The sequence below is a fragment of the Cervus canadensis genome, chromosome 7, assembly GCF_019320065.1.
Source record: "Cervus canadensis isolate Bull #8, Minnesota chromosome 7, ASM1932006v1, whole genome shotgun sequence".
Taxonomy (NCBI): Eukaryota; Metazoa; Chordata; class Mammalia; order Artiodactyla; family Cervidae; genus Cervus; species Cervus canadensis.
The window spans coordinates 20,118,151-20,188,414 of NC_057392.1; the positions used below are offsets into that span (position 1 = coordinate 20,118,151).

The 70,264-nt window shown below is 49.2% G+C and overlaps 3 protein-coding genes across 4 annotated transcripts in view; all 3 read right to left on the reverse strand.

Annotated features, from left to right (window-relative positions):
• Positions 1-4,723: 4,723 nt before the first annotated feature.
• TFF2 (trefoil factor 2) lies at positions 4,724-8,022 on the reverse strand. Its single transcript, XM_043474089.1, has 4 exons — positions 7,865-8,022; positions 7,063-7,212; positions 5,791-5,937; positions 4,724-4,923 (listed from the first exon to the last, which is right to left on the reverse strand). Exons 1-4 carry the CDS (start codon positions 7,941-7,943, stop codon positions 4,910-4,912), a joined length of 390 nt encoding a protein of 129 aa, XP_043330024.1. The 5' UTR covers positions 7,944-8,022; the 3' UTR covers positions 4,724-4,909.
• Positions 8,023-21,525: 13,503 nt separating this feature from the next.
• TFF1 (trefoil factor 1) lies at positions 21,526-26,043 on the reverse strand. Of its 2 annotated transcripts, none has more exons than XM_043474090.1 (3): positions 25,886-26,043; positions 22,200-22,297; positions 21,526-21,717 (listed from the first exon to the last, which is right to left on the reverse strand). In XM_043474090.1, exons 1-3 carry the CDS (start codon positions 25,959-25,961, stop codon positions 21,553-21,555), a joined length of 339 nt encoding a protein of 112 aa, XP_043330025.1. In that variant the 5' UTR covers positions 25,962-26,043; the 3' UTR covers positions 21,526-21,552. The 2 variants fall into 2 exon arrangements, with proteins under 2 accessions (XP_043330025.1, XP_043330026.1); XM_043474091.1 differs by having other exon boundaries at positions 22,154-22,297.
• Positions 26,044-52,293: 26,250 nt separating this feature from the next.
• The window catches only part of TMPRSS3 (transmembrane serine protease 3), a 20,005-nt gene continuing 2,034 nt past the window's right edge, over positions 52,294-70,264 (reverse strand). The window contains exons 2-12 of the mRNA XM_043474129.1: positions 66,853-66,963; positions 65,892-66,008; positions 65,390-65,513; positions 62,546-62,671; positions 61,143-61,186; positions 60,400-60,565; positions 59,532-59,701; positions 57,529-57,624; positions 56,308-56,450; positions 55,539-55,691; positions 52,294-52,473 (exon numbers count right to left, since the gene is read on the reverse strand). Coding sequence (XP_043330064.1) covers positions 52,456-52,473; positions 55,539-55,691; positions 56,308-56,450; positions 57,529-57,624; positions 59,532-59,701; positions 60,400-60,565; positions 61,143-61,186; positions 62,546-62,671; positions 65,390-65,513; positions 65,892-66,008; positions 66,853-66,963 — 1,268 coding nt within the window. The 3' untranslated portion in view covers positions 52,294-52,455. The remainder of the gene's footprint in view (positions 52,474-55,538; positions 55,692-56,307; positions 56,451-57,528; positions 57,625-59,531; positions 59,702-60,399; positions 60,566-61,142; positions 61,187-62,545; positions 62,672-65,389; positions 65,514-65,891; positions 66,009-66,852; positions 66,964-70,264) is intronic.

Genomic DNA, 70,264 nt, shown 5'->3' on the forward strand with positions numbered 1-70,264 from the left:
GCCAGCAGGCAGACCCTCAGGGTGTTCCTGAAGGTCCAGCAGTTGGGGTGCAGCCTGCGGTGGGGGCAGCTGCCCGCCTGGACCACCACTTTAGCCAAAGCCACAGAAGTCTCCCCAGGGAGGGGACCTGGCAGGGATTAGCCTTCCTGTATCAGCAGGGGGGACCTTGGGGGGCTGATGCCCTGGCCCTGAGACAAGGGAGATCCCTTCTGCCCCCCCAGGGCCTGGACTGTGGGGGTCGGTTCATGTGAATCCAACAGTAACTAGTAGTCACTTTCATGAAGCACTCACCATGTGCCCCGCACTGGTCTAACCACATCTCAGGGTTTAACTCATAGAATCCTCACAAGCCCACCGAAAAAGGTGCTATTAATACCTCCCAGATTGCACGTGAGTAAAACTAGGTACCAACCACCTAAGTCACTTGCCCAAGGTCACATGGCTAGGAAGCAGCCTTGATACACAAGCTGTTATAGAACATAAGTGCAATACATTCATATTAGTATATGTTGTTTAGTCGCTAAGTCATGTCCGACTCTTTTGCAACCCCATGGACTGTAGCCCGCCAGGCTCCTCTGTCCATGGGATTCTCCAGGCAAGAATACTGGAGTGGGTTGCCATTTCCTTCTTCAGGGGATCTTCCTGACCCAGGGATTGAACTCGCGTCTCTAGCATTGGCAGGCAGGTTCTTTACACTGAGCCAACACATGAATATTGGAGATCTGGTATGTAAACTTACTGCAGCCTCCTAATTCCATGATGCCCTGTGGAGGGCACTGAGGAGGTCACCATGGTGATCACTGTGGAGGTCAGGTTGGGCTGTGGCCTCTCCTCCTTTTTCTTTAGGCAGAAGCAGGGAGAAGGGGTTGTCAGCAGAAAGGCTGGCCCCCTGAACCCCAAAGCAGCATCTAGGGGTGTTTATGAGTGTGAGTCCCATCTCCAAAATATATATAATGAATATATAATCACTGTTATGAACACACAGCCGATCCTCATGATTTGCAGGTTCTCTGCAGATTCGCTGGCTCGCTGTAACTTGTGTGTAGCCCCAGGGTCAGTGCTGCCCGGCTTTTACGGCCATCAGCTCTGCGAGCCTGCGCACAGCAGGGAGACCCTGAGAGTCCCCCACTGGTTTCAGCTCACCCTATAAACCAGGGACCTTTCAGGGCCTTTTCACATCCTTGTTTTTCATATTGTAGCTGGTGATTTTGCTTTTCCCATGACCGAAGCACAGTGGGAGTGCTGTCTCATGTCCCAAGAGACTGAGCTATGTCCTCCGGAGAAAGCATGGGCGTCAGAGGAGCCTCCTACAAGTGTGAGTTTCGGGGCTCTGGGGTGAGATCAGTGTTAGTGAGACAACAACACACATTAAGTCAGTTGTCTTTATTTTAGTTTCCTTTTGCAACTTTAATTATCTTTTATTTTTTGTCTGACTATTGATTGTGAAAACTGACAAATATCTTTCACCACTGTGGGAAAAAAAAAGAGAGAGAGAGAAAAGGAGAGAGAGGCAAATACAAGCGAAAATGACAGGGTCCCTGAAAATGCTCATTGTGTAATGTCCATCACAGCCTTCCCTCCAGAATCTTGTCCAGAATTGCTTAGCATTTTGTTTCAAAACACAGTGGTTCCGGGAAATCATCAGAGGGCAGATTTTTGACACCAGCTGGAATGTAACCCCAAATCCTCGATCACCAGTCACCTCGTTTCCATCCTCCTGAAGCAGCCACTCAGGGCTCAGCCCCACTCGCCACACCAGATCCGGTCACCCGCACGGCCTTCCGTGACCAGGGAGCCAGGATCCACCATGGCCCACTCAACCCAGGGTTCCCGCTGTCTCCTGGCTTCCTCGTGAGTGCCATACTTATGCTACTAAGGTGTCTTCACACAGAAACACACATCAAGCAAGGTCACGCGCTGATCAGTTGATGAAACTGGCCAACAGGCCCTAAGGCACCCAGCTCTGCATTTTCCCCAATCCTGATTGTTCACGATTTGCTAATTTGGGGCCAAAGATTTCACGGAAGAGAACTGCCTTGAATAATGGAATCCACTGTATGTAAGGTCAGTATATAGTGAGCGTGTAATGAGCGTAACACATAAATACACGTTCTGAGGATGCACGGTCGCTCTGGACTCGGTTGTGCTGCTCTGCAGTGCGGGGGGAAGGACTGTTAGATCTGAGGTCACCGAGGGGCCCGCTAGGTGTCAGGACAGGAGGAGCAGACGGTCCTGGGAGGAGCTGCATTTACTGGGAGCGGCTCTGTACCAGGCAGCTCACACACGTTATTTCTAATCCCCACCACGACCTTGCTGGGGACAAGCAATCATCACTCACGAATGACAAACAGGACACATGAAAACCTCAGTGATAAGACAGCCTCCCCAAGGTCACTGTGACAAGCTCTGTGACATCTCCTTTTGTCCCTCTCCCAGGACCTGCCTGGCCCCCTCTCCCCTGGTCCCCTGTGACCGCCTCTCAAGGCACCTTCATCCCCTGAACCAGGCGGCCAAGGACCTGGATGAACCCCCAGAGCCCGGAGACCAGGACAGTGGGAGTGAGTCCCATCCCCCACCAGACCCTCTGCAAGCAGCCCGCCCTTCTGCATCATCAGCAGCCTCCCAGCTGAGCCCAGCCGGGCAGTGAGTGCCTCTGGAGGGAGCAGAGGGGGAGAGGGAGGGAGGAAGGCACAACAGAGGAGAACGAAAGGTTGGTTGTCTGATGGCGGGGTGAAGGATGAGGGAGCCTTGAATGTCTCCAGCTGCTGCTCCAGGGACAACAAGGGTACCCCCCTCCCCCGGGCCGGTGGGCCACTTACAGAAGGAGATCGAGGGCTGGTCTGAACCTCACTGAGATTCCAGGCAGTTCTCTGTAGTCAATGGTGTTGGAGCAAGAGGAGTCATAGATATATGTCACACAGATTAAAACGGCCTAAGAACCCCCAAGCCCAGAGAATGCCACTGAAATTGCTTAAAATCTGCACTCAGCTATCAGAAGGGCATGAGGAGTCCTTTGGGAAATGAGGGTGGCAGTATGTCAGAAAGAATCTGTGAGAGGAGATGGGGTTGCGGGTGCGGCGTGAGAAGAGGATTCCTGCGAAAGAATCAGGGCGCCTGTACCTGCTTCCCTGGCGGCTCAGACGGTAAAGAATCTGCCTGTAATGCTGGAGATCCAGGTTCGATCCCTGGGTCGGGAAGATCCCCTGGAGGAGGGCATGGCAACCCACTCCAGTATTCTTGCCTGGGAAACCCCACGGACAGAGGAGCCTGGTGGGCTACAGTCCATGGGGTCGCAAAGAGTCAGACGCGACTGAGGGACTAACACACGGGCACCAGCCCGGGAACAGGAGCCTGAGACAGAGGCTCCACCAGATCCTGAGCCCCAGATGGCCTGGCACCAGGAACAGAAACACCCAATTCCGGGTCCGGGAGTGCGGGTACGAACAATTCATGTGTCAAACCTTTTCCCCAATACGTCAACGGTGGGGTTTGACTTGGCTCTGCGGTGGGGAGGTGGGGAGGTTGACTCATAAACTGCACGCGAGGACAGATTGAGAAGACATGGCACCTGGTGGCAAATCAATTCACAACCACTGAGCCGCTTGTCGTGAGTGTTTCAGACCCCACGTTCCAGCCAGAGCCATTGTTTTATGGGACTTATGTGTGCGTCTTAGCAAGATAAAGACGCAACAGTGACCTAAGGCCAAACGGGGCCCTTTTCTCAAAATCGGAGTCCTGAGAGGGGATGTGGAGCCAAGCCTCTACCTGGAAAAAACACTCTAGAATTTCCGCTTTGCTGTGCAAAGCCAGTGTCACACAGGGGAGACCCTGGGTTTCTGGGGTGACTGTGGGCCCAGGCTGGGGGAGGAGGTAGCTAGGAGGGGCAGGCCAGAGTGAGTCTGGCCTGGGGCCACCCATGTTGCATCCCCACCCCTGAGCTGAAGAATGTCAGGAGCCCTTCACCAAGGTGCCCAAAATATCTTTCATGCCACGACTTTCCCAAAGGCCGCATAGAAGCCTTGATGAAAGTTTCAAACGTCCTCTTTAGAACAGCTTTCAAATTACAGCACAGTGTTGCGGCCGCTCACTCCCAGCCCGAGGGGAGAATGCACAGGAACCCAAGTCCCCCACTCACTTTTGGAAGCGATGTTAGGGTGAATTGCATGAATTTCAAAAGCAAGCACTCAGTGATGCATTTGTAAAAGCAATTTTGTAATGCTACTCCAAGAGTAGCATGTAATTTCTAACATGCGTTTACGGATGTGGTAGTGGTGGTTTAGTTGCTAAGTCATGTCCGACTCTTGCGACCCCATGGACTGTGGCCCGCCAGGCTCCTCTGTCCATGGAATTCTCCAGGCAAGAACACTGCAGTGGGTTGCCATTTCCGACTCAGGGATTGAACCTGTGTCCCCTGCATTGCAGGTGGATTCTTTACCACTGAGCCACCAGAGAAGCCAGTTTCTATGGGTAAAGTCTTTGAATTTTTATACAGTGATTGAGTATGAGAGTTTTAAAGGGATCATGGATTCCAAAGTTCCTTACATACAATACTTTTTCACTGTCAGAGTAGCCTGAACCTATTAGAAGAATTCTTGCTCTTATAGCAGATAAAAGAATATTAAAGTTACACACAACGCGTATATGTACTCTTAATAACTTTCTCTCTCAAACACACATGCTCACAAGCTCTGGCCACCTCTGTGTCAATGAAGCCAACACGGAATTTAGCAGATTTTAAGGACTTTCTTTATTTGAAGAAATCATATGTGAAGCCATTGAAAGGGATAGAAAGCAGATGACGAAAACCCAGGAACTGGGGAAACGTAAAATCTGAAACAGTAAGATGGTGAGTATTCTTCTGTTTCGGAGCATCCAAGGAGCCTGGAGGGTTCTCTGAAGCCACTGCCTCTTAATAATGACAGTCTAGAAATTTAAACACAAGACAGTTGGTAAGAGCGCCAGGAAGCCTGGAAGCCGGCCTAAGAGGCTCTGTGGGTTTTCAGGACTACAGCGCTCAGTCCAGCCATTCCTGCTGGAGAAGAAGTTGCCTGCGGGGACACAGCCCCCTGGGGCCAGATGCCCTCTGGGGGTCCATTCTCCTCAGATAACTGGTAGTTTTCCAAGTAGACCCTTAGGTCACTCAAAAAATCACTTGGAAACTTCTTAAAGAAAAAGCCATGCTCTTTGGAACATCCCGATTTCCTTAAAGGATTGATGCATTCTTCCCATCTTTTGGAAACATCTGGTCTATCCTTGTCAAACTCAGGGTCAGGGAAGTGCTGTAACTAAGGGGGTAGCAGGAAGGAGACGGCCCCCCCGGGACTGGCATTGGGGCAGGACCTGTCACCCGTGCTCACGGGAGAGAGCATCAGAGTCCGCAAGAGAAGAGACCACAACTGCCTTGCTCTGGGTCCTACCCACGGTGCCCAGTGTGGGGCAGGGCATTCGGAAGCACCCAAAATAGTGACACCAGCCAACTGTGCTGGGACCTGGGGCCACGGCTGAGGGTGAGATGCTTTATACAACCATCGCAAAAGGCACAGTGGGAAGACCCAAGGGCTTGGTTTATTTATTTTTTTAAAAAAGCTGTCATTGTTGAGAACATTCTTGAACTGACTTCTGAGGTGGTTCACAATAACGGCGAGCTCCCACAGGAGTACAGTTTTTCCTGAACTGGCCACCCCTGGGGTCTGGGGGCCTGGCATCGGGCATCCTGGCCAGCCGAGGACCTCCCCTACCCCGGCTCCCACTGCCCCTGAGGATTGTCTGTGTCTGGGGACCCGATGTTACCTTCCGTGGAGATGGGGAAGAAGCACCAGGGCACGTGGCGGATGGTGTCGGAGAAGCAGCACTTCCGGGACTCACACTCCTCAGGACTGATGCCGGGGTAGCCGCAGTCCTTGCGGGCCGAGACCTCCATGACACACTCCTCCAACTCTGCAGGGCACGCCAGGTTTGGGGACAACAAGGGGATGCGGTTAGGCTGGTTGGTTAGCCAGACACATCCATCCCATCCTGCTAGGGGAGCACCTTGGTCTCACAGGTTCGGGATAGCACCAGGGGCTCCTGGGACTGTCACCCCTGGACTAAATGTGGCACCGGCGGGTGGCCACCCCTTCTTCCTGATGCCCAAAGTCAGAGGGAAAGTTGCTTCACCTCCCTGGACTTGACATGGCTCTATAAAATGGAGTTGCCCACACTACATCCTGGAAGGACCCTTTAAAGTTATAAAGCATTTGACCAAGAATTGAGTGGCTTCCCTGGTGGCTAAGTGGTAAAGAATCTGCCTGCAATCCAGGAGACCTGAGATTGATCCCTGGGCCAGGAAGATCCCCTGGAGAAGGGAATGGCAACCCATTCCAGTATTCTTGCCTGAAGGATCTCAAGGACAGAGGAGCCTGGTGGGCTACAGTCCATGGGGTTGCAAAGAGTTAGACATGACTGAGTGACTAATACACAGAGAACTGACACCCAAGGATCCTTCCACTACTGGATGAGCCCTGGCGATAGACAAACCAACTACCTGCCGTCAGTTCCGTTTCCCCCAGAGCCTGGGAGCCTCCGACCAGCTTCCTTGAGGGGTGTGGACGGGACCCAGGGCACTGAGTTCCACACAAATGGGTCTGCTTTGCAGACAGAACTCTTTGTGTGCCTGCCTTGAAACAGGTGACTTTTTAAGTTGATAATATGCACAGATACAAAACTCACTCTCAAAAGGTGACTATAGAAGCCTTAACTTAATTTCTTAACATTTGGGATCTGTTCGCAGTTATGTTAATAACATCCTGATTTTAATGCCTTCATGTCCCTTAGAAGCTGGTTCAGGAGCCACAGCCTGACCAAGCAGGTCCTGAGACTTGCTCTCCCTTCAAATACAGCCAAGCAGCCGGATCCCCTGAAGTCTCCCTAAAAGGACAAGGGCTCACCCTCGGGATCTAATGTGGACACAGCGGGCAGAGAGCGTTTTCTCTTCCCTTTGGGCTGGCCTGGGGGGTTAGGGAGCCTGGGGAAGCCGGGTCCTGGGCTGCTGGCCAGGGCTCAGGAGGGGACCTTGCCCGTTACCTTGCTTCGGGAGGGGATTGAAACACCAGGGGACCCCGACAACGCTGGAGTCGAAGCAGCATCCTCTGGAGAAGCACTCATCACCGCTGATGCCTGGGAAGCCGCAGTTCACCCTATTCTTGGGTTCCCGGCGCGAGCACTGGCAGGCATCTGCAGAGAAGCCCAGGTCAGCCAGCCCCCATACGCGCCCCCGCCCGCCAGCGCATCCAGGATGCTCCATCAGCTCCGCTCCTGCCCTGTAAAGGCCGTCTTATCTCGCTCATGTTTGAACCACACGGCGTCCTTCAGAGGAACTGACAGGGCTTGGCTGAAAGTGTTTTATTAGTTTAAAAATAAATCCTTCTGGCAAGAGCATGAACAGATGGACTCAAGCCAAGGTCAGGATGAAAGTGAGCAAGTGGGAGCCCCTGGGAGACCTGGGTGGGACTCCCATCCAGCCCCTCCACGAGCTGGCCCACTCGCACCCAAGGCTGTTCTGACTGACCCCGAAGGGGGTCTTCCTGGGACATCTCACCCTCCTCCCCCACTGTCCTCCCTGAATGGTGGGAAGCGGGTGGATGCATGTAGGAGCCGGCTGCATGGCCGGCATCCCTAGTCCTAGGACACCTTCCCACCTGCTTCCCCATCATCCACCTTTTCTCTTCCAGGGAAACTAATACAAATGAAGACCCCCCCCCCTCCCCAGGAGGCAGGAGGCAAGGACCTCACACCCCGCCACCCCCACCCTCTGGGTTCTAGAAGCCTCCCAGGCTCGCTGGCTCGGATGCTCCTCTTCCCCTCAGGGACCTGAACCTCCGCTTACCTGGTTTCTGGGCCCCTGCCAGGGCGCACACACCCAGCAGGAGAAGCGCAGCGAGGAGCCGGATGCCTCGGGGTCCCATGTCTACGTTCCTCCGCACCCCAGGGCCACCAGAAGAGCGCACACTCCCCGCTGCCAGGGGTGTTTATAAGCGTCTCTCTGTTTGCTCAGCAAGCAAGATAACCTGTCTGCCTGCCTGGGGCACCAACGATTTGAGCCCTTTGTTAGGAAAACGAGTTGCGATAGCTTGGCCAGCAGGGGGTGGGGGATAAGGGTGACAGAGCAGGGCACCGGCTCTCCGCAAGCACAGCCAGGCTACCCCCCTGCCCCAGGCAGGGAGCCAGGTCATGCCAGGATGCCGACGTGGAAGATAGCACACGTGCACGTGTGGCGCTGGGCACTGACAGGGTTCCACCCAGGAAGGGAGAAGTTAGGGATTTCTCCTGATAGAGCATGTAGCTAACACCACAGGAATTTTTAAGTCCTGGGTCCAAGGCTACCAGGGAAAATGAGCCAGCTGCAGACAGAGCAGACCCCTTCTCCAGGAACAGGAGGATGGCAGGAGACCCCCCTCCAGGGCTCCTGGTCCCTGGTCTGTATCTCCTTGTCTCTGTCTTGGGGAAGGGATGGATCTCCATGGAGATGAGGCTGACAGGGTAAAATGAACAGCCTCGGATGAGTGTAAAAGTGACAAGTTCATTTCAGCAAAGCCTGTATGCGTGCTAAGTCACTTCAGTCATGTCTGACTCTTTGCAACCTTACGGACTGTAGCTCACCAGGCTCCTCTATCCATGGGATTCTCCAGGCAAGAATACTGGAGTGGGTTGCCATGTCCTCCTCCAGGGGATCTCCCCAACCTAGGGATCAAACCTGTCTCTTAAGTCTCCAGCTTGGGCAGGCAGGTTCTTGACCATTGCTGCCACCGTTTCTTTTCTTCCATGAGAATTGTCTGTTTTCTGAAAGATGGCACCTGTGAACCAGCCTGTGCCCAACATAAGATGCTCCAGGGGAAGGGGTCTGAAAATGGGACCCAAAGAGACAAAAGAGAAATGGGGGGAAGGTACTCCATGGGAGCAGAGGAGAGATAGGGTGAGGTCAAGGACGCTCATGAATCCCCCAACTCGGGGGCACTTCTGGGAACCACCAATCTGTCAAGCATGGCTCGAGCAGTCAGGAACCCGAAGATGCATGGAGTCTGGAACTCTGGGTCTTCAAGTCTGGAGAGCAGACCTGCATGCTCAGGGCTTCTGCCAGCTCCAGCCTACAGATTGGACTCCTGCCTATCCCCCTGGCCTGGGGCTCTGTCTTATCAAACTGAAAAAGTCACCTTTTCCCTCCTGTGTGTCTGTCACCATTCAGCACCACCAGGACACAGGACTCTGAGTCTTCTCTTCTCCTCCAGGTTCTCAGCCCCACTTTCCTCTCTGCTTCTTCCCTCTTGGCCCAATTTCCCAATGTCCCATCCAGGCCCTTCCAGGATTCCTGCTGAAACCGGCTGATCCATGCCAAAGAGACGGCTCATCAGTCCCTTGGTCTCTGTCCTGCATCCTCCCTGGGAAGCTCCTTCTGCCTCCATCTTAGGTGGAGCTGCTCAGGCTCCCACCCAGGGCACCATCCATCCACATGGAGCTTTTTGCTTTTAGAAAAGGGCACATTTTCTTCAAGACAAGCTACTTCCACCTGTGGGGAAGTCATTATGATAGATGCAGTGTCTACAGTGTGAGCGGCACCCACCTGAGTGTGGACCTGTGTGCACAGAACAACCTCTAAGCTGTGTTGGGTGAGTGTGCTCCCATCACATGGGCTCAGGCTGGGGGCTGGACGCTGACCTTAAGCCACAGTGTCACCGAGACTCCTTGAAGATGCATCTTAAAAGAAGATCTCGCATTCTGCAACTAAGTCAAACAAACAAGTAGAAAAAGAAAAAGTTTTACAACAACCAAAGACACACCGCCCTCAGGGGAGCATGTTAAGAATTACAAGTGATCTCTCATCTGAAACAATGCAATATGGAAGGCAATAAAATATTTAAGCGCTAAAAGAGAAAACCTTGTCAAGTCAGAATTCTATACTCATGGAAAATTCCTTCAAAAATAAAGGCAAAATACTTTTTAAAAATGTATATATATATATGTATATATTTAGAGTGGCTCTAGAGTGATAGCCGAATTGAACAAAACATACCCAATATAAAAATTTTTTTTAATATTTTAGACAGACAAAGGCTGTAGGAAGCTGTAACTTGCCAAACTATCCTCCAAGGAATCCAAAAGTGTGGAATCTGAAGCTGCGGTGGTCTCTTGATGCAGGGCATGAGTTCTGCTGTCTGCTGTAGCCACTGACCACCTGGCTGGATTTATTCAGCTATGGCAGCTGTTGGTCTCTGTCAGCATTTGTGTTTGCAGCCCAGTCTAGTCTCCTGATATCTCCCTTGGTTGGTACAACTGTCTACTAACTAATGGCTCATCCAGAGCTTTGTCCCCACGCAGACGTAAGTCTGCTGCCTTGATCAGCTTTATAAAGTGACAGTCAGTACATGTCACTCCTCGGCCGCCCCCTCACACCTTCCAGCCTGAAGGGTAAAGCCCAAGCATGAGTTTCCTGAGCATGAAAAGCAGGACCCTTTATGAACTGGACCCCACATACCCCCCACCCTCTTCTCTTGTCAGGTCTCCTTCCTAATGTAAGTATCTAGTCCTCCTGGCACAGCCTGACCTCTGACCCTTTGCCTTCATGTCACTATCTCTCTGCAAAACTCTTCCTCTTCTCTTTGCCTTCCTAACTCCTGTCCATCCTTCAGCTCTAGACTCAGGAGCCACTCCATCCAGGAAGGCCTCCTTCCCCTGAGAGAAGGCAAGTGCCCTTCACCCCTCCCCCAAGCTCACTAGATTCACCACACAGTCACATCTTCATTTTAAATGGAGTATTACTTTTCTGGCTTCTTTATTCATTGTATTGAAGGTAATAGCTGAACCGGCAGGTTAATTTTGTGCCAGGTGATATTCTGATGATTTCACATGCTACATCTCATTTAATACTTACAACAATACAAAGGAAGAGTTAAAAAGATCAGCCCCATTTTATAGTCTATATGGAAAATTAGTTTTCCCAAACACACAGAAAGTGTAGGGTGACATACAGAATTGGACCTATGCCTCTTTCATTTTGAAACCCCAGAACCTAACCCAGCATCTGCACAAACTAGACCTACTTAGTGAGGGTCATGCACCCGGGAGATGAGGAGCAGGAATCCACCAGCTAATATCACGGATCACCCAAATTTCCTCCTGAAATTCTTAAAATTAAACTTAAACCTGGGTATATGCAAATAAGTAAGGCAAGCCTCTTCTCCTCTCTGGACTAGTTTTCTCATCTGCGAAACAAGAGCTAGAATGAGGGTATATTAAACGATCTCCAACGTCTCATATGCCTGGTAAACCCTCACTAGGATGCTGACTAAGATAACATCTCACTTTTACACTGTCATTGGGAGAAAAAGAAAAATTTTATTACCAACATTTGCATATTCAGTGTTTCTGCAATTTCTTTCCCCACCATTCCAATTTTCTGGAGTTTGGCTCTGCTGATCAATAGAGTGGGTAAGTCACAGACACTGCCAAAGCCCAAGACTTAATTTATTTACTTAAAGCAAAGTGGCCAAATTTGGGAGGAGAAAGAAATAAACAAACCAACTATTGAGCATTTGGTACTGAGTTTGGGAGGGAGTGAAATTAGAGACATTGATGAAGTATATTTGGGGGTATAATTGGATGGACATAAACATTAGCATTTTTCAATATATCGTGCAATGGAATTCCTCCTTGTACTACTTTGAAGGACTTTAGCCAAGATTTACATTCTTTCAAAATGTCTTTTTGGTATACTTTTTGTATCTGAGTGGGAGCTGGGTAGTATTAAAACTTAAAAATACGTAAATAATTTAGGTTATCACGTATTAAGGAAAAAAATAATATAGTAGGCGTTGGCAAATGATGACCCATGAGCTCATTGCCTGTGTTTAACTAAAACTCTATTAAAACACAGTCATACCCATTCATTCACACATTGTCTGTGGCCACTTTCTAGCTGCAATTGCAGAGTTGATTACCTGTGGCAGAGACTGTATGGCCCAGGAACCTAAAATATTTACTCTCTGGTCTTTTAAGAAAAAAAAAAAAGTTTATTCCTGTACTTTATTACAACTCTAGAGATAAATTTTTTAAAGTGGAGAGAAATAATCATATTTTATTTTATAAATGAAATGTTACAGAAATGTGCCTTAGTGTTTTTTTCCCCCTTCTGTTGTGAAAATGGTATGCTCAGTATTCTGGTTGCCGGGAGACAATCCCCTATGAGTCTCTCATGTTTCCACGTGTTGTGAATGAGGCACTAACTCTCCCGATGATACAGGACCTAAGATTATAATTGAATGTGAAGTGCTGCCCTGACATCTGGTGAAATTGAGAGGCCTCGAGTGGCCTAACCACGAGTTCTCTGCCCTACTTGGCTCCCACAGAGAGGGCCCCTTAGCCAAGCAACCTTCTTATCAAGGGGCCGGGCACAGTTCCTGCTTGTCCCCGAGTAGCGGATTTCACTTCCCTGCCAGCCTGCAGACTTACTCAAACAAGCCAATCACATCGTCCTGCAGGAATGAGTGGGCACCCCACCCTTTTGATACCACACGGCTCCTCCTGCAGCCCCCGCTGTTAACCCTGTTTCTTATGCAACCCCCGCGTGGCCCAGCCTGGCGGGATGGCCTCCCCTCCTGGGGTGAGCAGTATGTGACTGGTAAGCGGCTATCGGCCCATCTTTCCAGTGTCAGGTGTCATGGGCCCCACCATCCTTGTAGCCTTGGGTGGAAACCACCCCCTCCCCAGTGAGATGAATAGGGGAGCGATCCAAACTGTCGTTTCTTCCAGGCTGTCTTTGCAAGGATGTTGGTGTGGCAACAACCTTGGAACATTTATAAGGTATCTCCCTCTGGAGCAGTGGGCAGGCAAGCTTGCATACGTGTGTGCTTACTTGCTCAGTCATGTCCAACTCTGCAGCCCCATGGACTGTAAGTCCGCCAGGCTCCTCTGCCCATGGAATTTTCCAGGCAAGAATACTGGAGTGGGTTTCCATTCCCTTCTCCAGGGGGTCTTTCCAATCCAGGGATAGAACCTGTGTCTCTTGTGTCTCCTGCACTAGCAGCCAGGTTCTTTGCCACTAGTTCCATTTGAGCTCCAGGAAAGGTCAGGCTTCCTCCCCTGTGATGCGACTCCGTGTGTGCTGACGTCCATCTGAGCTCATCTGTGTCACTCCTGGAGGATGTGGGGACCGGGAACCAAATGTGCTGTTGCTTACATTGCTACACATTGCTACGCAGTGTGGTGAGGTCTTTATCTCTGAGCCAAGAGTCTCCTGTCCTCTGCCAGCACCCATGAAGCCATTAACTCCAAATAAGGTGAACCCTCATCCCTTCTGAGTTTGCCACACTGATGTACTAGATCAGATTAAATGCAGAAAGTCCCACCAATATTTGCCTTCAGCATAGAGGTTCCCGACTTACAGGTTTACTAAGCTTTCCTGGTGGCTCAGATGGTAAAGAATCTGCCTACAATGCAGGAGACCCAGGCTTGATCCCAGGGTTGGGAAGATTCCCTGGAGAAGGGAATGACAACCCACTCTAATATTTTTGCCTGGAGAATTCCCGTAGACTGAGGAGCCTGGCAGGCTACAGCCCTTGGGGCCGCAAAGAGCCGGACACGACTGAGTGAATATTTTCAAACCTCACTGTACCACATATATATGCTACATATATATGTGAGTATGTCTGGTTTTTCCTAATTTAATCAGTTTGCTAACCCCAAAATGTCCAGCGAGGGGCAATCTTAAGAGCTGAGAACAATTAAGAAATACCTTTAAAATTATACTATTTATTTTTTCTATGTAGATCTATGATGTGCCCTCTCGAACCTTTAAACCAGTGACTGATCCCTTCCATTAAGTCCGTGTGCTGGGATTGGCCTGGGATGTGTCTCTTCTTGGGTGATTATCCCTATCGGGCTCACAAGCTCTGAGTATTTCCACAAGCTGTCCCTGCCCACACACACAAAGAAAGGCGAGGGAGTTTCCTTAAGCTAACAGGACCCTTCCCAGTGACCCTACAAATAGGATCTGAAGCCGCAACTTGGCCTCAGCAGTTGGTTCCTGGTCTGAGCCTTAGTTCAACATATTCTGAACAGTAGCCTGTTGTTGCGAGGGCAATCATCTGGCGACAGTGATAACTTCCATGCACACAGCCAGCCGCAGAGTGGGAAGGCTCGCGGATCCAGTTATGGTGTTTAAGCCATACGTTTTAGTAAATCGGTCTCCAGCATGTGGCGAAAAGTGAGGGGCAGAGGTGGCAGGTTTGCACTTTGCATAGGGTGCAAGTGGGTGGGAAGACTGGATCCCGAGTCCTGAGATGTCCTGTTCCTCTCTTGGACTTCCCATCAGTACACGGTGACAAGAACCAGAACTGGGGTCTGAGCAAGGGACCAGGACACGGGCAGGGCCACCACACTCAGGCTCTATTGGAGAGACTCTGGGCAAGCAGTGCTGGCCCAGCTGCACCCACAGTGACCCACAGAGCAGCCATGATGTTAGTCTGTGTTTCTGGGGTGACACATGGGGCCTGAATTGGACCAGCGCAAGGGTCACCAGTGGGAGCTTGATCAGGGATGGTGGAGCAGTCAGCCTGGAGATGAGTGGTCGGCTTCTGATGGGCTGGGTCCCGTCCCACCTGTGATAACATGCTTCCTGTTGCATCCTCTTTGTCATGTAACACATCCCACATGTGACCCACTCCCTCACTGTTCTTAACACACTGTACATCCTATGTCATTTGTGGTCACCCTGGTGGTTCAGTGGTAAAGAATCTGCCTGCAGGAGATGCAGGTTTGAGCCCTGAGTGGGGAAGTTCCCCTGGAGAAGGAAATGGCAACCCGCTCCAGGATTCTTGCCTGGGAAACCACATGGACAGAGGAGCCTGGCAAGTTACAGTCCACAGGGTCTCAGAGAGTAGGACACGACTTAATGACTGAACAACAACAACACATCATATGCGTGTCACCCACACCTCACTGTCTCTGGGTTTGCTCACTGTACTTGACACGTTATCAGGCTCATGTCCTTTTGTTTTCTTACCACCTGGAGCAGAAATGGCTAGTGCCAAGAGCAAACAGTCATGATCCCTGCCCTTTGGTGATCTGCGCTGACTGGGATTCCTTGGTTGCAAGAGACACCAACTGTTCTAGGTTGAATTATCTCCCCTAAAATCACATTTGGAAGTCCATTCGGTCCTGGGGTTACCCCAGGACCTCATAATTTGATCTTATTTGGAGATGGAGTCTTTGAAAGGTAATTAAGTTAAAATGAAGCCAGTGGGGTGGACCTTGGTCCAATAGGACTGGTGTCCATCTAGAACGAGGAGGAGATTGGGACCCAGACTCACACAGGTGACAAAGAGTGAAGACGGCCATCTACATGACAAGGAGGAAGCCCTCAGGAGAAATCAACGTTGCCCACACCTTGACCTTGCATCTCCAGTCTCTAGAACTTTGAGAATAATGTCTGCTGTTTGTTTATGCCACCCCATCTGTGGTGTTTTGCTTGGCAGCCAAGCTGATGGGGACACTAACATGAGCTGATGAGGGATGGGGAGGGGGTGTCACATGGCTTCAGGTGTTACTGGACTCCCAGGGTGGGGACAGAGCCAGTCCCGGGGGTGAGGACTTGCACCCCCGCCCTCCCTGCCAGGCCCCTCAGGCTGTGTGGAGAGCTGTGCTCTCATGGGCTTCTGGGTTATACTCTGTCACCCATTCTACTGACATAGATGACCCCCTCCCACCCCAGTTGTCCACCAGAAGACCCCCAACTTCCCCCCCACCAAACACAAATCTCTCCCATGAGAGACTTCCTAAACTTTCATACAAAGCTCTTCAAGGAGGGCGGTCCTAATACGGTGGAGGAATAGGACGGGGAGACCACTTTCTCCCCCACAAATTCATCGAAAGAACATTTGAACGCTGAGCAAATTCCACAGAACAACTTCTGAATGCTGGCGGAGGACATCAGGCACCCAGAAAGGCAGCCCATTGTCTTTGAAAGGAGGTAGGACAAAATATAAAAGAGAAAGAGAGAGACAAAAGAGGTAGGGACGGAGATCCATCCTGGGAAGGGAGTCTTAAAAAAGAGAGAAGTTTCCAAACACCAGGAAACACTCTCTCCGGCGGGTCTGTGGTGAGCCTTGGAATCTCGGAAGGCAAAATAACCAGGAGGAAAAATAAATAAATAATTAAAACCCACAGATTACGTGCCCAACAGCAACTCCCAGCGGAGCAGCAGCCCAGACGCTCGCATCCCCCACTAGCAAGCAGCGGAGGGACAGGGAGGAGCAGGCTGCACTGCTTAGGGTAAGGACCAGGCCTGAATGCCCTGAGGGTAATCTGAGGGAACTAGCTTGAGATAGCAACCCAGACTGTGGGAAAGCTATATCGCGATCCGGCGAAAAGCCCTAACCTAAGATATCACCAATGGCAACCCACTCCAGTATTCTTGTCTGGAGAATCCCATGGAGGGAGGAGCCTGGTAGGCTACAGTCCATGGGGTTGCAAAGAGTCGGACACAACTGAGCAACTTCACTTTCCCTCCCCAAAGTAGGACTGAACAAGTGAACCTAAAAATAAAAAGCGACCACCACCGTGCTCCTTGTGTCAGGGCGGAAATTAGACACTGAAGAGACCAGCAAACAGAAGCTAAAACAAACAGAGGGAACCGCTTTGGAAGTGACAGGAGCAATGGATTAAAACCCTGTAATTAGCACCGAGTACATAGAAAGGGCCTATAGACCTTGAGAAGTACAAGACGGACCAAGGAACTATCTGAAAATGAACTGACCCCACACTGTCCGCAACAGCTCCAGAAAAAGTCTTAGATATATTTTTACTATTATCATTTTTTAAATTTAAAAAATTAAAAAAAAAACAAGTTTAAAAAATTTTTAAGTCCCCACTACTCCTTTAATTTCCATTTTTATAACCTACTATTACCTTGCAAAAAAAAAGACCCTATTTTTAAAGCAAACTTCATATATATATATATATATATTTTATAATTTCTGTGACCTTTTTTTTTTTGCTTGTTTGTTTATTTTTTGTTTTGTTTTTTGTTTCTTGTGTGTGTGTGTGATATTGTACTTTTGAGAATCTAACCTCTACTCAAGATTTTTCGTCTTTGCTTTTTGGTATTTGTTATCAACTTAGAACCCAACCTTCAGTACCCATTTTTACTTGGGAGCGAGATCACTGGCCTGGGTGCTCTCTCCCCCTTTTGACTCTCCTTTTCCTCCACCAGGTCGCCTCTATCTCCCCCCATCCCCTTTTCTTCTCCACCCAACTCAGTGAATCTTTTTTTGTGTTCCGGGCTGTGGAGAACACTCAGGGAACTGATTACTGGCTGGATCTGTTTCTCTCCTTTTGATTCCCCCTTTTATCCTCCTGGCCACCTCTGTCTCCTTCCTCCCTCTTCTGTTCTCTGTGTAATGCCGAAGCTCTTCAAGGACATGGAAAGTTCTAGAAAGTTCCCCGAGTTGGCAACTTCCAGGATGGAAGGAAAAGGCAGCACGTAGGATGTCACTCAGCCGTGCTAACCGGCCAGTTAGCCTCAGAGTTTCCACATGTGCAAAAGCCAAGAAAACTACACAGACACATCACTCCATTGTACTGTTCTCGAGTTGAAGGCCTATCTCGAAAAACAAAGAGAAAACATAAAACTTCCCACTAACAAGGGACGTGTTCAGATGTAGAAAATAGTAAGGTGGCCTTCCCTCCTCTGGCAGAAATCTGGTGGGTTTGAGGGGCAAGAGAGCTCGTCCCCAGCTGGTGTCCAAGGCTGGGGGTGGGAGGCGCACAGACCCTTTTAGAGCTGTGTGTCCCTGTGTGTGTGCGCATATGCATGTGTGCGTGCCTGTGAGAAGGTCCCCAAACTGTTAGAGGCTCCTCGTGCCTTATCAGCAGGGCTGTTTTCATTCAGGCACTTTATCAAGCAGCCTGCACTTTTCCCACCACCCCCGGATGCTTCAAGGCCTCCACATTGGCTGTGAAAAGGCGCCCATTGACCTGCCGTCAGCTCTGCTTCTCTGGCCGTGGACTCCTGGCTGCAGCAAAAGGTGTGGGGTGGGGCAGTGGCCCAGGCTCCCGAGAAACCCAGATGTCCCTCCCTGGGACCAGCCAATCACCTTAATGGGGCGGGCAGTGCAGGTGGGTGCATGATGGGAGAGGCAGAGGATGGGGGACCGTGATGGGAGGGACCTGTGGGTTATGGTCACTTCTCTACAATCCTGTACAATGGTGAGAAGATATTTCACTCTCAGGGGACCTCACCCTCTTCTGCCCCCCACCTCCTCCCTCGTCTCCCCCATCCTGGCTATGAACACAGGAAACACATGACAGCTCAGGTCCTGCCTCCCTCCCTCCACAGCCTCACTGAACACTGGGACCCACTGGGACCTCCCGGACCGCAGAGTCTGGACAGCGCAGGTGGGCACGGGCTTGATCACCTTCTCAGGGCACCTGGTTTCCCAGAGCACCCTGCGTCTGTTCTGACAGGTCCGCCCAATGTGCTGTCTGGGTGCCTGCTCTCAGCTGCCTCCACGGTCAGAATTCTTATGCATTTTGTGCTTTTTGGGGAGGACAGTATGGCAGGAGCCAAGTGGAATCCTCTTTCCTGCCCGAGCATGGGGCTGGGCCATGTGGGGGTGCCTCTGCAGGAGTCCCCCACTCTATCTTCCTCACACTGGTGAGCCCGAGAGGCTTGGTGTCCAGATGATAGAGCCTCGAGATCACACATCCATGCAGGTGGATGCTAGAGGAGGTGGTCCAGCCATCGTGGCTCACAGATCTCAGATTTTTTCTGTGTAACATGGTGGGAGTGGGCGGGGGTGGTGGTTGAAGGCACTGGCCCTCCGTCCATGCACTTCCTCACTGAGCAGGAGTCCAGAGCAACTGAAGGAAAGCAGGAGACCCACCTGGCCTCCTATCACCTGGCCGCTGCTCCACAGTCTGGTGTATATGCCAGAAGGAAGGCACTTTCCTGCTGGAAACCCTGACTGCAGGAGTACTTAGGGTCAAGGACCCCCAATCTATGCATCACGGCCCCCTGGAAAGTGGTGTCACCCACACGGTGCTATGCCTGGGGAAAGGAGGAGTGTGCCTAGGTCATGTCCCAGGCCCCATTCTTGGGTTTCTTCTGATTGCATCTTTGAAATTAGTAAAACTTGGATTCAGGAGGCTCTCCAGTTCACAAGAATCTGATGTGCCAGTCTGATCTGTGTGTCTGCTCACTTGGGCGAATTATTAAATGTTTCTCAGCTTACAAAACAGGGATGAAGATGAGAGTGAGATGACATTTGTAGTGGAGTTTGCTTTGAAAACTAAAGAAATGTCTTTTACTTCGCCTCACACGCACCTCCCTTTGCTCCTGATCACTCCTGATTCTGAGCCTGAGGTTCCTCATGAGAGCCTGAGACAGGTGGATGGTTCAATGAAAAGTTACTGAAACACTAGATGTGCTGGAGAGAGTGGATTGCCCACATTCCTTTAATAGATGAAGAGCCCAGGCTGAAGGGCTGGATGAGGACATTTACCTTGGGTGAGAATTTGTCCCATCCATGGTATCTGGGATGAAGGCTCACTGCTTTAAGGTACAGGGAAGACACAGGCTTTGGTAAAACACTGACAAGGAAGAGAATACTCAACCTGCATTGGTTTAATCCATAAGAATATTCAGATGTACTTAACATGAAGTCTGGGGATGGGTGATGCTGGGGCCAAGTCAACATTTCAGGGATAACAAGTTTCCAGTGCTGTGACTTTTCCTCATTATCACAGAATGGCTGCCTGAAGCATTGCATCACACCCTCATACTACACAGCATCCAAAGACAGGCTGCAGAGTCCATCCAGGACAGCCAGAGGGAGCTCTTCTCTCACCAAGGGGTAAAGCCTTTCCCCAGAGTCTTTAGGTAGATGCCCCCTCTGCTTCATGGGCCAGAAAGGAGACCTGCTTCTAACTGACAGAAAGGTTGGGAAAGTGAGTCTTTCCATCGTTCTTTATAGGGTGGGGTCAGGGAAGAAAGAGGGAAATAATGAATGGTAGTCACAGGGAAATGGGCCTGCTGTGTCCTGGCAGAAAGCCCCTCTCTCAGGGGCTGGGGAATATGAGGAGAACAAGGAGCAGGGGGTGGACCAGCTGGGCTTCAAGAAGGCTCCGACAAGGTCCCAGACTGGCCAATGGAAACCCAAAAGATTCCCTCACTCCACAGCTGTGGGTGCTTGGTCCACTCCCCATCTTCCACCCAACTCTAAAGAGGGGCAGGAAAGTGGGGGAAGGAGAGGAGGAGACTGGCTACTTACCCCCAGGGACCACAGTATTACCTACAGAAGCTGCATAATTTACAATCACACACCGCATTTCCAAAGGGGCCAACTGCGTAGTTGGTTTTTACCTGCCGCTAGCAGGCAAGGAGGTTGAAAAAGATCAGAGATGCTACAGATTGAAAAGAAAACAAGCCCACATGTTTCTGCGTGTTCTCCAGTGAAGGAAGGCTACAGTGATCCTCACGGCACATGTGCTAGTGCAGGCCCACGTCTGCTGCTGTGTGCGTGTGTCGGGGGCCCCACCTTGGCTGTTTCACATGTGCAGTGTATCTCCTGGCCCCTGGAACATCTGTGCTTGCTTGCCCTGGTGGCCAGGGCTGAGGGTGGGTGACAGATCTTCTGGTAAATTTGGAAACAACTGGTCACGCCAACAGCACTGTCCCCTACTCCTGGGAACCAGCTGGCTCTGGGTGCTCCCAGGGCTCCAGGAACCCCAGGGTCAGGCACCTGGGAGGGGAGGAGGTGTCCAGGAGCGGGGCTGGCTGGACTGAGCTCCCTGGAGCAGGGCTGGCTGCCCAGGGTGGATGGGAGGTGGGGGGTGCTTTTCTTGTTCCCACTGAGCAAGTGGGCCTGGGGGCACCAGAGGCTGCTCAGGCAGCACTGCCCGCCTGGGTGGGGGGCGTCTGCTCAGGTCCAGGCAGGTCCGATTGGCTCCCTTCCGTCTTCCTTGTGTCGGTGACGAGGGGTCACTGGGGGCTCTCGACCCTTCCCTTTTGTCCTATTTTCCAACTCGGATTTCAAGTTTGGGGAGCCAGGTGGGTGGGGGAGCTTCCTCAAGGGGTCAACTCATGCCGTCCTCTGCAATTGTTTTTATTATGAGCACGTTCAGACTCTTTGCCGTGGGTTTTATCTCCTAAGTCAGTTTCCGTGTGAGGGAAGTGAAGAAATTGCAAGGCAATTTTTGTTACCACAATGAATATGTAAAGAATGTGATAGAATTGGAGCCTGTTTTCATGATTTGACAAGGGCATGGGCTCACGTTGATTCTCTGAGGCTTTTTAACCTGATGGCCTGGTGTACGGACCCCAGTGGCTGACATCCACCAAGACAACCTAACAATGTTACAGGTCACGGTCTCATCTGGCCCAAGATAGCCTGAGTTAATGTGTAATCCACAGCGAGAACCCAGAGGCACAAATATTGCATTTCTCTTTCAAAGAAGGGAAAATTGTTTACATTTTTTATAAGAAGTGCAAGCAGAGAGGAACATTCATCTCTTTTAATTTTTAGGCTAATTTGGAATACAAAGAATCTGAGCAGTCAATCCAGGCGGGGAGTTCAGGTTCATAGGACCCCAAGACATCCGGCCAGCGATGGAGCTGAGCCCCTGGTACCAGGCAGATGTTCTTCTCACCCCAATGCCATTTCCACAGGAAAAGCGTCTAAAACTCGCACCCTGCAAGGGTGAAGTGTCCGAGAGAAGAGATGCATTCGTGAGAATAAGTATTTTCTTTCACTTTCAAATAATCACAGAGAATTTACTTAAAAATCTCACTGGGAAAATTCTTTAGAAAACAAGGATGGTCTTTGTACTATAATTGTCATTCTTTCCAAGCCCCAACCCGAAGTGAGCAATGAAGCATGACCAAGGACAACTCTTCACAGATCTATGGTTAGACATGTGAAGAAAAGCCAGGAAAGATAGGGTGCCCCACCAAACAGGTCTTCCAGCTCTTTCCATCCCCCAGCCCTGGCTTCACACTGATTTAGGCAAAACTACATCTTCCTAGTCACCCTGAGGCCATGACTCTGGGTAAAGACACAGCTGGCAACTTGAATTAGGGCCCCGTGGTCCTGTGTATTCTGACTCTGTGGGGTTGACAAGGCCCTACCTTCCTCCACGGGCACAGAATGGAAGCACCACGGGACTCCACGGACTGTGTTGTCAAAGCAGCAGCCTTTCTCTTCGCAGTCCTTCGCCGTGATGCCGGAGTAACCGCAATTCTGTCTTTGATGGGGTTCCACCTGACATGTCTCTGAAAGGATATGGACCAGGAGGTGAAAGTAAGTCATGAGCTGACGCCTTCCCTGTTATGACCCACCCTCCGCTTTGCCTCCTTCCCCAGTTAAATCAGCCATCAGACGAGCAGCCCATGGAGACCCAGCTCACTTACTGGCGCGGAAACACTGAAACTCAGGAAAAATGCAAGGTGTCCAGGATTCATAGACTTTGCACCTACCCAGGCAATGTACCCATTTGCTCATTAATGTCAATGAACAATTATTAAACTTTAGTCACTAGATGAGTAAATATCTGTTGAACACTGTTTGTGGTGCTAGAAACTGGAGCTAGCACAGGACACAGACAGGAATTTTTTTATCCTCTCAAAGATCAAGTTCACGCCAGGCCCCGTGCTGGGTAACAGGGACCCAGAAATTGAAAATAGAGAAGCTGTTGTTGAGAAGCTAACAGTCTGATGGAGGAGGAAGCCAAGTAAACATACAAAACAGCATAGTGCAGCCAGCCACAGGGCAAGCCCAGCAGGGGTGATTGATTACAGACTGAACAAAGTCAAGAGGGCTTCCTGTTGGAGGAGGTTGACCAGGTAAGACCGAGGCAATGGGTATTCCAAGGAGAGAGAGCAGAGTGTTCAAAGGTAGTGAAGAGAGAGAGCAAGGTGTGTTCCAGGTAAGGGGAGGGGGGGCAGGTGGGGCAGTGCAGGGAAGGCAGGCTGAGGGCTGGGAGTGGTTGATTGCAGCTCTAGAGCTCTAGAGCAAAGAAGCAGCTATCTTCAGAAGCTCTAGCCAGGTACGAGAGGCCATTGACTCAAGGCAAAGAACATGCAGGGGAGATGGGCAGCAAGAAGTGCCCGCGTGATCTAGACGCAAGGCCTGTGAGGTCTGGACTTGGGGCTCTGAGAAGGAGTGCTGCTCAGATCTGGTGGTGGACAGATTGAGACAGGGGCAGAAGAGTCTGAAGCCCCTTCTGTCTCTTGGGGTGGGAATGGAGAATGGGGGGCTCCTCTGCACCTGGTCTCGGGGTGCCCATGGATGAGGGCCATCAGCCAGGTTCCAGAGAGAGGCCTGGCTGTGCAGGTGCTCCATCCACTCCCAGACAACAGTCTGTCCTGGAGCTAGAGGGATGTGCAACGAGGCGTTAGGAGTGTGGGTGATAAAGAGACGGGAAGGGAAGGAGCCCTGACAGAAGAGGGAAGAGAGTCAGAGAGGAGGGCAGGACCGAGATCAAGAGCAGATGTTGTCATGGGCTGGCTTTGACCTAGGGCATCGCGCTCGTTCTAAAAGACAACCCAGTTAAAGACAGGTAGATGCAGGGCCTCCCCTAGACTGAGGGGCAGGAGGCCACATTTGTCCCCCATAGAGTCCAGGTGAGTGTCCCAAATCAGAGCCCATCACACAACCTGATCTTTGTAGGGCTTCTGCCTTGACATAGTGCAAAGGTGGTTATCACCCACTCCACTAGGCAAGGCGGTGGGAAAGGTCAAGACGGGCTACGTATGCAGAGCTGGGACCACAGTTCTCAAGTCCTTTCTCTCCCTAGAGGAGGGGGAGGGGGCTACTTGGCTGGGTAACCGGATCCCCCCCACTGCCCCCGCCGCACCAGCTGCTATCCTAAATAGGAACTGAAGGTCTCCAAGCGTTCTGTCCACAGAAGTCTCCCTTGCCCACCATTTTCTGTTGCATAACAGGATTAGACAGAAATGATTTCCATCAAAGTCTACACTTACACTGGCACCCACTCCAGTACTCTTGCCTGGAAGACCCCCATGGACGGAGGAGCCTGGTGGGCTGCAGTCCATGGGGTCACTAGGAGTCTGACACGACTGAGCGACTTCACTTTCACTTCTCACTTTCATGCATTGGAGAAGGAAATGGCAACCCACTCCAGTGTTCTTGTCTAGAGAATCCCAGGGACAGGGGAGCCTGGTGGGCTGCTGTCTCTGGGAGTCGCACAGAGTCGGACACGACTGAAGCGACTCAGGAGCAGCAGCAGCAGCTACACTACAATTGGATGGAGTTTCCGTTGTCATAGAATGGCTGACCTGTGAGATCCACAGAGAAAGGCTGAGCCGTGGGCCCCAGAGCAGGGCCAGTGGGTGGCCAGCAGCAGCCGGGAGGGTGGGGAACAGGGCTGGGCTGCATAGCCTCCTGGAGCCAGGCTGTGCAGTGGGCAGAGCTAGGCACTAGGCTGGCAGGGAAGATGCAGATGGGCTGGTGGGTGCAGATGGCCAGGCACAGACCGCCTCCTCCATCCCCACAGGAGGTCATACCTCCTTTTAGGTCCAGCCTGCTCCCTCCTCCTTACCTTAGACTGTGGGGCCCCCTCCCCAGAACCCCCACACCTGATCCTTTGTTCCTGAGTTGTGAGGTCCTTGGAAGGAGCCCAGAGACACATGGGAACTGTCCTTCACCTCCCTTCAAACCTCTATGGGAATCCTCATTTCAAAAATTTTGGAAAATTCTTCTCCTGCCCCCTCCATTTAAAAATATATCTACCAGTAATAAATAATGTTTATATGGCACTTTGTAGCTTTTCCCAAATACCACTTAATTTTGTGACAACCCTCTAAAGCTGAAGACTGACCCCGTTGTGCGGAGAAAAGATTTGAGACAGACACATTGAGAGGAGGCAGTGGGACCTCCCGCCTTAAGTCCCTCACTTGGTGATGCCCATGGACGAGGCACTGACAGGACACACACTCCAGTGGGACAGGGTCTGGGTTCCACGGAGCAGGGGGCTGAGGGGCCCACGGCACCTGTCGGAGGGGTTCCCAGGGACGGAGACCCTCGGAACAGGCTCTCGGACGTTTGTGTGGGACCGTGAGTGGGTCCAGCCCCAGGGGGCAGAGTTTGGCTTGGACATTTGGAAGAGCTGTTCTTATTCCCGACCTTAAAGACAGCTCTTTGAAATGTGATACTTAAAAAGCAGTAGGATGGTCTAGCAGCGGTTCTGAAGACAGGGCTTTCCTGGTGGCTCAGTGATAAAGAATTCGCCTGCCAATGCAGGAGATGCCAGTTCAATGGTTAGATGGTGTCACCGACTCAATGAACATGAATTTGAGCAAACCTCAGGAGGTCTTCCCTGTAGCTCAAATGGTCAAGAATCTGCCTTCAATACAGGAGACCTGGGGTTGATCCCTGGGTTGGGAAGATCCTCTGGAGAAGGGAATGGCAATCCACTACAGTATTTCTGCCTGGAGAGTCCCATTGATAGTGGAGCCTGGCAGACTACAGTCCGTGGTATCGCAAAGAGTCAGACACGACTGAGTGACCAACACTGCTACTACTACAGGAAACAGTGGAGGACAGAGGAGCCTGGCGTGCTGCAGTCCATGGGGTCGCAAGAAGCTGGATAAGACTGAGCAACTGAACAACTGAAGACAGTCATCATTACTTTCTTACTGCAGTTCCCAACGCTTCCACGGACCCCTCTACCCTCCCGCTGTCCTCTATGTATTCTGCCATCCAAAATCTCTCCAGGGCCTAGAACAGCTCCTGGCACAAAACAGCACTTGGCTCAAAAGTATGTTATGAAGCCCTGACTACCCCCCGAGGTGGGCCTCTGCCCGGGGTGCCCATTGAGGAGCAGCAAGGGGCTGTCTTACCGGTCTCGCTCTGCGCCAGGCTGCCGAGGGCCAGCGCGAAAACCAGCACCACCACGTAGATCACCTTGGGCTCCATAGCGGCCGTGACCTTCCTGCTCTTTCCAGAGGGGCCCGCAATCCAGGATGAGAGTGGGTCCTGGCCCTCGATCTTATACCGTAGGCTCTGTTTGCTTTCTACAGAGGGCCAGATAACGTTTGCCTAAGGAGGGCCCCGAAACCTTTCATTCCAAGTAATCGCCACTGATTAGAAGGTGTTTCCCAAACGCAGCCAAGCCAAACTGACAGGTTTGCTGATAGAGAAAAATGCCTTATCTTGCGGTCATCGTGGTTGAAGGATTGGAGATTCAGAAAGTTCCTCTCTTATCCTGTGGGAGTCTCCCTGGTCATGACCTCTTCCAGCGCCTGAGCTGTTCAGAGACCCTCCTGCTAAGCAAACAACATACTCATTGGAGGGTGATTCAGAGAGAGACACCCACACCACACCGGGCACAGGGTCAGCAGTGGCCATGGGCTTCCCCCACGGTGGTTCCACTAAGTCAACAGCACACTCATTTGAGGGTGATTCATAGTGAGAGATGCCATGCGATGCCAGGCACAGGGTCAGCAGTGGCCGTGGGCTTCCCCCACGGTGGTCAGGGAAGGACAGCGGACAGGTGAGGCCCGCCGGCCTGGTGAGGTCCTTTCCAAGTGGGCGTGCAGCTGTTTTCAACGATTTTCAGGATTCACGTCTCATGGAACCGCCGTGCCTGGACAAGAAGAGCAGAAAATGCTAGGAGCTGGACTTCAAACTTCTTTTCCCCATTTGTTTGTCATGTCAGGCTTTCCTCCTGGGAAACTGGTGCATGCGCAAAGCACCCATAGGCTCTTTGACCTGGCCTTGTCCTGAGGGGCCCCTTCCTGCTGGCATCCACATTGAAAATCACATATGTTCAACCTCCTACTTACACTGTGGCATTGTAGGGGCGTTCTTACTTATTTATCTTAATTAATTGAGGATAAATTACCTTGTTTTTCTTCAAAATTATTTAAGATGATTTATCGTAAAAATCGGGCTTCTCTGGTGGCTCATTGGTAAAGAATATGCCTGCCAATGCAGGAGACGCAAGTTCGATCCCTCCCTGGGTTGGGAAGATCCCCTGGAGGAAGAAATGGTAATCCACTCCAGTATTCTTGCCTGGGAAATCCCGTGGACAGAGGAGCCTGGCGAGCTATACAGTCCATGGAGTTGCCAAAGTTGGACAGGACTTAGAGACTAAGCAGCAACAAATCTTAAAAACTAATTAATAAATGTTTTTGCTTCGTTCTTTCCTTTACAATGGAGTCCTTTTCACAGTGAGGTCGTGTGTACAAGAGCTGACGTGACACTGATGACGTATCGGGCGCTCCCTTAAGCAGGAGACCCTCATCTGGGAGGGGCTCCGTTGCTCGGGTCCTCCAGGTGCGGCCTCCTTGACTCCGATCCCAAAGGGTCTCCTCTAGCCCCGTGTCCCAGGTCCCTCCCCAGCTCTGGCCCTTCCTGCCCTGCAGCTCTCACTACCTTCTAAGGGACACAGTGACTTGCTTGCGCCCTGGCCTTGTTACTTATAGACCCTCTCCCAGCCCTCCAGCAGAGCAGAAGGTCCATGGCACGGGGGGCTTCACCTACTTGGTGGGCTCAGGTGGACCCAGCACCTGGGGTGCCTTATTCAATAAATATCTGTTGAAGAATGAATGAATGAATAAATATAGGAGAAATGTTTTCTCTTCATTGAAAGATTAGGCTCTGGGGAAAGAGTCAAGCTTTGGAGTGAGACTGATTTTTCTTGGGTGACCTGTTAAGTTTGCCTTGGGGGGTCCCTCTGGAGGGGAGTGGAGTCAGAACCGGGGCAGCCATGTTCTGAGTCAGGCTCACCCCCAGCCCACCCCACCCCCCGGCTCTGGCTGCTAATCCCAAGACAGGGTCTCCAGGAGAAGGGAGCAGAGTCAGAACCAGGGCAGCCACGCTCTGAGTCAGGCTCACCTCCAGCCCACCCCCTTGGGTCCCAATCCCAAGACCGGGTCTCCAGGAGAAGGGAGCAGAGTTAGAACCAGGGCAGCCACGCTCTGAGTCAGGCTCACCCCCAGCCCACCCCTTGGGTCCCAATCCCAAGACTGGGTCTCCAGGAGAAGGGAGCAGAGTTAGAACCAGGGCAGCCACGCTCTGAGTCAGGCTCACCCCCAGCCCACCCCACCCCCCGGCTCCGGCTGCCAATCCCAAGACCAGGTCTCCAGGAGAAGGGAGCAGAGTTAGAACCAGGGCAGCCACGCTCTGAGTCAGGCTCACCCCCAGCCCACCCCCTGGGTCCCAATCCCAAGTCCGGGTCTCCAGGAGAGGCGCCATGTGCAGGATTCATGGATGCCTGTTGTTCACTCCTTGTGCGTGCATGACTTTGACCTCGTGTAGGTGGCACGGCTGGCAGAGCCTGTGTCACTCTCAGGCCGTCCCAGACTTGCAGCAACGACTCCAAGACTCCTAGAAGACAAGGCTAACATAAGATCGCAGAATCATAGGATAATTTATGATTCTATTTTTTTTTTAAATGACCACTTGTTGAAGAAGGCAATGCACTGAATTGAGTGTTGGTCCGCTAAGGGGCTGTGTCATCTTGTAAAAGTAGTTTAAGTCCTCTTGGGTTTCACTTTTCTTACTGGAAAATAAAGTGGATGGACCCCGAGGGAGCTGGTGCTTGACCTAACCTGCCATCCTCTCGTGCTAGGGTTCTGGGGTGGAGGATGCCCCTGGTTTTGCATGCCCAGCAGACCTTCCTGCTTTGGGGATAAAGTTCTCCATCTCCAGGCCCCCTCCCCCATCCCCACTGCCCGTGGTGTGACTTGGCCTGACTTGTCCCATCCCCTCACCCTGTCTCCCCCATCCCAGAGCCACACTGGTTCTGTTCAAGGGTCAGTGTCTGAGTTGGGAGAGCTGGGAGTCCTCTGTCTGCTCATCCCATCAGCTCTCTGAGCCCCTGGAGGGTGACGCTGCATTGGCTGTGTCCTGCCCTCAGGTCCTCTGGCTTCTGGCCATTGTGGTGGAGCCAGTAGGACATGGGTACTTGGGAGGAAGTCAGCACAGTCACTCTGGATGGGCCGTGATCCCAGGTCCACCTACAGCCCCAGTGGGCAGTGTTCTCCACACAGTGGTCTTCTCCAGCCCCCCAAAACTAATCCCTCTCCTCACTCCTCTGGCAGAGGGGTTCACAAACCCCAAAGAGAGGTCAGCACTGTCCATCTCATTTTCCTTTAACTTCCTGCATTGGGAGTGACAGGCCAGCTTGTTGATACAGAAATTGCTACCAACAGTGACCCTCTTTCTTAACAGATCCTGAAAATAAGACCCAAGTTTGGCTCCCTGGGCAGGTCTCCAGGCACAGGTCACAAACCTATCAAAGGTGCTGTGGAGTGAAGGTAAGGCAGGGGACCTGAGGGGAGCGTGAGTGGGGGGGGGCGGAATCTCATTTCCCTGGTAACAGTCAAGTGGTAAAGATGGGGGTCAGTTGGCTTCTTCCAAGAGCTATACAACATTCAAGAAGGAAAGAAGAAATGGAGGACTGAGAGTGTCCTCCTGGGAATGGGACAGTGGAAAGGCTTTCCTGGCTAAACCCCCAGAGTGGCAGGGCAGTGAGGGTGGGGCTCAGGTCCAGCCCAGATCCTGGGTTTGCAGCACCAATTAGATGTCCATCATTTCCCACTTCCTTACACCAAAGCCTTGACACCGGAGAGCAAAGAGTTAAACTCTAAACATGGGATTGTGATGCTTGGGCAGAAAGATGAGAATGACAATTTGGGATCCTGAGCAAACACTCTGACCCTTTCCCCCAGCAGAGGTGCTCCTTCCTCCCCTGTCTGAGACCGAACATCTTTCCTCTCCATAAGCACTTCCACTGACCATTGCCCCCCACCCCCATCCCCAGCTCACACGGGATGCAGCCACAGGATGGGATCATCTCCACATCTCTGCATCACTTCCAGGTGCATGAGGTTGTGATGCCTCATAGCTCAGACAGAGGCACAGCCTGTGTCCAGGAGAGTTGCAGAGTGGCATCAGCAGGACTCTGGAAGGACAGCGTGTGGGGTGTTGGACCACAGAGGATGAGGTGTCACTCTCAGAGGACTGGCATCATAACACTCCCCAAGATTTGGGAGAGATGTGCTGACCAAGCACACGAGAGGCCATGACCATCCTCAGTTCAGTTCAGTCACTCAGTCGTGCCCGACTCTTTGCAACCCATGGACGGCAGCACATCAGGCTTCCCTGTCAATCACCAACTCCTGGAGTTCGCTCAAACTCATGTCCATCGAGTTAATGATGTCATCCAACCATCTCATCCTCTATCATCCCCTTCTCCTCCTACCTTCAATCTTTCCCAGCACCAGGGTCTTTTCCAATGAGTCAGCTCTTCGCATCAGGTGGCCAAAGTATTGGAGTTTCAGCTTCAACATCAGTCTTTCCAATGAATATTCAGGACTGATTTCCTTTAGAATTGACTGGTTCGATCTTCCTGCTGTCCAAGGAACTCTCAAAAGTCTTCTTTAGCACCACAACTGGAAAGCATCAATTCTTCGGTGCTCAGCTTTCTTTATAATCCAACTCTCACATTCATACATGAACACTGGAAAAACCATAGCCTTGACTAGACAGACCTTTGTCAGCAAAGTAATGTCTCTTCTTTTTAATATGCTGTCTAGGTTGGTCATAGCTTTTCTTCCAAGGAGCAAGTGTCTTTTAATTTCATGGCTGCAGTCACCATCTGCAGCGATTTTGGAGCCCAAGAAAATAAGGTCTCTCACTGTTTCCATTGTTTCCCGATCTATTTGCCATGAAATGATGGGACTGGATTCCATGATCTTCGTATTTTGAAGGTTGAGTTTTAAGCCAACTATTTCACTTTCATCAAGAAGCTCTTTAGTTCTTCTTCACTTTCTGCCATAAGGTTAGTGTTATCTGCATATCTGAGGTTATTGATATTTCTCCCAGCAACCTTGATTCCAGTTTATGCTTCATCCAGCCCGCATTTCACATGGTGCAATCTGCATATTAGTCAAACAAACTGGGTGACAATATACAGCCTTGATGTACTCCTTTCCCAATTTGGAACCAGTCTATGACCATCCTGCTAGTGGTTAACCAAGTCCTGGGTCAAAAGTGGCCAAGAATTCATGCAGCAGAAATACTGGAGTCCTACCCTCCACCCCCCAAACATGGCAGCCTCGCTACTCAAGGTGGTCTTGGGTTAGCAGAATCCCACCCTGGGATCTCAGCAGACATGCTCTCCCACCCCCCAGGCTTCATGGGGTCAAATCTGCATTCTACAAGTTCCAGGCACTGCACAGGCACGTTAGCTGTGGGAAGGTCAGTGATGAAGCAGGTGCAGGGGTGCCAGGCTCAGGGAGGTTTCACTATTGGATGGACCTATGGTGTGAACCCTTCTCAACCACCCAGGGGTCCAACATCCCCTCAACGCCACCCTCAACCATCCTCCCCAGGCTCCTGCTGATGCAGTACTGCAATCTTTTGCATACACCTGTCACTCAGGTGTTCATAATTGCCCTGAGGAGACAACAGCATCCTTCACAAGACCCATGGCTCCTCGAGCCTTTGTAGTCCAGAGTTGATGTGGGATCCAGAGTCTCTCAACAAGAATAAAGGCCAGGTCCCCTTGAGGAAGAGCCTCACAGTAAGGCCACAGAGGCAAGTCCTGAGCCTTCCTCAGAGTGATCTGAGCCATCCACAAGGGCTCGTTTGCTAGAGATAAATTGTGTCCCCTCAAAAGATGCTGCAGTCCTAACCTCTAGTTCCCATAAATGTATTTGGAATTGATTTGCAGGTAATCAAGTTAAGATAAACTCATTAGACAAAAAGCAGAGGCATCACTTTTCCAACATAGGTCTGTATAGTCAAAGCTATGGTTTTTCCAGTAGTCATTTGGATACGAGATTTGGACAATAAAGAAGGCCAAGTGAGAACGGACGCTTTTGAACTACATTACTGGAGAAGACTCTTGAGAGTTCCTTGGACAGCAAAGAGATAAAATGAGTCAATCCTAAAGGAAATCAACCCTGAATTTTCATTGGAAGGACTGACACTGAAGCTGAAGCTCTAGTACTTTGGCCATCTGATGGGAAGAGCTGAATCATTGGAAAAGACCCTGATACCGGGAAGGATTGAGGGCAGGAAGAGAAGAGGGCAATAGAGGACGAGATAGTTGGATGGCATCACTGACTCAATGGACATGAGTTTGAGTGAACTCAGAGAGATAGTGAAGGACAAGGAAGCCTGACGTGCTGCAGTCCATAGGGGTGGGTTGCAAGGAGTCGGACATGACTGAGTGACTAAACAACAACATAATCCTTTATGGCTGTGTTCTTATAAAAAGAGAACATTTAGACACAGATATACGCAGAGGGAAGGTGATGTAAAGACATAGGCGGTTAATACCATTTATAGCCTCGGGAATGCCTGAGGTTGACAGAAGCTGGGGGAGAGCCAGGAACAACAGTCACCCTCAGAAAAGGAGCCAACCCCAGTGACACCTTCGTCTCAGACTTCTGGCCTCTAGAACTGAGAGACAATAAGCTTCTGCTTTAAATTCAGTTTGTGGTGCTTTATTACAGCAGTCTCAACAACTAATATAACCAGGGTGACTATGTACTGGAGAAGGAAAAATAAGACTTTCTGAAGGTCATTAAATATTAGGTCTGAACTCACACCAATCCTCAGAGCCCAAACATCACGTGTTTCACCAAAGATGGAGCCAGTGGATTTCAGGTGCTGGTTGAGGAGTTGGCCCAAGTCTGTCTCATTGTGGGTCCAGCAAGGTGACACAGGCACCCTTGGGGATCTCCTCAGGCCCAGAATTGATACATTTAGTAGGTACCTTGCATCTCTGATTTTTGGAGAGGGGTATTATAAAAGATGTCCTTTACATTATAGGGGACTGGAATACAAAAGTACGAAGTCAAGAAACACCTGGAGTAACAGGCAAATTTGGCCTTGGAGTACAGAATGAAGCAGGGCGAAGGCTAATAGAGTTCTGCCAAGAGAACACACTGGTCATAGCAAACATCCTCTTCCAACAACACAAGAGAAGACTCTACACATGGACATCACCAGATGGTCAACACTGAAATCAGATTGATTATATTCTGTGCAGCCAAAGATGGAGAAGCCGTATACAGTCAGCAAAAACAAGGCCAGGAACTGACTGTGGCTCAGATCATGAACACCGTACTGCCAAATTCAGACTTAAACTGAAGAAAGTAGGGAAAACCATTATGCCATTCAGGTATGACCTAAATCAAATCCCTTACAACTATACAGTGGAAGTGAGAAATAGATTTAAGGGACTAGATCTGATAGACAGAGAGCCTGATGAACTATGGGTGGAGGTTTGTGACATTGTACAGGAGACAGGGATCAAGACCGTCCCCATGGAAAAGAAACGCAAAAAGGCAAAATGGTTGTCTGAGGAGGCCTTACAAATAGCTGTGAAAAGAAGGGAAGTGAAAAGCAAAGGAGAAAAGGAAAGATATTCCCATTTGAATGCAGAGTTCCAAAGAATAGCCAGGAGAGATAAGAAAGTCTTCCTCAGCGATCAATGCAAAGAAATAGAGGAAAACAACAGAATGGGAGACTAGAGATCTCTTCAAGAAAATTAGAGATATCAAGGGAACATTTCATGCAAAGATGGGCTCAATAAAGGACAGAAATGGTATGGACCTAACAGAAGCAGAAGATATTAAGAAGAGGTGGCAAGAATACACAGAAGAACTGTACATAAAAGATCTTCACGACCCAGATAACCACGGTGGTGTGATCACTCACGTAGAGCCAGACATCCTGGAATGTGAAGTCAAGTGGGCCTTAGAAAGCATCACTACAAACAAAGCCAGTGGAGGTGATGGAATTCCAGTTGAGCTATTTCAAATCCTAAAGGATGATGTTGTGAAAGTGCTGCACTCAATATGCCAGCAAATTTGGAAAACTCAGCAGTGGCCACAGGACCGGAAAAGGTCAGTTTTCATTCCAATCCCAAAGAAAGGCAATCCCAAAGAACGCTCAAACTACTGCACAATTGCACTCATCTCACACGCTAGTAAAGTAATGCTCAAAATTCTCCAAGCCAGGCTTCAGTAATACGTGAACCGAGAACTTCCAGATGTTCAAGCTGGTTTTAGAAAAGGCAGAGGAACCAGAGATTAAATTGCCAACGTCCGCTGGATCATCGAAAAAGCAAGAGAGTTCCAGAAAAACATCTATTTCTTCTTTATTGACTACGCCAAAGCCTTTGACTGTGTGGATCACAATAAACTGTGGAAAATTCTGAAAGAGATGGGAATACCAGTCCGCCTGACCTGCCTCTTGAGAAACCTGTATGCAAGTCAGGAAGCAACAGTTAGAACTGGACATGGAACAACAGACTGGTTCCAAATAGGAAAAGGAGTACATTGAGGCTGTATATTGTCTCCCTGCTTATTTAACTTATATGCAGGGTACATCATGAGAAATGCTGGACTAGGAAAAGCACAAGCTGGAATCAAGATTGCTGGGAGAAATATCAATAACCTCAGATATGCAGATGACACCACCCTTATGGCAGAAAGTGAAGAGGAACTAAAAAGCCTCTTGATGAAAGTGAAAGAGGAGAGTGAAAAAGTTGGCTTAAAGCTTAACATTCAGAAAACTAAGATCATGGCATCTGGTCCCATCACCTCATGGGAAATAGATGGGGAGACAGTGGAAACAGTGTCAGACTTTATTTTTTTGGGCTCCAAAATCACTGCGGATGGTGATTGCAGCCATGAAACTAAAATACGCTTGCTCCTTGGAAGGAAAGTTATGAAGGAAAGTTAGATAGCATATTAAAAAGCAGAGACATTACTTTGCCCACAAAGATCCATCTGGTCAAGGCTATGGTTTTTCCAGGGGTTATGTATGGATGTGAGAGTTGGACTGTGAAGAAAGCTGAGCGCCGAAAAATTGATGCTTTTGAACTGTAGTGTTGGAGAAGACTCTTGAGAGTCCCTTGGACTGCAAGGAGATCCAACCAGTCCATCCTAAACGAGATCAGTCCTGGCTGTTCATTGGAAGGACTGATGCTGGAGCTGAAACTCCGGTACTTTGGCCACCTGATGTGAAGAGTTGACTCATTGGAAAAGACCCTGATGCTGGGAGGGATTAGGTGCAGGAGGAGAAGGGGACAACAGAGGATGAGATGGCTGGATGGCACCACCGACTCGATGGGCATGAGTTTGAGTAAACTCCAGGAGTTGGTGACGTACAGGGAGGCCTGGCGTGCTGCGATTCATGGGCTCACAAAGAGTCAGACATGACTGAGTGACTGATCTGACTGATTATAGCAGAAGTCTCTCTCACCAAGACAGGGAATCAAAACCACTATCACAGTCCAGGAAAGAATTATTGAAATCAATGCCATTATCAAGGACATGAAAAACTCAGGAATGGTCACTGCACATGCCCTTTGAGCTCATGTGTTTGGCCAGTGCTCAAGGCAGGTGAGTTATGGAGAATGACTACAGAGCACACACTCTTTATAAAGGGCCAGCCAGTGAATATTTGAGGCTTGAAAGTGAAAGTTGGTCAGTCGAGTCTGACTTTTAGTGACCCCATGGACTATACAGTCTATGGAATTCTTCAGGCCAGAATACTGGATTGGCTGGCCTTTTCCTTCTCCAGGGGATCTTCCCAACCCATGGATCAAGCCCAGGTCTCCCTCATTGTAGGTGGATTCTTTACCAGCTAAACCACAAGGGAAGCTCTATTTGAGGCTTGGTGGGCCACATTTGGTCTCTGTCACATGTTCTTTTTTTAAATTAATTTTTATTGGAGTATAGTTGCTCGTATGTTCTTCGTTTTATTTTCATTACCCTTAAAGCATGTAGAAATCATTCTCACTTTGCAAGTTGTATAAAAACAGGCCTCAGGCAGAGTCTGGCCCACAGAGTGACATTTATCAAGTGCCCATTGTATAGAGTATCATAAGTTTAACCAAGTGTGACAATTTGTTGTTAAGGTTCTGGACATGGTGTTGTTCCTGGACCAAAAAATGCCCTAGTATTTGGCATGCAGCTGCTGATCTAGAAAATGTTTGATTTCCCCCCATTTCTTCAGAAAAGAGAATCAGAAGTACACTGCCTTTGCATGGTAGGAGCAGCAATATACTTCTGCTGTGTGAGCTTGGGTTATGCCAAGTCCCCTAATCTCTGGTATAACTAACACATTCAGAGGGAACTTGAACATTATGCTAAACATCCTGCTGGCCCATTACATTGAAGATTACATTGATAACATGATGCTATGTTGATTGGATTTGGAAAATGGGAAGTTAGAGGCCTTGTTAAAACACACTTGCAGCAAAGATAGGAAAGTTTCAGGGACTATGAGTGAGGTGTTTAGGAGAACGGGGGCAATTCTATTGAAAGAAAAAGTTAAATTTCTGCACTTTGTACCACTCACTCCCTCAAAATACTCATGGGGTTTTGAGGTAATAAACATGACGTTGGACATATTGTTCTGGCTTATTTTCCAGGTCACCAATAATTTTTCAGTTCTTAGTGGAGTTCAGAGTCAGAGAGAGCTCTGCAGCAGTTGGTCCAGGCTGTAATTCAAGATGCCTTGCCACTGGGCCCAGAAGTTTCAATGGCTTGTGAAATACTCATGGCAGGCACAGATATATGACACCTTTGGGAAGTCCTACTAAGAGAAATGGGCTTCCCTGGTGGATCAGTGGTAAAGAATCCTCCTGCAATGCAGGAGACGCAGGAGACTTGGGTTCAGTCCCTGTGTCAGGAAGATTCCTCTGGAGAAGGGCATCACAACCCACTCCAGTATTCTTGCCTGGAGAATCCCATGTACAGAGGCCTGGCGGGCAACAGTCCATGGGGGTCACAAAGAGGCGGACACAGTGGAAGTGACTGAGCACATACGCACGCACCGGGGAAGTAACCACATCCACCTGGAGTGACGGTAGTCATAACAGGACCTGAAATGGGAAGGACGTTAAGACAACCCACTTTGCCTTCTTACCAGCAAGCAAAGCAGGTACTGTAGCAGCTATGTTTAATGAAAATGACAGAAAATTATAGTAAATATTCAGCACATTTCTGGACAGTTTAGAGGTTTCTAAGCCTTATAACAATAAGAGAAATGATATAAATGTATATAAAAACATAGGTAGAGAGCAAATATGACTGTGTAAAATGTCTTGAACTTTGGGTATAAAACATTTTTAAATGTAAAATGTTTATAGGACATATGATAGACAAAGGTTTAGAAACTTATGAGACTTAAAGCTCTTACACAAAACAATGTTTAAATCCTGGAATCCTCCCACAGTTAAAGAAGCAAAGAATATTAACACAAAATTCTTAGAAGACAATAATGCAAATGCCCCAAAATTACAGGAAAAGTGAGAAAAATTATTAACAATCACAGAAATAATTTAAAGCAACAATAACAATATTCAAACCAGTCAAATGGTCAGATTTTATTTTTTTAATCAGAAGATTCAATGCTGGTGAATGACGTTCAGGTGGAATGAACACTTATATCCATAATAAGTGATACAGCATCACCTCTGTGGAAATCAACATGATGCTTTGTACTGAGAATCTGAGAAAGCGCACACTCTCTGACTCAATAAATCTACTTTGGGGATGCCCTGAAGAAAGAATTCTAAGCATAGAAAAATTGATTTTTTCCCCAAAGAAAAATCGTTTTGCATGAAGATGTTCATCAAAGGAAAGCTTAGAAGCTTTGTACAATTGAAAATTGTAAACAACCCAAGTTACCAGCAATAGAGAAATCACTAACATGTGTTGGCTACAGCTGCATGGTAAAATATCATGTGACCATCACTATGGGGTGTGCTCAGCCATGTCCGACTCTCTGTGACCCCGTGGACTGCAGCACGCCAGGTTCCTGTGTCCTCTTCTATCTCCTGGAGTTTGCTTAAATTCACGTCCATTGAGTCGATGATGCCATTCAACCATCTCCTCCTCTGTCACCCCCTTCTCCTTTGGCCCTCAGTCTTTTCTAGCATAGAGGTCTTTTCTGATGAGTCAGCTGTCCACATCAGGTGGCCAAAGTATTGGAGCTTCAGCATCAGTCCTTCCAATGAATATTCAGGGTTGATTTCCTGAATTTGTAAATTAGTAATCATGGAATCTGTAATCATATACAGAATTTTCATCCTGCAGTGTTAAATCAGAAAGAATGAGATCACAAAGCTTTACAACAACTCAGTAGAAAAAAAGAGAAAAAAAGAAGCTGTGCCAGTGGGTGTCACTGTGAAAGGATGAGTTCGGTTGCTTTCCTTGGATTCTGCCTTCCTGATCATTGAGCTGTTTCTGCAATGAGTATAATTAACTTTTATGATTGAAAAATACTATATTTAAAAATTAAGTGTAATGATTTTGCCCTCCCCAAAAAGAAAGAAAGAGGGGAGTTTCCATGCCTCCCCTACTCATCAATGAGTCAGTGAGTGAGTCTAGGAGCAGGTATTTGACATTGGGGGCACTACCCACAGTCCATGCCCCACTGACTTGCTGGCCCCCACCTCCCCTAAAGTTAAACACAACTCTGGGGTTGGTGTGAACTGCCTATACTCTCTGAGATTTTAGCAATCCCAATGTGCAAAGCTGCCCATGCCAGCTGCTTGAGTCCTAGACCCACCTGGCAAACCCCAGAGGCCTCTACACAATTCCCCTCCCCTCCCTGCCCCCTCACACCCTGGGTCTCCCCCCACAGCCTCTGAGCCCAGCAATAGCCCTCACCACCCTTCCTGTTCAGGGAGGTGGTCCCAAGACACAGCAATCTCTTTCAATGACTAAGGCTCCAAAAACCAACGACGTCCTAACCATGGCCTCTAAGTCAGGGAGCCCAGTACCTAATTCCTCACCCCCAAGCCAGCCTCCTGACTCTGCCAAGCTGCAGCTAAATCTTCCACACTTCTCTTGGCACCAGCCAGGTCTGTGCCTCCCAGCGAGTGCATCCGGATCCATCTGCCACTTCCTCAGCTTGGTTCCAGGGAGCCTAGGCTAAGTGCAGGCATAGTACATACATCCCCTGATCTGCACCTTAGTCCCCACAGTGAACACTGGGCCAGCCCCTCTGAGTGATGCTGATTCTGTTTCTTTTTCTTGCCAGCAGGCCCTGGCTGGAGTCTCTTTGGGCCTTAGTTTTGCTCCTCTCCTGACCAAGAGTGCTGACTGGTCCAGCCCAATAACTCCTGCTCCTGTGGTCCATCCTGTTCCCTCCTGCATCCCATCCCCCAGACTCCCAGATGGAGTTCTTTGATATGATCCTTTGGTTGATTTCAATCCCTGTCTACCCCAGACAAAGGTGTGTGATTGTTACTTCAGGCATGAGGATTGGCCATCTGGCTGGGACTGGTGAAGAACTGTCTTCACTTCAGCAAACCTAGCAGCATATTAAAAAGTAGAGACGTTACTTTGCCAAAAAAAAAAAAAAGGTCCTTATATTCAAAGCTATAGTTATTCCAGTAGTCATGTATGGATGTGAGAGCTGGACAATATAAAAGCTGAGCGCCAAAGAATTGATACCTTCGAACTGTTGTGCTGGAGGAGACTCTTGAGAGTCCCTTGGAGAGCATGGAGATCAAATCAGTCAATCCTAAAGGAAATCAGCTACGAATATTCTTTGAAAGGACTGATGCCGAAGCTGAAGCTCCAATACTTTGGCCACCGGATGCAAAGAGCCAACTGATTGGAAAAGACCCTGATGCTGGGAAAGATTGAAGGCAGGAGGAGAAGGGGATGACAGAGGATAAGATGGTTGGATGGCATCCCTGACTCAGTGGACATGAGTTTGAGCAGACTCTGGGAGATGGTGAAGGACAGGGAAGCCTGATGTGCTGCTGTCCATGGAGTTGCAAGGAGTTGGACATGAATGACTGAGCGACAACAACAGCGAAGAAAAGGATAAGAAGAACTACCTATAAATTACCCTTAAGTAGAGCTGCCGGAGGATGGCAGTTACTGCCCCTGAAGCTACTTCTGCGACACTCTTTCAGAAGCCCAAGATTATCCCGTGGTTTAGTGATCAGTCACGATTGACCAGGGGGGAGAGATTCATTTACTAGACCAAGGTTCTAGATTTGATCATCTCTAAAGTGGCTCTAGTGGTAAAGAACCCACCTGTCAATGCAGGAAACATAAGAGGCGCAGGTTCAATCCCTGGATTGGGAAGATTCTCCTGGAGGAGGAAATGTCAACCCACTCCAGTATTCTTGCCTGGGAAATCCCATGGACAAAGGAGCCTGGTGGGCTACAGTCCATGAATTCACAAAGAGTCAGACACAACGAGGTGACTAACACACATGGGAAAACACATGTCTAAATAATTCACAGGTTAAAAAATAAGTTTCAAAAGAAACTTAAAAGTACATAGAGCTGAGTAAAGTGAACACAATATATCAAAATTTACATGTGTGTGTTCAGTCGCTCAGTTGTGTCCAACTCTTTGCGACCCCGTGGATTGTAGCCCACCAGGCTCCTCTGTTCATGGAATTTCCCAGGCAAGAATACTGGAGTGGATTGTCATTTCCTTCTCCAGGAGATCTTCCTGATCCAGAGTTTGAACCCGTGTCTCTTATGTCTCCTGCATTGGCAGGCAGGTCCCTTACCACTAGTGCCACCTGCTAAAGCAGTGCTGAGAGGGAAATTCATTGCATAGACTTATTAATACACTAGAAATGAGAAAAGTTTTTAAATCAAAAAATTTTATTTTTTTAACATATTAAAAATTTTTTTTTGACCGTGCAGCTTGTAGGATCTTAGTTCCCCAACCAGCTATGCAACCCGTGTTCCCTGAAGTGCTGTGCAGAGTCCTAACCACTGACCTGCCAGGGAATGTCCAAAAAATTAAGTTTCTATCTCAAAAAATTAGAAAAAAATGAGAGCCAAATAAATCCAAAGCAATGAGAAGGAAGAAAACAAGAAAAACAAGAGCAGAAATCAAAGAAATTGAAAAATAGGAAAACAATAGAAAAAAACCAAAGAGATCAGAAGCTAGTTCTTCAGAAAAATAAGTAAAATTGACAAACCTATAACAAAACTGACAAAAATTAAAAGCAGGAAGCTACAAGTAACATCAGAAATGAAACAAGGGATATCACTACAGACTCTGCAGACATCTAAAGGATAATAAGGGAATTCTGTGAAGAATTTTACGCGTATAAATTTGACAACATGGAAGAAATGGATTAATTCTTCAAAAACTATGAACAACCAAAATTCAGTGAAGATGGACTAGAAAATCTGTAAAGAAAGAAAGAAAGAAAGAAAGAAAGAAAGTGAAGTTGCTCAATCATGTCCGGCTCTTTGCGACCCAGTGGACTGTAGCCTACCAGGCTCCTCCATCCATGGAATTTTCCAGGCAAGAGTACTAGAGAGGGTTGCCATTTCCTTCTTCAGGGGATCTTCCTGACCCAGGGGGCGAACCCAGGTCTCCCTCATTGCAGGCAGACGCTTTACCATCTGAGCCACTAGAAAATCGGAACATCCTTATAAACATTAAAGAATTGTAATTTATAATGTAAAATCTCTGAAAAAAATTTTCCACCCAGTTTTAAAAGAATAATTAACAACAATCTTACATGATCTCTTCCAGAAAATAGAAAAAGGATAAACATTTCCCAGCTCATTTTATGAGGCCAGAATCACCCTGATACCAAAACCAGACAATGACAACACACACACGAAAGGAAACTAGAAACCAGCGTCTCCTTTGAGTTTAGATGCGAAAGTCCCTGACAAAATATTAGCAAACTTAATTCAACCATATAGAAAAGAGAATTATATACTGTGGCCAAATAGGGTTTATTCCAGGTATGCAGGGCTGGTTCAACATCAGGAAATAATCAGTGTCAAGGTAAAGAAGAAAAACCATGTAATCATATCAACTAACATGGAAAAAAAATTGACAAAGTCTGACAGTCATTCATAACAAAACCTTTCAGCAAGTTCAAAATAGTGGGGTATTGCCTCAGCTTGGAAAATGGAATCTACACCTAGAGCTGAGGTCAAACTTGATAAAGACTGATGCTTTCCCCCTAAGACTAGTAGCAAAGCAAGGCTATCTGCTCTTATCACTACTATTTAATATGTCCTAGATCTTCTAGCCACTGAAATAAGGGAAGAAAAAGAAATAAAAGGAACACAGATGAGAAGGGAAGAAATAAAACCATTTGTAGATGGTATGATTATATGTATAAAATCCCAAGGAAACTAAAAACAAACTCTTAGAAATAATTTTTAAAAAGTTTAATGAAGTAATAGGATTCAGGATCCGTATGCAAAGATCAAAGGTATTTCTATATCTCTCAGTTGTTCAATCACAAATAGTGTCCAGCTCTTTGAAAACCCCATGGACTGCAGCATATCAGGTTTCCCTGTCCTTCACCATCTCCCAGAGCTTGCTCAAACTCAAGTCCATTGAGCCAGTAATGACATCCAACCATCTCATCCTCTGTCATCCCCTTCTCCTCCTGCCCTCAATCTTCCCTGCCTTCAAAGTCTTTTCCAATGAGTCGGCTTTTTGCATCAGGTGGCCAAAGTATTGGAGCTTCAGCATCAGTCCTTCCAATGAATATTAAGGGTTGATTTCCTTTAGGATTGATTGGTTTGATCTCCTTGCTGTCCAAGATTCTCTCAAGAGTCTTCTCCAGCACCACTATTAGAAAGCATCAGTTCTTCAGCTCTCAGCCTTCTTTATGGTCTAACTCTCAGTTAACATGCACAAACTAAAATTAATGTGATACTATTATAACCACTTAAAAAAAGGAACACTTAGGTATACGTTTAACAAAACACATTGAAGAACTGAATGCTAGAAATGACAACATTCTGATGAAAGAAATCAAAGAAAATCTAATAGATATGTTGGAAAACTCAACATAGTCAAGATGGCAATTCTCTCCAAATTAATCTATAGGTTTATGCAATTCCTATCAAAATCCCAGTAAGGCATTAGAGACATAGAGAAACTTACTTTAAAATTTATATGGAAAAGCACAAGCCCTTGAATAGCTAAAACAATCTTGAAAAAGAACACAGTGAGATGAATCATTCTATCTGATAATATGGCTTTCTATCTAGTGGCTGTAATAGAAACAGAGGAATAGATGAATAGAACAGGACAGGGGACTGAGAAATAGACCCACACAAATATGCCCAAATGGTTTTTGACAAAGGAGTAAAAGCAATTCAGTGAAGGAAAGGCAACCTTTTCAACAAATGGTGCTGGGCAAATGGACATCCACAGGGGGAAAAAAGTGAACTATGACTTAAATCCACATCTTATGCAAAAAATTTACTCAAAATACAGCATAGAATCAAATGTAAAACATAAACCTATAAATCTTTTGGAAGAAAATAAGTGAAAATCTTTGGGACCAAGAACTAGGCAAGAAGCTGTTTAACTTCATACCATGAACAAGACCCATAAAAACTGTGATAAATGAACTGTGTAACCCATTCTCCAAATTTAAAACTTTTGCTCTCTGGATGTTTGTAAGAGGAGAATGAAAAGACAAGCTACAGACCGAGGAGAAATATTTGCAAGCTACACACCAAAGGACTTGTATCTAGAAGGTATAAAGAACTCTCTAGACTCAGCAGTGGGGAAACAATCCAATTAGAAAACAGGCAAAACGGGAACAGACATTCCTCCAAGAGGATGCACAGATGGCAAATGATCACCTGAAAAAGTGTTGAACATCAGCCCTCTGGGAAATGCAAGTTAACTCCACAATGAAATTCTGCCACGCACCTATCAGAATGGCTCCGATAAAACACAATCACAATAGCAAATGCTGACAGAGATTCAGAAAACCAGAACTCTTGTGCACTTCTGGGCTTGTCAAAAGCTGGAGTTGCTCTGAGAAAGAGGGCAGCAGTTTTCTAAAAATCTAGTTATGTGACTGGGGGATTCCCCCAGCAAGCGCACTTCTGGGCATCTATCTGAGAGAAATGGAAACTGTCTGCTTCCTTTATGGGACATTGGGAAATGACTGTATTTTAGAAACGAAGAACAGATTAGTGGTTGCCAGAGATTAAAGAATAGGTCTGGGGTTGGAGGTGAGGGTGGTAGATTCGTGAGGGAATTATTAACAGGTGGGGTTTTAAAAAGGGCAGAGGGGGGATCCTTGCAGCCTTGAAACTATTCCGTGTCTGCACTGTGGTGCTGGGTACACAGACCCACACAGGTCCTACAGTGAACAGAGCTAAGTGCACACAGCTCACAGACATATGGATACACACCACATATACAGACACAGACGCAGCCTGCATGCACACACCACCAAACACACACACTCACTCCACGTACACATACATGTGCATAAAAACACACATAAACAGACACACATACATATACAAACCACAAACACTCACATATACAAACACACACATACATACACACATAGACACACCACACACACATACACAAACCACAGATACATAGATACATACACACATAAGCAGACACACCACGTGCACACACACATATGTTGTGGCAATTCAAGCGTGGATTGGAAAAGAATTTCTAGACACAGAGGGAGTGAGTTTATTAAGAGCAAAAAGCAGAGATAATGAGGGCGCTGCAAACACAGCAGATCGACTGCCTGCTAGATCAGACAGAGCCAACCCCTGTCGTGGGTTAGTAGCCAATTTTTATAGCCTCAAGACAAAGAAAATTCCTGCTAGAAGGGTGGCATTAGGTGATCAGTTAGGGTGTCAGAGAGTGATTACCAGGGTGGACAGTTTTGCCTAATTTGAGGTCAGGAAGCTGGTTGTTAAGGATCGGGGGGTATAGGCAGTGGTTACAATGGGGCTCAGTCAGTTCCAGAGATGACCTTGGTCATCTCTGTGGCGTTGGGATAGGATTCCATATTATACATACCACACATACACAGAGACACACAGAACACATACCACATACAACCACACGCACAGGAGTATAAGGAAGACTGGACACATCCAAATACGGTCAACACACTTTGTCACTGTCCACATCCTGCCTGAGATAGTGTCCTATAGGTTTGTAAAATGTCATCATGAAGAAAAACGGGGCCACATTCACAAGAGACCCCTCTCTGCCTTATTCCTCATGCTTGCACATGATGCTGCAATGATCTCAATCAAGATTTCAGTTAGAAAGTATTAGCCTGATAAGAATATTTCTGGGAGGGACTTCCCTGGAGGTCCAGTGAGTAAGATTCTTCTTTCCAATGCAGGGGATGGGGTACCATCCCTGGTTGGAGAGCTAAACTCCTACATGCCTCTAGGCCAAAAAATCAAAACCCAAAACAGAAGCAACATTGTAACAAATTCAATAAACACTTTAAATGGTCCACATTTAAAAAAAAAGGGGGGGGCTTCCCTGGTGGCTCAGCTGGTGAAGAATCCACCTGCAATGCGGGAGACCTGGGTTCAATCCCTGGGTTGGGACGATCCCCTGGAGAAGGGAAAGGCTACCCACTCCAGTATTCTGGCCTGGAGAATTCCATGGACTCTAAAGGCCATGGGGTCACAAAGAGTCGGAAATGACTGAGCAACTTTCACCACATTAAAAAAAAAAAAAAACCCTTTAAAAAGAATATTTCAGAAATCATGGTTCTGCGGCTTCATCAAACCAAACATAACTAAAAAATCATTGTCAGAGTTATTTTTGTCAGCAAACCCTCTGTGTGGTTGGCCATGGGAAAGTAAACGGAAACACCAGCGCTCCACCCAGCCTCACGCAAGTGACTGCCCCAGTAGATAAGGCCCCCCAGCATCCCCCCGACAAGGGCCCACGGGGGATCTCGTACTCTGCCTCAGGGAAGCTGGGGGCTATAGGGGTGTCCTCACACTTTGATGGCTGAAGGCCTGACTCAAGCCCTGGGTGAAGAGGGTGCAGACCCTGGAGTGACCCCTGGGCCCTGCCATCTCCTAGCATCCCTCTTGGCTGACTCTGACGGACCCCTGCACCCCAGGGGTGGGGGCGGGGAGCAGCTCTGGCCTGGCCGCCCTCTCACAAGCCAGGAGGAAGGTGAGATGTGGCTCCCTGGTCACAGGCCCAGCAAGCTCCTCTCCAGGGTCTGGGAGAGAGTCTGGAGTTTTCCAGTAATCAGCAGAGTGGAAGAGCGTGTCCTCACTCCCCAGGGCCCCACCTGGTGGTCAGGCCTGGGAAGCACCCAGGTTTCCTTTACAGGAGGCTCTCTGAGGGCGGGTGTGATAAACCAGCAGTATCTGGACCCCAGGACAGCCCCCAACTCCGTCCCTTCCCCTTCCTGGCCTTGTCCTCTGGGGCTGCGGGAAATGAGCGCCAAGTTCAGACACTGTGTTGGGAACCAGTGATGTTACCCATTATATATAATGTACCAACCTGGGGGCCTCCCGCCTGGGCCACCCCCCCGGCCTGAGGAGAGAGGAGGAGGAATCCTGCAGAGGTCGGTCTGCAGCTGCTCCGAGAGAGGGGGGTCAGCAGAGGGCAAGGCACAAGGGAATGGAGGGTGGGGGGACACAGCAGACCCCAGCTCTTCCTGCGATCCTGCCCCGCTGCTCTGACCCCAGCAAGGAAGCCAGGGCCAGTGGGCACTTCAAGTTTGCACCTAAGATGAAAAGGAAAGAAAGAGGAAAAACGGTAAAAAAATCCTGATAGAAAAAAAAGAAATCTCAAGTCCATTTCTCCAACTCTGAAAACATGACATCGGTGCTTAGTGGATGGATTTTAAAGAGCACCATTATTGTTTCTTTTCATTCTTAGAATAAATCCTCTATTTTGCCATTTTTCATGGCTTGATAGTTTTTCTGTGAACTAGACGTGGAGTCATAATTTTTTACAGAATTATGATCATGCTACGGCACACCAGGATACAGCGTAATGTATCAGGACTCAGTCCTCACACAACGGGTAGTTACTGTGTACTTTTAAGGGGAGAGATATGGATGGTTTTCTAAAGAGTCATAATTTTCCATTATGAATGTAATTATTAGGTGAATTTTCACCTACTTCTGTATATACATGTCCTGGTTTTTCACACAGTGGCATTCAGGCAGAGTCCGTAGAGGTGGTGTGTTTATTTCATGGTCATCACTCGGTCCTCCACTGGTGTCCTTGAGCAGTTTCTGGGTCCTGGGCTGGATGCTGAGATGTGCAGGTGAAGAAAACATAGCCTGAACTCAGGAGCTTCAGCCTAGATGAGAGGCAGGCTCAGAAACAAACCCTCTTGTTGCAGTTTGTTGCCGTATAAATATGCTTCCATCTATGTGTGTGTGCATGCGCACACACACACACATATGTACACCCACACACAGAGTGCTACAGGACCCCTGAAGGATGACCTCTCTCTACAGGTCCACGAGCTTTGGGGAAAACTCAGACCATTTAGGAACTCAGAAGAGGCACATGAACCAGAAGTCAGCGAGTCTCCAGAAGCTGCTCCCAGGCAGACAGACAGACAGCCCCATGGTTCTCCGGGTGGGGCTGGGCCAGGCACAGAGGACCTTGTGTCCCACCTCACCGAGACACAGCAGGCCAGCCAGGCTTTCTTTCCCGCAATGAGGGGGAAACATGGCCAGATGAGTAAATTAGTATTAATTAATTGATCGGAAGCCAATGCTGTTTAAGATTTCGTAGCAGAAACTTGATCCTTCTTGGTCATCACCGGCACATCTGTGTGCTGGAGGCTGGGCAGTTGCAAAAGGCATCTGCCATTAAGTCAGAGCTTGGCTGCTACACACCTGCCCCAGTCTCACTGTCGTGCTTTGGGGACATTCTTGCCGAGGAGCCTTTGGACACTGAGACCTGTCCAGCTGCTCCTACATCTTGAGCTTCTCCCACCAGCGGTGGCTCCTGGGCCGGGCTGTGGGACAGGGTGACAGGCTGGGGAAAGCACAGCTAGACCTTCCTGGAAGCTTTCTGCAACCCAGGGGGTCTCTCCAGGAGAGGAGAGGACGAAATCAGCTCCAGCAGTTTCCTCGGTTTCTGGCAGAAGCCCTCCTATTTAGGAGAGGGAGGCAACTGACAGCTTTTGTGACCAACTAGAGTATTCACGCTGTTAACCACTTTTTAAATACTGTTTGCAAGCTTTCTATCATATCATTAGGTTTTCTGCAATTCTCAAGGGTGCTCTTAAGTCACTCAGTTGTGTCCAACTCTTTGCAATCCCATGGACTGTAGCCCGCCAGGCTCCTCTGTCCATGGGATTCTCCAGGGAAGAATACTGGAGTGGGTTGTCACTTCCTCCTCTAGGGGATCTTTCCAACCCAGGGATGGAGGCTGTGTCTCTTGCATCACCTGCATTGGCAGGTGGATTCTTTACCACTAGTGCTGCCATAGCCATATTAAATACTAAGGTAATAAAAGAGAGGGAGAAAGAAAGACTGAGAGAGGAACCATTTCTGGGGTACTGTCCTGGACATTTGGGATCAGGGGCTCCCTCATCCACTCAGGACCTGAATGTCCCACAGCTGCTTCTTCAGATCTGAGTCACCAGGAAAGACAGCCCTCCCCATCTATGAAGTGTTCCTCTGGTTGTGGTCGGGCTTAGGTTAGGAGAGCCCAGCCTTCTCTCCTGGCTCCTGCTCTGGATGGCTGTCAGGCATGGAGCAAGTGCTAAGCTCTTTCCACGGGAAAAAAGAACAAGATGGCAAACAGCTCCACCCATAAACCTCAAGCCAGCAAATATTTCCATTGGGACTAAACATTTCTAGGTAACAGAGAAGTTGGTTATGATTTTGAATCACTATTACCGTCTCAACTGAAGCTGAAACCCCAATACTTTGGAACTGACTCATTGCAAAAGACCCTGATGCTGGGAAAGATTGAAGGCAGGAGGAGAATGAGACGACAGAGAATGAGATGGTTGGATGGCATCACCGCCTCGATGGACATGAGTTTGGGCAAGGTCCGGGAGCTGGTGATGGACAGGGAAGCCTGGTGTGCTGCAGTCCATGGGGTCTCGAAGAGTCGGACACGACTGAGCGACTGAACTGAACTACATCTCAAATGGGTTCAAACGGGTGGTGCAAAGTTCCCTTTGGACTCAGATGCCAAAGCATGCTTTACTTCCTGCTAGTGTGATGTGCACCACTGGCCCCATGTGTGGTCCTGGGAAAATATTGTCTGTTTCACAGCTTGGATTCCTCACCTGCAGAATGGGACTGGGAGCACCCCTGTATCATAGGGTTGGTGTAACCATGAAACAAGTCAGCACATGAAACAGGCTTAGAATGGGGCCAGGACCTGCCAAGGAACTGCCTGCCCTTAGCGTTACCCAAGACCTTTTGAAAGATGTAAGCCAGCAAGTATTTCCCAACAAAATAGCAGAAAGAAACCACAACAGGCTTGGAGTACATTTCTGGTGACTCTGAGATGATCACATATGAAATCTTTCATCTTTTCACAACTTGGATCTTTAATACTTGAGTTACCACTGCTCTCTTTTATTTTTTTTATTGGAGTACTATTTAACTTCTAACAGGGTGATTTTAATGACACAGCTTCCCAGGCGGCACTAGTGGTGGCAGAGGATGAGAGAGTTGGATCGTATCACCAACTCAATGGACATAAACCTGACAAACTCCAGGAGACAGTGAAGGACAGGGAAGCCTGACATGCTGCAGTCTATGGGGACGCAAAAAGCTGGATATGGCTTAGTGACTGAACAACAGCAATGAATTTTAATGGAGATGCATGGGTTTAGACCAAGAAATGATCAAGTGCTATGACGCCATTATAGGTTGAAATATGAAGAACTTGATGATTTCTCTTTCTTTTTTCCTATAGAACATTGTATTTTATTGAAGTATAGCAGATATACAATATTACGTTAGTTTCAGGTGTACAACATAGTGATTCAGCATTTAAATACGTTATTAAGTAACTAAACAATCACTGGAGTAGGTCTAGTTACCATCTGTCCCCATACCAACATATTACTGTATTTTTGACTATATATATGTACTGTGTATTACATCGCTGTGGCTTATTTACTTTATAACTGAAGTTTGTCCCCCTTAATCTCTTTCACCCGTTTCACCCAACCCTCAACCTCTTCCCCTCCGTCGACCACCCAGGTGTCCTCTGTATGTAATAGTCTTTTTCTGTTTGTTCGTTTGCTTTGTTTTTAGATTTCACATGTAAGTGAAGTATTTCCTTTATTTTTTTTGTATTTGTCTTTGTCTAATTTATTTCATTTAGCATGATAGTCTCAAGATCCATCCACCTTGTCACAAATGGCAACATTCCGTTTTTTTTTTTTTTTTTTTTTATGGCTGAATAATGTTCCATTGTACTTGTATACCCCATCTTCTTTATTCATTTATCTGCTGATGGACACTTCTGTATCTTGGCTATTATAAACAAGGCTGCCATCAACACTGGGGTGCATGTATCTTTTCTGAGTAGTGCTTTTATTTTGTTTTTTTTTCAGACATATATCCAGAAGTGGAATTGCTAGATCAAATAGTAGCTCTATTTTTAGTTTTTTGAGGAACCTCCAGACTGTTTTTCATAGTGGCTGCACCAACTTAACATTCTTACCAATAGTGCACAAGGATTGCACATTCTCACTAACATTTGTTATTTGTGTCCTTTTTGATAACAGCCCTTCTGACAAGAGTGAGGTAATAACTCATTGTAGTTTTAATTTGCATTTTCCTGGTGATTATTGACATCGAACAGCTTTTCATGTGTTTGTCAACCATCGGTATGTCTTCTTTGGAAAAAATGTCTGTTCAGATCCTCTGCCCATTTTAAAAATTGGATTGTTTGCATTTTTTTGTTATTGAGTTGTATGAGTTCTTTGTATATTTTGGATATTAAGCCTCTATTGGTTATATCACTTGCAAGTACCTTCTCCCATTAAGTAGGCAGCCTTTTCATTTTATTGATGCTTTCCTTAGCTGTGCAAAATGCTTTTTAGTAAGATTTATTTTTGCTTTTCTTGCCCTTGCCTGAGGAGACAGGTTAAAAAAATGATACTAATACTAATTTCAAAGAATTTACTGCCCATGTTTTCTTCTACAAATTTTTTAGGTTCAGGTTACATTTATGTCTTTAAGCCCTGTCGAGCTTATTTTTGTGTATGGTGTGAAAGTAGGCCACTTTCATTCTTCTGCATTAGCTGAAGAGATTGTCCATTCCCCCATTGTATATTCTTGCCTCCTTTTGTAGATTAATTGCCTATATAAATACAGGTTTACTTCAGGGCTCTCTATTCTGTTCCATTGACATATATGTTTTCATGCCAGTACCATACTGTTTTGAGGACTGAAACTTTGCATTTGATATCAGGAGAGTGATACCTCCAGCTTTGTTGATCCTTCTCAAGATGCTTTTGTGAGCTACCATTGCTTTCAAAGAGAGCTGGGCAGAAATACTCAAAAATGGTCTTGTCATTTTCTGACATGTAGAGAGATCTGTGCAGGAACTCTGATACAGTGAAGTGTGTGCTAGTAATTTGCCCTGAACTCCCCCTCCATGTCTTCCTCCACCCGCCTCTAACACATGGCCCAGGAGGCTCCCTGGAGCTGGCCCTTCCCCAGGCACCTGGGCCTATCTCTGATCTCTTTGAAACTCACCCATCTTTCCCACTGTTGCCTCAGGGCAAAGCCACAGATTCATATTCTAATAAAGTCATTTGTGATAAAGCACCACTGGACAATGATTACTTACCAAGGAATCTTCCTCTGTTATGCGTGTGCTATGGGGACTTCAGGGGATGGGTGGGTACCAGGAGGAGCCTCCAACCTGCAGCTGTGTGGGATATTTAACAGGCCCATGTGGAGAGGTAGAGAAGCCCTAGTGTCTTAATGACATGAGACTGTCTAGTTGGCCTTCGGTAACATTGTGTGGGAGTTAGGTGGTCCTGACTTATTCCTTTCTTTTCTTGCTCTGCTTCTGACTACTCTGATGTAATAGGAGATGATTCCGATCTCCCAGTAAATCTGTTCCAACAGATCAAATGAATTAAGTCTCTTGAATCAAGCTTACATGAGCAATCAAGATTCATTCAATAAACTCCGAGTGATGAACTTGCTAAGAAATTCTATGTCCTTCAGAAGCAAGAGACAATGATACAACGAGGACCAAAGACTACAAAACTAAAATCACCTATAAGTTCCCGTGTGTTAAAGGAGATCCTGGTAGAAAAAAATCGGTTTGGTTCTGGTACCTGGATAAAATGTGTGGACATCTGTGTCTACACTGACTGCACACTTGTAGATCCTGACTGCATATCTTTGCTGAGGGGCTTTGTGAGGGAGGAAACCAGATGGAAAAGTGGGAAAAGGTAGTGCTTTGGAGGTGTTCCTGCTCCTGTTATTGGGAAGATCAGAAAAAGGAGGTTCAGGATCATTTTATTCTGATGCCCCTCTGGCTTGTCAGAGATGATAGAAGAAAATTGTTCTAGATGTGGAGGGATGAGAAGATGCTCCTTCATTTGGCTCAGCTGTTAGAATCCATGGAAGGATGGGAATGTCTCCATCTTGGCAGGAACTCATGGTGGTCCCTTGCCTCTCACCTGTCAAGTTTTCAGGTCCCTCTGGAAATGAAAACATACGTATTACCTTTTTCATCATGTCAAGTCATCTCTCCTATATTAAGATAAAGCGTGAGGTGAATGCTTGCCCAGTCGTGTCTGACTCTTTTTGACCCCATGGACTGTGGCCTGCCAGGGTCCATGGGATTTCCCAGGCAAAAATACCACAGTGGGTTACCATTTTCTCCTCCAGGGGATCGTCCCCATCCACAGGTTGAACACACATCTCCTGTGTCTCCTGCATTGAAGAGGATTCTTTACTGCTTGAGCCACTGGGGAAGCCCAAGATCAAGTGAGTACCTACATTTTGCCCTGTGGAGGGCGTCAGCAGTTCACAATTAATGGGGATAAAATTGGTCTCTGTTCCATGTGGACCCCAGGTAAGTGTGAAATAGTTTCCCCGCCCTGTGTGCCTCCTACCAGCCACACCCAGCCTTCTCCATCACCAACCTGAGACTTTTCCACAGTTTCCAGCTCTTAGCATCAGTGTTCTGTGTCCTGCTCTGAGTTTTAACAGTGATTCAAGCTCCCAGTAGGGAGAGAAGACTACTGGATGAAAAATGATGCAGTAACCTTTAGCATCAGAGAAAAAAATGGGCTGATTCCCCTCGAGGTGTGTGAGCTACCGGAAGGCCGTCCTGTAGATGCTCAAAAGAAACAACTAGAACGGCAGGCCTGCTGGAAACCTCTCGTGGAGGGAAGCCTCTTCTGGGTTGTCCCCTGAGACATTTCAGGGAATGTGACTCACAGAGGCCTTCAGGGGCGGGGGCAGCCCTGGTTGATGTGCTCCCCAGGCCTCAGGGGAGCTGTCCACCTGCCCAGAAGAGCCTGCTCCTCCAGTTCTGGGAGGAAGGGGAGCCCTTTCTAGCCATCCCACTTCCCCCAGCACGCCCTGGAGCCTCCCGCATCTGAACCGCCGGACGCCTGATGAGAACCTCTGGAACAGGTCCTGGGACCCTCAGTGCTAGCAAGCAGCTGAGGGCGGTGCCCCGCACCCCAGGTTGGAACTCGTCACTGGGCTGTGTGGCGGGTGTGGGGCTGGGCTCGCGGAGCTGGTCAGACTCAGGCTCTGCCCCTTGTTAGCCTGGGTGGGGGCTTACGAGGGTCCCATCACCTCTAATAGGGGGATGGTCCCAGGGCCCAACAGCAGGGGGGACACGGGCTGAGATATGAGGGCACCTCCCTTCAGAAGCTCCCACAGTGATTTTGGAGCCCTGCACCTGAACTGCACTCCGCCCAGCTCAGGACTGAGCCAGGCTTCTTCATCCTGCCCCTGCGACAAGCCTCATCATCCAGACCCGCTGACGCTGCAAGCACCCTCGTGGGGGTGCATCTCTGAGGCTCCCAGGGTGAACGGGAAGAGTCCTCAGCCCCACCCTTGTCCACATGGCTCTCTGCCCACGTGACCCTCCCCCTCCCCACCCAGAGGTCCCTCCTCCCCCACCCCCCACGTGGCTCTCAACCCCTTTAGTCCTGTTCACAGGCTGTCTGCGGCCACTGCAGTGAGGAGGCTGCTCTTTCAAACATCTGTTTTCTGAGGGAGTGATGGGTTTGGGCTGAATTTTGTGCTGAACAGCACTGCACGGCCCTCAGCCCTGGGCCAGGCAGCCAGCTAACAGCCAAAGTGCCCCAGCAGCTCCCCTGCAGCCTGTTTGCTGCCTCGCCCTGCAGTGGACTGATAGCACACAGCTACACAGCAGCAGGGCTGGAATTCTAACCAGGTCCCAGGGCCTCAGCCCTGCCCTCCTGATTTAAGGCAAATATTCAAGGAAGAAGGAGTGGAAATTGACATCAAGGCAATTGAGCAGTTTGGTTCCCGTTTTAGCCAGCTGCTTTAAATGAAAAGAAAGTGAAAGTCACTCAATCATGTCTGACTGTTTGAGATCCCATGGACTATACAGTCCACGGAATTCTCCAGGTCAGAATACTGGAGTGGGTAGCCTTTCCCTTCTCCAGGGGATCTTCCTGACCCAGGAATTGAACCGGGGTCTCCTGCATTGCAGGCGGATTGATTACCCACTGAGCTATCAGGGACCATTTTAAAAGGTCTTGATCCCCCAGGACAGAAAGTAGATTACTGGCCGCCAGAGGACAGGGTCCTGGCAACACAGAGTGACTGCTTCATGGAGTCTCATTTCCAGGAAATGAAAATGTTTTGGGTACAGGTCAGGCAGCAGCAACACAACATCCTGAATGGGCTGAATGCTGCCAGCTTCGCACTTTAGGATCATCAGCTTCACATTGCGTATATTTACCCTCAACCAACAACAACAAAAAAACCGCAGCAAAACCAAAAACCAAAGTTCTTTAAAAGTGGTCCGAGGCCTGACACGGGGCTCAGCCTGGTGATCGAGTAGGTAAACATTTGCTGCACGCCCACAGCGTGGAAGGGCAGGCTGTTGAGGTTCCTGCTCCTGGGGAGGGTGTCACCCCATGTTCGCTAAGCCATCGTGGTAGGACCTGGAGTCAGCTGGGCACTGTCTGTCCCTGGATGCTCTGTTCTTCCTCCCGCCATCTCCAGGGCTCTTCCTGCCCACCCTGGTCCTGCCAAGCCAACCTCACTGATCCGTCTCCATCCTCCCACTCCCACTGCAGGGAGGCCCCCAAGGCACAGAGCTACCCAGGCCCTTCCTGATTCCAGACGCTCCATCCCATCCCGGTTCCCCCAAAGTCAAACTCCCCAGTGGGCACTGAGGGCCTCCAGTCCAGACCACTCCCACCTGTCTCCATGCCCTCACATGCCCACCTGACTGGTCTCCACCCCCAGGGCTGGTCCTCAGTCGCCCCTCCTCTTTCCCCAGTTGGCAGAAGTACATGGTCCTCCACGTCCCAGCCACGCTCGCCCTGTGTGTGTCCAGCCCGCCAGGCCCACCCTGCCAGGGCCTTGCTTGTGGGGTTAGCCATCCCTAGTTCATACCCAGGAGCACAAAGTCACTGCCTGACAAATTAATACCTAATTAGTCACTTCCTGGCTTCAAATAGCAGGGCTGAGGGCCCACAGAAAGGATGCTAGAGCTAGAATGATAGGCATCTAAGTGAGCTGCAGGGGGCATGGGGACTGCACCCACCTCCATCTGCTCGTGAATCCAGTCCAGGAAGGAAGTGATGCGCGTATAGACTCCAGGCTTGTTCACCTCGGCACAGCCTATGCCAAAGCTGGTGGCTCCCACCAGCTTCCACACCCTCCGCTCCTGACACACCAGGGGACCCCCGCTGTCACCCTGGAAGGCAGGGAAAGAGCAAAGGGCAAGGGCACAGAACAGACATTGCCACCATGTGTCCCCTGTCCTGGTGACAGGACCCTGCTTCACTGTATCACAAAATACAGCACATGGATGGTCCTGCATCCACCACCTCCCCCACTGCCCTTCTGGAACTGATTTGCCCTCCTGAGGGTGGGGTCCTCGTCCTTCGGGGATGGTCCCCCTCCAGCTGTCTCCCTGCCAGGGCTCAGCATCCTGAACCCACCAAGTCAAGGCAGCGTGGGGAGCAGAGGGGTGCTTTCAGAGGGAGGATCTGCCTGGCCAGGGGCTTCAGCTGAACCAGGCAGTGGTGGAGTCTTGTCCACTGGTTTCCCCTGCCCTCTGCCCCTTTGGACCCCCTGGAAACTCTGAGACCCTCCCCGCCACCTCCGCCCAGCACCCAGGCAGAGGGGAGCGCTGAGTAAACACGGGCCCGGCCAGACAGGAAAGGGAGCGATATCTTGAGCAAACTTCTTCCCACGCCCTGTAAATTTGCTTTTCAGTTGGTCATAGGGACGTGCTGACGGTAGTCTGTCCTGAGGGCTGGGTCGCCTTGCCCACGGCGTGGCCCCCAGACGTCACTGGGTGCCCCTACCTGGCAGCTGTCCACACCGCCTTTCAAGTAGCCAGCACAGAGCATGGATGGGGAGATGATGCCACCGTACACATCCCTGTGGTTGCAGACCTTGTTGGAGATGAGAGGCACGGCTGCGTGGTTGAGGACCGGGGAGGCGTCACCTGGGTCAGAGCAAGGGGATGGGGGCTCTGTGCAGTGAGGGGGCCCCACCGGGAGCTCAGATGACTGCCTAGGGGTGGGGCAGCCTGAAGGTAGACAGCCTTAGAGCTCTGTCCCCTAGTGAGTGGGCTGGGGGAGACCCTGCTTCATCCCAGGGCCACTCATTTCCCTAAGGTCACCAGTGTGAAAGGAGGGGGCAACCACAGTCAGCAGGCACCCCTCCCCCAGGGTCCTACCTAGACCAAGCCCTCGACCTACACCAGCCCATTTAGTTCCCTGAACCCAGGTGACAGAAGGAAACTGAGGTTTGTGAAGGTCCCACACACAGCCTTGGGGTAGAGCCTGGGGGTGGTCAGCAGAAACGTGTCCTCCAGGCCCCAACCATCGGAACCTGGGACCCTGCCACCTCCCATGGCAGAAGGGCCTTTGCAGATGTGATAAGACCTTGAGATGGGGACACCTTGGTGGTGGACCTTAAATGTCATCCCAAGGGTCCTTCAAAGGGCTAGAGAAGGAGATGTGATGATGGAAGAAGCAGAGGTCAGAGAGGAGAGACTGGGGGACACTGTGCTGCTGGCTGTGAAAGGGGAGGAGGAGCAGGAGCAAGAGATGTGGGGGCCCCAGAGGCTGGAAAGAGGGGCACAGATCTGCCCCCAGAGCCTCGGGGAGGATGGAAGCCCCTACCCAGACACATTGATTTACAACTTCCGACGGCCATGACTGTGAGGTGGTCCACAAGTGCTGCTTTAAGCCTCTAAGTCTGGGGTCGTGTGTTTCAGCAGCGACTAGAAAGTAACAACATATCTGCAGTGGTTCAGCCTTGCCCCCTCACCCCGAGGGATGGACCTCCTCTAACTCCACCTGTTTGTAAACTGCGATCTTCACGTCTTATGGGCTCACCACAGGGCACACCCCGCCTCTCATTCCTCTCGGGTCTCAGCATCCGGCTGAGGGTTTGTGCTCCCCCCCGGCCATGACATGTCAGGGGGACATTAAACTGGGACACCAGAGGGGAGCAGGCACCCGGGCCTCTTGGTTCCGGGCACACTGGATGCAGAATCTTGATCTCAGACCACTGACCTCCATCCTCTGTGGCCCCCCAGCCTGATGTCCAGCACAATTTTCCATCAGGAAAGTTCTCTTCGGAGTTAGGCAAACAGACTGGTTGGGTCATCTCTGTTTGGAGAGAAACAAGAGAGCTGAGGCCATGGAAGCTGCCGTCTGAGAAAGCCAGCACTCAGCGTCTGCCTCTTGGGGCTGGGGGTGGGGGTGTCTCCCAGAGAAAGGCCAGGCCCTTGGCCATTTGCTCAGACTGGGGACCTCTCCCCCACCAGAGCCCTAAAACAACCCCAGACCACGGCAACATGAGTGAGTCTAGACCAGAAGTCAACTCAACCCAAGACCAAGGCAACATGGGTGAGTCTAGTCCACAGGTCAACTGTAGACCATGGCAACATGAGTGAGTCTGACCAGAGGTCAACATATTTTCTGTAAAGAGGAAAACAGTATATATTTTAGGCTTTGTAAGCCACGTGGTCTCCATTTCAACCCTCACCTCTGCCACTGAAGCATGAAGGCAGCCACAGGCAGTGGTGAACAGGGTGGTCCGTGTGCCTATAAAACTTGATTTAAAAGGAGGCAAAAGGTCCAGTTCAACCCACGGGCCCTAGTCTGCCCACTCCTGGTCTAGACTGTGGGCACACTGCTTTACGGAACATCGCTCCGTGAATCTTCCCGTCCCTCCTGACACATCTGGAGGCAATGAGCCTGCCTGTCCACATGAGCTGTATCACATAAGCCCTCCACCAGAAACTGTCACAGGGCCTTTACATGACTACATTCTGAGATATGACCTAAGCTTTCCAGGTAGGACAAAAATGGAAAGGTGGAGAAAAGACAAGGGCACTCATTTTCAGTTTTATCAAAGTGCAAGTGTTGGCACCTCATTTTTTTTATAACCAAGGGTCATTAATCATTTTAGCAAAGGAACACCACCATTACAATTTCTCTTTGTTTTTCTAGAAATATTTGTCTCAGAGTGTGACGCATAGAGAATTCCGTGTGCTGTGTGATAAACATGCTGATGACTCTACCAGCTCCAACCTGCCGTTGGTTCTGAGCCAAGTTTCTGCTCTAACAAGGGCTGTTTGTTATCCTCTACCTCATCTCCAAGCTGCTCTAGTTCTTGGGAAGGTGAAGGGGGGCTTTTACTGATTTAGGCGGAGGCTTATGTACTTTGTCACAACGGCAAGACGCTGGAGAATTCTGTCCTGGGTGACTTTTCTGGTGTTTTTGAAACCTCCAATCATTAGGACTTGACATTTCCATAGGTAAACAGAGCTGAACTCAGCAGCTGGTTGTGAGAGGTTATTTCTGAGAATTTCCAGGAATTGGAGATGCCCAGTATCTTCCAGCTTATAAAGAAAGGGCCACAGAGAAGATCCCACCCCAGCCAGCTGGCCAGCTGGTAGGCCCTCTCTGCCTCAGCCAATGTCAAGATCCCAGGCACGTGGGTAGCACTGGCAGAGTACCTCACCAGAATAAGCACCAAACAAGGAAAAGCTCTTTGTCCCCAGGGGCCTATGACCCCCCTTCTACCACCCACAGGTACCAGGTGGCCTGGTCTGGGGAAACCCCTTTAATCTCCAAGATGCACTAAGTGAAAGAAAGTAGCTCAAGTGAGACCTCAGTGGCCCCAGGCAAACCAAGTTGGCCAAACTAGAACCACAAAGACTCTGAAGTCAAATAGTCATCAGAACCACAACCCATAAAAGTAGACCAAGACCTGCACAGCAAACTTGAACAGGGTGACCATCTGCTAAAACTGAAGATGTCTGTCTCCTAACACGGTGGCCCAAATGTCCAGGACGTGATTGAAAATTTCTCATCATACCAAGAACCAGGAAAATCACAACTTTAATGCAAAGAGACAATCAGCTGAGAACAATTAACACTGAAATTAATCAGATATTGGAATTACCTACTGGAAATTGTAAGGCAGCCTTCATCAACATGCTTCAACAAGCAATACAAATTCTCCTGAAACAAACAATAGCAGGAAAATGACAGATCCCTGGACGTACCATTGAAAGTGACAGGCCCGGCCAGCTTCATGAGGGCGATGTCATTGCCCAGTCTCTTTGGCTTGTACTTGCTGTGATAGATGATTTTTTCCACCAGATGGGAGGGGGCTGGACTGTCTAGCAGGGAAACAAGGCCCACCTGGATGGTCCAGGACTTGGGGAGGTAGAGACTGAAATGAGAGAGACCCAAGCACTTTCACCCACACATCACAAGTCTCCCGAGAGCCAGTGCTAAGGAGATGGCAGGAGATGCCCCCACAAGCCCTGCAGAAGTGCAGATCCACCCATGTGTCCCCTAGACAGGTCTTGATCTCTGCACCTCTGGACATTTGAGAAATGAGCTCACCTTTCCATAATGGCCCATTCTCCATCAGAAATTGAAATAGAGGCAGGTGGAAATAACACAGACACTTGCTACTGTGTTTGGAAGTAGTTTCTGTGGTTTTCTTCCACACCAAACCCCCTAACAGAGATTGCTCTGGGGAGACCCCTGCCCACCCTGCACCATCCCTCTCTCTCTCAGTCACAACATGGTCCATGGGAATGAGCTACAAGGAGGTCTAGGGGATTTGCATTGCTGGGTTTCCTATACATGAGAGTTTCCTTCCCCTTTTTCTATCTTTTCTGTAAGAGCTGAAGGTCCTTAAAATGATCCTGGGGTCACCAATCCCACCTAGCTGATGGAGCTGGATCCACAGTGAGGAGGGTCTGTGGACATTACCTTGTGATGATCTGGTCTGTTTTCATGCTTTCTTGACCTGTCTTGCTGCTGACCACCCAAATCAGCCTTGTCCCCACGTGGCTTGTACTGGACAGGGGTCTGTGGGAGATGAGGATGCCCCCCCACCAGGAGGTCAGGAGAACTCACTCATAAACACAGTGGGCAGCGGTGACAACCCACAGCGGGGTAATGACGGACCCTCCACACAAGTGGTAGCCCTGGAACTGCAGGCTGGCCTGCCAGGGCCACTGTGCCAGCGAAGATGTGTTTCCACCCACGATGCGGGGGCTGGAGCCAGTCCTCAGACCGCAGGCTGCAGGGGGATAGGGAGCGGTGGGGCGGGTGCCTCGGGGAAAGGGTGGAGGCAAGTCACCTGAGACAGGGGATGGGCAGGGTGCTGTGGGGTGCAGTGGGCACAGCCCATTAGAGCAAAGAGCTGGGAGCTAGCATTGACCTCCCCATGACACTCATGTCCCCAGGATGGTGACAGCACTCTGGGAGCTGGGGAGCCTCACAAATGCAGGGACTGACTTCTTCAGCTCCAGCCCCTGCAACAAGAGCCCCCTGCCAGGAACAAGAGCGTCCTGCCCAGGCTAGGGCTGAGGGGGGTGGACAGAGCAGGCTGTGCCCACTTTTCTGGTGGGGGGAGGGGAAATGTGAGTTAGGCGGTTGCAGCCACCCTGGAATGACAGAACTCTGTGCACTGTGGTCCTGTCTGCTGCTGAGAAGTCTCTCCAGGTTGACTCCCCTGACCTGGCATGTGGGGTCACAGAGCTCCCACCCAGCACCCAGGAGGAAGGGCCTGATGGCAGAGCGGGCCAAGCAGAGGGAATAGGAGCCTGTGAGCCAGGGCTTCCATCTGTTTCTCTCTGCAGTCCTGCAACTCTCACCTGAGCACTTCAAGGTAATCACGTGGCCCGAGGTACATTCCTCCCTAAATGGAAAAAGAGTGTGTTTAATGAAACACCCCAGGCCTCAAAGAGTCAGGTATCACTGAAGCATCTTAGCACTCACACACCCAAGGCCTGGGAACCACTTTTTTTTTTTTAACTTAAATCTTGAGCTAAAAAAAATAAATAAATAAACTCTATTCCCTGGCTCTTGAATACAGATTTCAATTTTTAGTCTATTAAAAAAAACCAAATCATTAACAACCGGTGACCAAGTGAAGTGTGGTGTATGTGTGACCACTGCTGAGTATTTCTAGGCTTTGTATAGCTAACGATAAGAGACAAATAATGAGCTATATTAGATAAACATATACTGGTATCATTTGTTTGTCCATTTTACTCCGATGTCCTTCACTGGCCCCTGTGAGACACAGAATGTCCATCAGATGGCGTGACGGGCTCCCCTGGCACCAAGTCCTTGCAGCCTGGGACACACACATGTCAGACAGAAAAACCCACCCTGTGAGCCCTCTGTAAATTCCTGCCTCTAGAGCCCAGTCCTGTCATTAATCATGCAAGAAAAAGCAAATGTCACCAGTCCAGGGTTTTAGGACCCAAGAGATGAACTGTCCCTGCAAACTGCATGTGGGTCCAGGGGGGCAATTATCAACTCCATGATGGTAGGCTGAAGACTATTGTTTCCTGGAGCAGAGGATATACTTCTCTCGGGGTTTGGTCCAAGAAGTCAGGAAGAGTATAAAATGTGAGTTCAGAAAGCCTGTGGTACCTCCTTGCATCAGGCAGGTGACCCCTCTAAGCTTCAGGCACCTGTCATTTACGGATACCTCATTTCACTTTCCTTCGAAGATCTCCTGGAGGAGGAAATGGCTACCCTCCTCAGTATTCTAGCCTGGGAAATCCCATGGACAAAGGAACCTGGCAGGCTGCACTCCACGGGGTCGCAAGGAGTCAGACACGACTGAGCAACTGACTGATTGACTGACTGACAAGTTATTTGGGGAAACATGTAATACAAATGGTGAACATTAAAGTACTTTGTAAATAAAGAAAGTTAAGTTTCTTTCTTAATTCCTTTCTTTCTAATATTTTTCCCTCCTTCCTTCCCTCCCTTCTTTTCCCCAAACACATCTGCAGCACCCACTATGTGCCCAGCCAGTACCGCACTTCCCCACATCAGGTGGCCACTTCATCATCCTTCCTCCGTTTCTCTGCTGGGCTGTATCTGCCTGGTTTGGGGTTAAGTTCCTGTCCCCCAGCCTGGTGTGTCCACCCTATCTAACCAAACTGGCCAAGCCCTCAACTTGCACTTGGAGGACACAACCTCATCGTCAAACTCAGGGCATGACTAGGCAGAGGGGACCCGGCACCACCTGGCCACTTACCTCACGTACACCGAGTGGTGTAAAGCGGTCACTTTGTCATCTGGCAAGAGGTGATTGATGGACACGAAGTCCTCTCGAAACTGCTCTTCGAGCAAGTCCACTCTGAGGGTGTCTGAACTCACGTAGCTGCAAGCACATTGGACATGCAGACCGGACCTGAGAAATTCACTCTGCGCCCCCAAATCAACCTGGGCTCAAGTCAAAGTGTCACAGGTATCACACTGTGTGGGGGGAAGGAAGGTCCTGCTGTGCTCCCAAACCATCAGTGGCTTCCTTCTGCCAACCTAGCAAGGCATTTCAGACCTGGAAGAGTCTGGGACAGCCCCCTCCCTGAAGTCCATTCGCCCACTCCCAGCTCCAGGCACGTGGGAGAGAGGACTACTTCCTGATGTAGCTAGGTGGACCTCCACCTTGATACTGCCTAAAACAAGTCCCAGGGGGGACAGAACGTGGAAGTCCAGTGGGTGTTTTCAGGTGGGCACCAAAATGGGGATGCTGAGAAACCCAGGTGGGAATGGAAGATTTTCCCAGGCTGCCCAGAGCGGATGGGGCTCCTGTTACAGAGAGATGAGCAGGAGACACAGCACTTTGGGGGGCTCCAGGACAAGCCCGTGTTTGAAGGGCCAGTAGAGAATGATGAAGAGGACATAATTTTTTTCAGATCAGGTGTTGGAAGAGTTATGACATAGCAGGACGTGGAACAAGCAAAAGACAAAGTCTCTGACTTGCTTCACTCTTGAAGGCACCAACTTATCACACAGGATCTCATCAGGTCACTGCAAATGCAGAGGGGCGGGGCCGGTGGCAGGCATGGGATACAAAGTCCAGCTGGGTTTGGTTTGGAGGAAAATGTAATCAAGGCCGTGGCACTGACCCTCCCATCCTCCCCAGGTATTGCTCAACCCGCTGATATGGCAGGCACCAGGTGAAAGAGCCAGTTGTCACTGAGATGGAGGTCCCAGCGTAGGTGGGCTGGGCTGCAGGCGGGGCAGTGGGGATGATGCAAAGGCATCCCAAGGGCTGCTACTGGAGTCCCACAAATCCTCAAAGTCTCAGTGGCAATGATAGCCATGACCGCAGTCTTACGGGGTATCCCTGGGGTCCAGGCTGGCTTTGAAGCACTGAGACACTTGAACCTCACAGCGACCCTCTAACGCGGGTACTATTATTAGCCTTGATTTTGAGGCCCAGTCATACGACAGGGCTGCATGTGCACTGGGGTTTGGACCCAGGCAATCTGAGTTGTCAGTCCATCTTTTCTTTTTATCACAGACCTCTGACACGGTATGCTGTAGTGCTCAGGGATCAAAGGAGGGCTTTCGAGAGAGAAGTAGAACAAACAAGAACAGATACAGAATAAACCTTAGAACTGGAGCAAGAGATAGGGAAGCAAAGAGCAAGTTTAGACGGAAGAAAAATGGACACTGTTGAGGGGATAGCCTGGAAACTTGCTTCCACTGGACTTACCCTGAGAGGGAACAGGGAATGACCATCCTGGCAGATAGGGAGGGGTGAGCAAAGGAACGAGGGCTGCCAGGAGGGGTTGGATCCGGGGAGGGGAGTCACTGGGCCCTTCAGCTTGATGGGGAGGAGGTCAAGGATTCCAGAAGGGGAAGTATTCCAGGAGGGAGAGGCAGGGAAGGCCGAAGGGAAGAGGAAGGGACGCCCCCTAGTGAGGCCAAGAAACCACCTACCAGGGAGCAGAAATGTCCAAGGGAAGCTTTCAGGTGTGAGCCGTGGTGGTGGGGCTTGCGTGTGTGTCTGTGTAATTGGTGTGTGTGTGTGAGATATGGTGTTGCGTGATGTGGTATGTGTATGGTGTGTAGTGTGTGAGTATGGTGTGTTTGCAGTGTGTGTGTGGTGTGTGTGTAGTGTGTGAGTAAGAACTGCATGGTGTGTTTGCAGTGTGTGTGTATGTATGTGTGTGTGTGCTCTGAGAGCTTCCTCCAAGTCTATGAGGAGTTGAGCCTACATCACTTCTGAAGGCAATTGTGGGAGTGATTTGCTGTTGTCATCGGCCTAGAAGTGCAGCTGATTCCTGAATTCAGGTCATTGCTGGAGAAGAGGGGGCGGGTCTCAGGGAAACAGGCTGGAGGGCAGGTTTCACCAGCTTTGGAGGAAGAAGCTAAGAATATGATACTTCACATTTTGCAAGTCCAGGGCCCCTGGGTCCAGAGCACTGAGGTTTTGATGCCCATTTCCTTGGGTACAAACAGGGATGCTCACGTTCTGTGGGTAGTGTGAGCACTCAGAGCCGGCATACTTTGAACTCTGAGAATCCGGAGCAAAAGGGGAGCAAGAGAAATGTCCTGGGCAGCTGCTTGGGGGTCTGAAGGAAGAAGCCAGGAGAGGGGAGGGGTTGCATCAGGGCAAAAATATGTCGCCCCTGTGCAAAAAGTCACATAGGCAACACAGAGTGCTAAAATGCAGAGATTTTACTGCAAGAGTTCTTTTTCCAATTTAGTGCTAAACAACTGCTTTAAATGATTAGACTTTCATTAAATCACTGACTTCTCAAACTTGACTCTCTGGTGTTCCTTGGGAAGTGGGACCAAGCAGGGTGGTGGCTGGAAGCTCCCCTGCAACTATGGTCAGAGGAACCGGGGGTTCGATCTTCAGCTCTGAAGCTCTTTACTGAATGTTTGCATCTAGGGTCCTGGCCTGAGATGCGCCCAAACATGCCACATCCCTTAGTGTGTTGGGACCTTGGTTTGTGACGTCAGACATTGTGAGGTTGCCATGAGGATGTCAAGGCGCCCTGTGGGTGCCCAGATAAACAGCAGCTGTCTGCCCTCATCGTGATCACTGCTTGCGTCCTGCCTACCGCTGGACACTCTGAATTACCTTGGAAACCCCAGCTGGGCGCAGGCGACAGTTGCATGATGACTCTTCCAGTCCTCGGCGCACACGGTCCTCCAGGTGGCAGCCGTGAACACCTGGAGCACGGCGTTCCGACCACTCACACGGACTGGCCGGCACACAAGAAGACAGGTCGTTAGTGCCCGCAGGGCCCTGAGACCTGGCAGAGTTCCTCTGAAGCCAGCCCAGACCCTCCTGTGCTGAGTCTGACCTCCCCCTGACCAGCATCCCACTCCCACAGGGCAGCCACAGTTTTTATCATCTGGACCTGAGTCTCTTCCAATTGCTTATGGAGTCCCCCCAACTTAATTTAAGGTCCATATAAGCCCTCCCTTAACAACCAGCCCAGAGTCTCCTGGGGTGAATGTCTGTTGGGTCCCAGGTCTTGACAATGGCATTGCCTTGGACCCATTTCACAGATGAGGAAGGTCAAGGCCGAGTTTTACTGACATCCTCCCGCTTTTGCAGTGAAAAGGCATGACTTTACCACATCGGTATTCATCCTCCCCGTCTCTGCAGTCTGACACCCCGTCACATCGAGCCGTCAGCTCAATACACTTAAAAGTCGACCGGCACTTGTACTTCCCGGAGCAGTCAAAGTGGACTGAGGAAAGGAGAGGGGGTGTCAAGGAGGGGCTGCTTCAGTGCGCCCCACAGACAACCATGCACCTGCCACGCAGCCTTGAACTTGCTCCAGAGTCACAGAAGCTGCACCGAAACTGCAGCCCTGCCAGCAACCTGCTCCTCTCAGCCCAGTTTCTATTCTGGATTCCAGAGGGTGGGGCAGCTGCACCCCACTCTGTCTCCCTAAGTGGCCTCAAGCCACAGCTCAAGATGAATTTAGACCTGGAGACTCAAGGTCAACTGAGAAAGTGCATGGCCGCGGCTGACTGGCTGAGCCAGTTGAGCAAGAAGCCCTGAGTGAGGACCCCAGCCTCCAGTCTACCTCCTGTCCTCTCTGACCCTGGGTGAGAAATGAGGGAACTGTGGACCCCAATGGCGAGCATATGGAGAGTTAAACTGATCTGAGAGCTCTTTATTTGAGGAGTAAATGAGAAGTTGTTCCCTATCAGAGACCATTCAAGTGATTCACTTTCTCAAAAGCCACTTGCACCTTATTTGAAACCTGGCTTGGCCTGGCATGAATGGCCTCCTTGTCTTCTCCACCGGCTCCACCCCCTCCTGCCTGTGGGTTCGGTTTCATCAGCTGCCTTTGGACACATCTAACAAGGCAGGCTCCTTGGTGACAAAGCCTTCAACGTGGCCAAAGGCTCTGACTGGGGCCCTCCAGAGTCCTGCAGGCAAATAGAGCTCAAATCAGCAAACCCAGAGAGTGTTTGCCTCAGTAATTAAGGCTGGGCAGTGGCCCTGGGAGGAAAGAGAACCTTGTGAGAGTCTAAATGCTTAACAAGTATTTGAGAAGCTACTAAATAATGGATGGTACTCACTGCCCAAACCGATGGCCAGCGCTAATATCAACGCAATTATCCCAATGACGATGATGGGAAAGAACTTCAATGGCAGCAGAGACAGGATCTGGGCAGCCACTGCATCGGCATCTAGAAACCAAAAAGTGGGGGAGGAAAGAGCAAAAGGCCATGGAACCACAAATTTGAATGAAAGAAAACAAAATTTAGCTATTCCTCCCCCTGTCCTCAATGCAGAGAATGTTCCAGCCAAAGAAAGCTGACTCATAGAAGTGATCGCCTATCAGGGGCACGTTCTCTAAAATTTGAGCCCGACGCTCCCTGACACCAACCCAGTTCTGTTCATCCTCCATTTGGGGATGATGTGATGGGTTTAACTGTGTCCCCCTGACATGTTGACATGTTTATGTTCAAACCCTCATAACTCAGAATATCATCTTATTTGGAAATAGAGTCTTTATAGAGATGATCAAATTAAAACAAGGTCATCAGTGTGGGCTTTAATCTAAAATGATTGGCATCCTTACAAACAGGGGAAATTCAGACATAGACCAATACGTGAAGAGGGAAGATAATGTGAAAAGACACGGGCAGAACACCATGTGAAGATGAAAGCAGAGACTGGGGTGACTCATCTATAAGCCAAGAAAGGCAGGATTATCAGCAACCCCCAGAATCTAAGAGGCAAGGAAGGATTTCCCTGCAGGTGTTAGAGGGAGCAATGCCCTGTCATCACCTTGGTTTTAGACTTCTAACCTCAAGATGGGGAGGTGATAGATTTCTGCTGTTTTAAGCCATGGAGTCTGTGGTGTTGGTGGCCCTAGGAAACTAATACAGAGGGGAGGTAGGACCCCACTTCCAAGGGTGTTTTCCTACAGAAGAGGGCAACATGGAAAACCCAAACAGGGTATTCTCAGGAGAGGAAGAGCTGGGACTTTTGAGACGGTCACCAGACGTCATGCAGGTCATTCTCCACCAGTCCTGGGTGCAGACACTGATGGCCTTCATTCCAGATCATATCTTGGAGAGTCCCCCTGCCTGTGCCTGGAAACCCACAACTTGAAATGAAGAAAGTGAAAGTGTTTGTTGCTCAGTCCTGTCCAACTGTCTGTGACCTCATGGACTGTAGCCCACCAGGCTCCTCTGTCCATGGGATTCTCCAGGCAAGAATATTGGAGTGGGTAGCCATTCCCTTCTCCAGGGGATCTTCCCAACCCAGGGATCAAACTCACATCTCCTGCATTGAAAATTCTTTACCATCTGAGCCACACAGGAAGACCCCTCTGACAATAAAGACTGTGGTTGCAAAATGATCAATAGCATTCCAAGTTGTCCAAAACGGAAGAGAATTGGGAAACAAAAATGAGAAGGGGGTGATGAAATAATAGGAAAGGAGAAAAGTGTAAAGAAGAAAAGGGCAGGGGGCGGGTGGGGAGAAAGAAGAATGAGGAGACAAGAGAAGCACACTAGGCTTAGTGCCAAGGGTACAGAGCAGGGTGGAGGGACCACTGGCATGATCCTTGTTTAGCCTTGGATGGAGGAGCAGGTGGCTTGGTCCAGGCTGCACTCTCAGCACCCAGAACAGCAGTGGCCACACTGCAGTCCTCAATACATGTTAGTAGATTGAATGGAGGGAGGAAGGGAGGGAGGGATGGGCAGATGGATGGACGGATGGATGGTTTCAGGATAATGAAGGTGGTTTTATCTCAGGGTCAGAGACCAGTTCTTTCCAGGATAACCAATTCACTGTTAGCAAAGCAGACTCCTCCCTTCTACCTTCCCTGCCCCAGGAAGCTTGCCCCAAACTAGTCAGTCTCCCCACTGAGATGCCCACTCTCCAGTCTCACTTACAACTCAGCATGAGCCCTGGATGGCCGCTCATCCTTCTAAATGTTCTGTAGCTAAGAGTGAGATTTAGGAAGTGAGCCCTAACTGTAGATCCAAGTGCAAGTCATTCAGTCGTGTCTGACTCTTTGCAACCCCATGGACTGTACAGTCCATGGAATTCTCCAGGTCAGAATACTGGAGTGGGTAGCCTTTCCCTTCTCCAGGGATCTTGCCAACCCAGGGATCGAACCCAGGCTGGCCACATTGCAGGTGGATTCTTTACCAGCTGAGCCACCAGGAAAGCCCAAGAATACTGGAGTGGGTAGCCTATCCCTTCCCCAGGGGATCTTCCTGACCCAGGAATCAGACCAGGGTCTCCTGCATTGCAGGCGGATTCTTTATCAACTAAGCCATCAGGGAAGCCCCAGTGAAAGTGAAAGTTGCTCAGTCCTGTCCGACTCTTTGTGATCCCATGGACTAGTTCTCGAGGCCAGATTACCGGAATGGGTAGCTTTTCCCCTTCTCTAGCAGATCTTCCCAACCCAGGAATCAAACCGGGTTGCCTATATTGCAGGCAGATTCTTTACCAACTGAGCTATCAAGGAAGCCCCTGTAGATCCAAAGATTCTCCTTCAGTTAGAACCTCTGTATCAGCTTACCTTTGCCCCTTTACAGCTCCTCAGCCTCATGCCCTGTGGCCCCCTCCTGGCCCCACCCCTCCCTCCTTGCTCTGTCTTTGAGGACAAGCTTGGAATAAAAAGCAAAAGGCATAATATCTCTCCAAAGAAGAAATGCAAATGATAAACAAGCACAAAAGAACCTTCAATCTCTTCAGAAATAGAAAAAGAAAAAAACAATTAGACATAATTGTGTATCAACTTTGCAGTGTATTATTATTAGCATTACTCCGGCTGAAGTCCAAGGGAAAAGAAATAGGTCTCCACTTAATAGTCAACAGGAGTATAATTTGTGTAAACTTTTTGAAAGTCAAACTGGAAATACGTATTGGTAAAGAATCTGCCTGCAATGCACAGACCCCCTGGAGAAGGGATAGGCTACCCACTCCAGTATTCTTGGGCTTTCCTGGTGGCTCAGCTGGTAAAGAATCCACCTGCAATGTGGTCAGCCTGGGTTCAATCCCTGGATTGGGAAGATCCCCTGGAGAAGGGAAAGGCTACCCACTCCAGTATTCTGGCCTGGAGAATTCCATGGACTGTATAGTTCGTGGGGTCACAAAAAGTCAGACATGACTGAGTGACTTTCACTTCACATCAAAAAGCTAAAAAATGGATAGACTATTTGACCTATTAATTTCATTTCTAGGAATTTATTCTAAAAAGTCATCAGAGATATACACAAAACTCTACAAACAAGTACACTTAAAGGAATGACCTTGATAATATTGATACATGGATACATGAAAATAGCCTAAGTGCCCCCCAAAAAGGAGCTGGTGAAATAGCAAATGGTATAGAAATGCTTAAAATGATAAAGAAGAGGACTCGGCAAACTTTTTTGTGAAGGACCCAATATAAATATTTTCAACTTTGTGGGCCATATTGGTCCCTGTCACCATTACTCAACTCTATAGCTATACATGACAGAA

What these genes read in the sequence shown, in the direction of transcription:
- TFF2 (XM_043474089.1), bottom strand. Translation starts at nt 7,943, where the DNA reads ATGGGACCCCGAGGCATCCGGCTCCTCGCTGCGCTTCTCCTGCTGGGT. An exon ending in GGCAGGGGCCCAGAAACCAG is followed by an intron (nt 7,213 to 7,864) that starts GTAAGCGGAGGT and finishes GCTTCTCTGCAG; the next exon opens with ATGCCTGCCAGTGCTCGCGC. An exon ending in CAATCCCCTCCCGAAGCAAG is followed by an intron (nt 5,938 to 7,062) that starts GTAACGGGCAAG and finishes CGTGCCCTGCAG; the next exon opens with AGTTGGAGGAGTGTGTCATG.
- TFF1 (XM_043474090.1), bottom strand. Translation starts at nt 25,961, where the DNA reads ATGGAGCCCAAGGTGATCTACGTGGTGGTGCTGGTTTTCGCGCTGGCC. An exon ending in CCTGGCGCAGAGCGAGACCG is followed by an intron (nt 22,298 to 25,885) that starts GTAAGACAGCCC and finishes ATATCCTTTCAG; the next exon opens with AGACATGTCAGGTGGAACCC. An exon ending in GCTGCTGCTTTGACAACACA is followed by an intron (nt 21,718 to 22,199) that starts GTCCGTGGAGTC and finishes TCACCCTTGCAG; the next exon opens with GGTGCGAGTTTTAGACGCTT.